This window comes from Culicoides brevitarsis, chromosome 1 (genome assembly GCF_036172545.1).
Source record: "Culicoides brevitarsis isolate CSIRO-B50_1 chromosome 1, AGI_CSIRO_Cbre_v1, whole genome shotgun sequence".
In the NCBI taxonomy this organism is placed as follows: domain Eukaryota; kingdom Metazoa; phylum Arthropoda; class Insecta; order Diptera; family Ceratopogonidae; genus Culicoides; species Culicoides brevitarsis.
In genome coordinates, this window is record NC_087085.1 from 6,900,701 (window position 1) to 6,961,648 (window position 60,948).

Genomic DNA, 60,948 nt, shown 5'->3' on the forward strand with positions numbered 1-60,948 from the left:
TTTCCTTCGATTAGGTACTTTTGGTCACCGTAACGAACTTTAACATAATATCCGTAATTGAACAAAACAAAAATTAATTTATTTCAATGGAGATTGGATTGGCTCCCAAATTGTCGAAATACAATTAACGACAAAATGTAACAAAAATTTATTATTTTTTACATCATCTACAATAATAAACTGACAATTGAACGCAAAAAAAAATGTACAAAAATAATAAAATGAAATGAATTCATAATTTCATTTTGTATCTTTTTGCATAACAATATTAAATTTAATTGAACAACTATCATTGTCTGACATCTGATGTACAAAAAAAAATGTTAAAGATGATTATCATAATTTAAATGCTCATTTTAAAAGATGCCTTGATGGATGGCTTTATGTAATGTCGATTGATCTCTTAGATTATCATCGATTCGAAAATTGATTAAAATTAAAACTAAACGTAAACAAGTGCATAATAGCATCATCTCGCTAAGGTAAGCCGCGTGATAATGAAAAAAACGTACAATTGTGATAATTAGCGAACGTGCCCTATTGTTGGCAGTAACTTTTAATGCTATCACGTAGTATCACAAGATTTAGTTAATGTTAGATATTATCGGAGAACAGACTAAAATAACAATTTAAAAAATTTTTTTTTGTTGATTTGAAGTTTCACATTTTTTTTGTCATAAATGAATGTAAGTAATTGAATATTTTCACAAAAAAAAAAATTATTATTAAAATCTTGATTTTTTTTCAGAAGATTTTAATCACACTTTTACTGATGTCTATAATTTTCACAACGAGCAATCAAAGTCCTCTTGAAATCGCTCTTCAAAATGTTTTTAAACACAAATTTCGCCAACTACGGGAGACGAGCTCGGAAGTACTTATCGACTTTGAGGATGAAACTTTAGATTTTGCTGAAAGTCATATATTTTTGCCGAAATTCAAGTTTAACGAAATCCAAACAAAAAGAAGACGCACAAGGGTTGAGGAGTAATTTTAATGTATTATTATTTGTTAAGCACTTTCCATGTTATATTCACAAAAATAAATCAGTTTGTTACTATTTGACTCGATCGTTGCTTGTGACACACTGAAATGCATTTCTTTGCAGCTCCAAGTGTGTGTAGCAAATTTCTTGATTGACCCATTTATTGGCGAACGACTATTAGAGTAGTGCGAGATGCATCATAGTAGTAAAAAAAAAGAAAGAGTAAAAACCAGAACAAACAGTTATTTCTTCATTCATTCAGTTCTAACGACGACGGCGGCGTACAGAAATGTAGTAAATGATCGCCAATGCAGACCATTTAATGCGTATCGCACACAAATCGGAGTAACGTTCTTTAGTTAATATGTAGGTACGATACGGAAAGTCTGAATACAAATTGAATTTGATCGTATTAAAATTATCGCAACTGTATCGTGTGCCAAAAAACAAACAAGTTTTTAGCAAATATGTACAAATATAGGTAAATGAGAACAAGAGTTCATTGGAAAATTCCTCTTTTTCTTGTTCTTACAACGTGTGTGGATTCTTCAAGAAATTAGATCAACAGTGTCAGCAATAAATTATGTTTTTAATCAATCTGCGGCGTATTTTGTAGTTGTATCTTTGTAGTTAGGCCGCTCCAAATGAAAATCAAAAATAAAGTCCAAAATTTTTGAAAATAAAATGGGGGGGGGGGGCAAAATAAAAAAAAAAGTTTTGAAATACAATTTTCATACAAAATCACAAAATTTTAACAATTTTTGAGTGTTGAATAATATTTTTGATGTTTTTTTTTTTAATTTTTACTTTAAGATTTGCTAATTTAAAATAGATTTAAGAATGTTTCATTTTAAAAATTATAGAAAAAAATTTCATAAAAAATAACTGTCAAAAAATTTTAAAAAATAAATTCAGTAATTTAATAAAAAAATTTTTGAGAGGAGAAATTTTATGTTAAAATTTGATTTTTAGACAAAAATCAGTAAAAATTGAAAAATTTTTTAAAAAATTTATGAAAATTTCTTGAAAAATTATGAAAAAAGTCCAAAAACAGGACGATTTTGATGACATTTTTAACTTTTTTTTTTATTTTGCCCCATTGGATTTTTGACTTTTGAAATGGGGCATCGGACTTTATTTTTGATTTTCATTTGGAGCGGCCTTAATAGCAAATATTATGCATAATATCGCAAAATATTAACATGAAACTTTCAAACACATGCTGACCGTAAAATTTCTTTAATTCTGACCCAAACTAATCTCAATAGTGAAACAAAAAGAAACACAACAATCATCATTTTACTAAAAAAAAACCGTATATAAAAAATGAAACCGTCACTAATTAGTTACAAATGTTTCTTTTTTTGTGGTTTAAAAATTGTAATCAACAACATTGGTTCGTGATCTCGTACTAATTTGGTGACAATTTTGTTGTTGCCTTTCTGTTTTTATTTTAATATTTTTTTTTTACTTTTCATCGCAATTACAACAGTAATCAAGTAAATTGAATTATAAATAAAAAAAAATATATTTTTATTTAATAAATATAGCGTGTTTCAGTAAAGTTTTATAAAAAATTTACGCACGTTTGCGTGTATTTTGGTTTTGAAGTACATGAAACGAAAAAAAAAGGCGAAAATTGTGAGGTTTGAAAAGAATTGATTGTTAAATTTATGAACAATAAATGAAAGAAAGGAAAACGAAGATTTACAAACAAACTTTTTAATAAAATTAAAAATTTCTCACATGCAGATAAATATTATTAATAATTATTTTTTTTTTTATATATTTCACCTTTTCAGTATAATTGCTTCTCTATCGTAGTTAATGCGTTAAGTATGATTGGAACAAATTTTTGATCGCTTTTGAACTTTAATCGCGAACACAACAAGAAATATCTTTGGGGGTTAAAAAAACATTTTTAACAAGATCACGAACACTTAATACGAATTTAATTTCTATAAATACTATAAAGCGAATTATTCTTTTGGGTATGGGCACAATTGCTGTAATAACTATCATTAAAGACAACCGCTCGAAGATTCAATCACTTTTATGATGATCATGTTTTCACTTCTGTCTTGTTCAAGTATTGACGTTTTTTTGTGATTTGAAAATATTTTTGCTTGAAATAGCGAAAAGTGAATTCATTCAAAATTAAGTCAATTCTTTAAAAAAAAATAATTTCGATTTTTATATATAAGTTCGAACACTATTCAATTTTTTTTACTTTTTCAGATTTTTTTTAAATTTTGTCGAATTCTATTGAAAATTGTATTAAATGTATATACACGATATTTGATGTATGTATTTTTTATAAACATTTTTTTTTCCTTAAACTTTTGTGGCTTAACTGTTCAACTTCCTCTTAACTTTTTTTTTTAATTTAAATATACACAAGTTATAAAAATTCCACAAAATGCTAATTAGATTAATTTAATATTACGAGAGCGCAATAAAAAAAATCTTTTCACACTCTTTTTTTTTCAACACTTTTTTCTTTTCTCATGACGTACCTCGGAATGAAAGTATGAAAATTTCTGTATCGATCTTTAACGATATCCGATGACTCCATGTGTTTCCAACTTCTAACTAACTTATATTTTGCCGCAGGTGACCAACGTTTCATTTTTATGATTTTTTTTTGCTTGTTAGACTTTAATTCTATTTTTATTTCCCTTTTACTGAATTTTAGTTGAACTTTGCTGTTTGTGTGTGATAAAAAAAAAAGTTCACAAATGATGTCACGACTGTAATTCACGCAGTTTCTATCAATGTTATTAACTTGGATTCTGATTACATGCTGTATTGGTCCGACAAAAGACCCTGAAGACACATTTTTCATAAATTTTTATGATATTAGTAAAGGAAAAAAATACAACTCTCTAATTCTAAACAAATTGGCGTTCATTTAGATACTGATACGGATGTTGGACTTTGAATTGAGAAAAGCAAAGTTTTTTGGATGAGTACTCTTGCATCTCTCATTTAACAGTTTTTAATTAAATCGGTCTAATAATTTTTTGATTTTTGTGCTTACTTGATTATTAGTTTATAATTGCATTGATTTTCTTTGAAATGCATTCAATTTTGCCAAAATGTCCTTTTTACCAAATTTATTTCTCAAGATATATAATAAAAAAAATATTAAAAATATGTAATATTAATAAGGCCGCTCCAAATGAAAATCAAAAATAAAGTCCAAAATTTTTTAAAATTAAATGGGGGGGGCAAAATAAAAAAAAAGTTGACAAAATTACAAATGACAAAATTTTATGAATTTTTGAGCGGTAAATAATTTTTTTGATGTTTTTTTTACTGTTCAATTTGAAATTTCTGATTTAAAATAAATTTCAGAATATTTCATATTAAAAATTAAAGAAAAAAAATTCATAAAAAATAACTGTCAAAAAATTTTGAAAAAAAAATTAATAATTTTATGAAAAATATTTTTAGAGAAGAAAATTTATGATAAAATATGATTTCCAAAACAAAAATTAGAATAAATTGAAAATTTTTCAAAAATTTTTTGGAAATTTTCTTGAAAAATTATGAAAATACACCCAAAAACGGTCATTTTTGGTTAAATTTTTAATTTTTTTTTTATTTTGCCCCATTGGATTTTCGACTTTTAAAATGGGGCATCGGACTTTATTTTTGATTTTCATTTGGAGCGGCCTAAAAATATTAAAAAAATATATTAAAATATTTAAAAAAATAAAAAAAAAAAAAAATAAATAAAAAATGGTAAATAAATATTATATTTAAAAGTTTAAATTATTCATTATCAGTTTAATTTTAATTTTTTTTTTTGGAAGGCGCCAAATTCGCAAAAAAAACATTTTTTTTCTCTTAATGAACTTAAATTCAATATAAAAGTAAGAAAAAAAAAGAAAGCATGCCTTATTTGTTTTCGTTTTTCTTCAATTATGAATTGAAGAGTAACGAACAGTTAGGCAATTACCACTACATTAAACATAAACAAAAATAACGGTCTGAAGTTTGGTTCATTTTTGACTTCATTTGCATCAAAATAAAAAAAAGAGTGAAATTTTTCCACAAAAGTTTTATCGGAAAATACGAACAATGAGGCATATTGCAACAAAGTTGATAAAATTGTTACAAATTGGAGACAACTGCAATTATTGTTGCCGTTACGGCAATGTATCAACAATAATTAGAAAAGTTTTTTTTCTGCCATAAATAAATGAAATATAATAATAATAAAAGTTTACAAGCAAGCAAGATTTTCTAATTGTGAGAACTTTTAATAAAATTACTAAATTATACAAAATATCTACCATCATTACCCATTCAAAGTGCTCAATCGAATTGTAGTAGCGCATTGCAGAAGTTCGCTGAATCAGCATTTGTTGGAGTTTTATGCTAATCATCTTTTTTTTATTATTAATTTAACTTTTATTTCATAAATTGCGTTATTATCTTTATTTTCCATTATAGACAGACTGAACGTGCTCTCTTCTTGGGTGTTTTGCAAAAATGCATTGAGAAACAATATGATTTTATATCATGACGTCTCGCATTGAACAATAAAAAAATTGTTATAGACAATAGAAAAAAGTTTATATTGCAGTTATTGTATCTCGTTTTTTTTTTGTACCCATGCGAAGTTTTAACTTTAAAAAGTTAGTGAATGGGGTTTTCATCCTTTTATCAGTTATTTAATAAACTTTTTAATCCTATGTTGAAGAGCAGCGAAGAATTTTTCGCCGGAGAATGCAATATTATTTTTTTTTGCAGTAGCAAATTGTATTTTGTGGAATATGAAAATCGTTCATCATCAAGAGCATGGCAAACAGTCATAAAATATGTGAACAATGGAAGTGAAAAGCGAATGTGTGTGCATGAAAAATGTTTCTCAGTAGCTTTTTTTTCTCTATAAAACTAATTGCATGATGCATTTTACCATCACAAACATCATAAATGCATTAATTCCTCTTTCCTTTACATTTTTTCTTGTTTAAACATTTGATAAACCTTTTATACTTTTTTTTTCTTTCTATTTCAATGGAAATCATGTGTGGTAATTTACTAACTTACTTTGGTAGTATGTTTAAGTGCAGAATGAAACAATAAAAATTTACACATCATGATAAAATTTCACACATTTACTTTTTTTTTTGCAAACTCATAATTTACATAAATTAATTTTGTTTCAAGAATCTAATGCGAATGTGCGAGTGAAGTGTGTGCGGATAACATTTATAATAATGAAATTCTGCAAAAAGAGTTATTTTCGTACAAATTGTGTGTACTTTCAAAAGGGAAGTATGCAAATTCGTGAAGAATTTTGCAAATCGTTGAACTTAACCGTTTTTAACTTGCTTCAAAGACAAAAAGCGTTGGCAACTTTCTTCCGCCAGGGTGTTATTAAGAAATTTATTACACTTTCATTCGTTTGTAATCTTTTTCATTAAATGCCTCGTCTCGTTCATCATATTTTTTTTTACTTGTAGGTATGTTGACAAACGATTGACATCTAAAAATAAGTTGCTTTTTCATAACACCTGCTGTCTTCAACAGAAAGTGAAGCTGCTTATCACTGATATGATGTGAAAAACTGATGTAATGTTAATAACTGTGTAGGATTTCGCGATGCGAAGTAATGCAAAAATTCAAGGAGAAACGTAATAATGTTTGAAAAAAAAAGTTTAACAAATGTGTATCGCATTAGAGTTATTTATGGTTTCACTCTGCATTATAATTCATTGATTTATATATTTCATCTTTACGAGTAGTACCATAAACGGAATTGAAACTCAATAAAATAAAAATTTTTTTAAAGACACTGAACTTGCTTGTGACGAATGAAATACTAATTTGTGAAACTATTTATCACTTTTGAAGCTAAAAATATTAAAAAAATTTCTTCAAACCTAATTAGGAAAAAAAGTCTTTAACAAAATTTGCATTATCTCATGAAAAATTAAAGAAGACATGTTAAATCAAGCCTTGGAACAATAATATTTTTCAATACTATTTATTGCCATATATGGCCATAATTAAATCCCGGGCGAAAAGGATAAATCGCAAAACTGCACTTTTTGACAAAATTGAGTTAAGAATGAGCATTTTAAGAAATTGAAAAAAAAACTTTTTTGAAAAATACCAGTTTTATTTCAATATAAAACAAATGCATACAAATTGATAACAAGTCATATTTCAAAATTTCTCCAAATTATTTTTTATTTTTTTTGTGTTGTTTATGCTCTGTTATTGCATTACAAATTTAACTTGAACTTAAAAATTTGGAAAAATATTTAAATTGGAAAACTTAAAAAATCTCATTTTTATATGAAATTTTGTGCAATTGTGCGATTTATCCTTTTTCTCAATGAAAAATTTCCCAAAACTACCCCTTAGAGATTAGATAAAAAATTTTTCTGTACAAAAATTGTTTTTATAGGCCAATTATTTGCTTTTGTAAGTTTAAAAATGAAGAAATAGTTTATAAATAAATTTTAACAGTTCAAAAACCGTAAAAAGCTTTAAATCGTTTTTTCTCAGTTTGTTAAAAATTGCAGTTATGCGATTTATCCTTTTTGCCCGGGAAATTATTGTTAGAAAGAATTATGGAAAATAAATAATTGTTGAGAAAAATTATGGAAAATAAATAATTGTCGAGAAAAATTTTGGGGCAATTATGGAAGAAATATTTTGTGTTGTCAATCTGCAAATTTGACTGAATTTTCAATCACTTTCACATATATTTTTCAAATATTTTCTAAAAATTTGCCAGAAATGTTTTAAATTTGTCAAAATTCTAAATAAATGCGTGAGTAAAAATTAAAAAAATATAATTTTCCAAAAAATAAATCAAATCTTTATTATTTTGAATTTGAATATTGACAATATTTTGCAATATATTGCAATAAATAATTTTTCATTCGAAAATATTATGGAAAATAAATAATTTTCTAAAAAAAATATGGAAAATAAATTATTGTTGAAAATATTTTTACCCCATAAATAAAAAATAATATTGTTCCAAGGTTTGTGTTAAATGAACAGTTTTGCTCATAATCAACCGCTTAAATGACATCTGACTTCCATACACTTATGGTGTCTCTCATCACTCACATCAGCGGTTAAATATGATCATAATCATTTCATTTTTCTTTAATGTTTGAATAAAATGTTGGTTGGCAAATGTGGTCATTATGATGGAAATGGTTATATAAATCTTGCACAAAAATTATATTATGGTAGAAACCTAACCGCATGTGACGTTTGTGAAAGATGTGTGTGCAATGTTAGGATAGATGATGATCAAAAGGGCAAAGGTAACATGTTATTTCGCTTCTTCAAGAAATTCATTACATGGAAATTGTAGATTTTTACATGAAGACGTCAATTTACACACAATAAGTGATTTATGAATAATGATCCATCTCCGATATTTAATCAAGACATGTGAAGAGAAAAGGCAATAAATAATAATTTAAACACATAAGCATTCAATTATGCTTCAAAAATTCATGTTTTTAACCTTCGTCGGTGTAAAAGTGTAATACTGGAAGTTATTCCGTCATATTGCACAAACAAACGTTGAATTTCAGTTATCATCATCAAAATTGATTATTCACGAGCTCAACTTTTGCTTCTTTTGTTAAAACATTTAGAAGAAGAAAAAAAAGAGAAAGACGGATAAAAAACTAAACATCATTTCAATGAAATAAAAGGGGAAATAATTATAATAATCTTTGATGGAAATCATTGCAGGTTAAAATGTATCATTTTGTTGCGTTGCGTCGTCTTTTTGATGGATATGCTTGCTCGCGTTATGTCAATCCTCGATCCAGATATTAATGAAGCCCATTATTATCGCATACTTAATTATTGACATCAGTTCACGAATGAAATAAAGCGTGACCTTCGTTAATATGAAATATTCAGGCAATAAATGGAAATGAAATAAAAGAAGAGAAAAAATATATAAATTACTGTAATTGTTTGGATTTAGCAACAAAGTTTAACTTGTAAAGCATTATGTGATTTGATTTTGTTTGACATGCACGCTATTTCCGAATAAACGTGTCTTTGGAAGTTATTTTGTGGTAATTTCCTTTTATTTAGCACACACAACTATTCCATCACTCAAATCATTATCATCTCCTTCTTTGCAGCATTTCTCCATCTTCCTCGGCATATTATGCAAAACATTATTAAATAAAATTGTATTTTGATGATGATGATGTTGTTGATGAATGTGAGAAATACACAAGACAACATCATCCAGACTTTAAAGGCATTTGAACTTTTCCAAGTAATTCTATTACAAAATTCTACTCTTCTACTTTGATGTGAACGAGATACTGAACGAGAATAGATGTTGAAGAATGTCGGTTGTGGTAATTTACATTACTAATATAGGGAGTTTAAAGTTTGCTGTTGTTGTTTGGTCATATTTATATTCTTATGCTTGAAGTAACTTAATGTTCCAAATGATACAGTTACATTATTATTCTTGTGTGTAGTTAAAGTAGTAGTTTTGTAAAAAGAGAAAGAAAAAAAAAATGCTTTACAGATTTTAACATAAAATACGTGTGCCGTTAGAGACAAAGCAAAATGTGAAAGACCATCATCAATTTCATACTGCCATCCATAGGTAATAACAATATAATAATGAATGATAATTTTATGTATGTGATTTTATGTGTCTCAATTGCAACTCCATCCATACAAAAGTCAATGAATCGTTAGAAAAAAAAATAGGTGAACAACATATCAAGTAGTCAATACGTTATGTGATAAATGATTAGAATTATAAAGAACAGTTAGTTTTGAAAAGAAAAATACAAAACTGCCCTCAAAGAGAGTACAAAGTAAACTGAAGATGAAAGATTATGTTTAATTAACGTCTTTATGTGACGGACAAAATTAAATTTTTCTATATCATTAATTACATGTATATAATTTGTATATTATATATAAAATAATATATAATGCATATGTTAGTTTATTTTTAGTGTATATAATATATTAATTCAGGCACTTTTTCAATATAATTTTTTTTTAGAAAAAATACTAAATATCAAAAAATAATTAAATAATAATTAAAATAAAATTTTTTCAAAAGCTTGAATTTTTATTTAATTATACAATTAAATAATAATGAAAAATTTTTATATTTAATTTTCAAAAATTCATAAAAAAATAATTTGAAAAAAAAATACGTATCGAATATATCTATAATAGGTTATCAGAATTTTAAAAATTTTAAAAATGTTATTTTATTCATTCTTTATTGATGAAATTTAATTTTTTATATCATATTTTGTATATTATATGCATAAAATATGTATATAATATACATATAATTTTTATATAATTTTTTTTTCATTCTAAATATCGATGAAAAATAACTCAATAAGAATATTTTGTTTAATTAATAAAATTTAAACTTTTATTTATGCTTAAATTATTAATATTTAGCATGAAAAAAAATATATAAAAATTATATGCATATTATATACATATTATAATATATACATATATATTATTACATATTATGTATTATGTTATATATAGTATTATATTACATACATATAATATAGAAAAAATTTAATTTTGTCCTCAGCTTTATTTTTTAAAACAAAACTTAAAATTGCATTTAAAAAAAAAAACGATTTAAAAATATTCTACATCATTCATAAATTTGTATCGAAAGTTGATTAAAAATTACAACTGTCCCGAAAATTTTTATTTTTTTTAAACTTTCGTGCAATAAAAAAAAAGTAAAACTCTCCAAAAAAATCAACAAGGAAATAAAAATTAACAGCGAATATGAAATTAATGATAGTAATTTACCAATCATAATTATAACATACTTTTTCAATTATAATTAAAACAGAAATTACAACTTACCTCAACTAATTAGTCTCATGCGTTCAACAATTATGATTATAAATCCTATCCTGAAGTAAGTAAAGTGCGTGATTGAACTATATATTTCACTTTTCGTTTTTTTTTTATATGAAGACAATTATATCACGAGAACTTTGTTACACTAATTGCTCCAATTTTCCTTTAGTTAATCCATTTTTAATTATTTAGCTTCAAGTTTTAAGTGTCAACAATTCTTTGTCGTTCTTGATAAATCAATTTAAACTTTTTTTTAACCCGCTATTTTTTTTTATCCAACAGTTAAAAAGCTGAATTGTGCGTCTGTACCGTTTTGCGTTCCCGAGTAAACTGATCAAGTGTTGAACGAGGCTTCAAGTTACGGTCTGTTGTTGCAGAAGAAAACGAAAAGAAAGAAAGAAACGCAATTATTTTGTGTGCGGTTCACTTACGCTACTTTTGCTGTTTCTACTCGTTCGTTTCTCATTCAATTCCTCAAGTAACAGAAGGTGTGAATGTGAGCACAAAGTAAAGTTGTAAATATTTATATGATGAGAGCGTAAAATAGTTGAAAAAGAGAAATAGCTTCATCATCATCGTTCTTCTATTTTGTGTCTTAATTCGCCGCAAAAAAGCTAATATTTTCTCTCTCACAAGTTTTGCGTTTTGATCGTTGAATGACTCTCACAGTAAACACACCGTTAGGTCAAGTGACTCAAGTCGTGAAGCTTTCTTTTGAAGTTACGGCAAAAGAGAGCGACGAAAAATCATTGAAAGAGAGAAACATGTGAATTCATTACTTTTGCCATTTATTCATTGCTATTGCAACAAAAGCTTAGCATCAAGAACCTTAGTTCCGAAGAACATTGGATATGTAACTAAAGTTGGCGATATATATCCTCCGCTATTTTCACGTGCTCTGAATTGCAATCCGATGCCCGTTAATGCTGTTTGCTCCGATCTTACTCCTTGCAAATCTATAAAAGGAACAGTACGTTGTCCAACATCATCATGCAAGCTACTGGGTCCAAATTGCACCAATCCTACGCTTGTATCGACTGAAGGAACATTATCAGTATATTTAATGGGACAATTTCCTCTCTTGCCTCGCACGATGACATTTTTCGAAATATTGTTCAACACATGTACATTATTTTTTGCATTATTGGCGTCGAAAAGTTGACCTGTGGTATAATTGAATCGCGTAAAACGAACTTGAAGCGCTAAATTCTTATCTTTTTCATAGAATCGAACCATAGTAGCGACAAAATCGGGATATTTTGCGGTATCAATTTTCGCGGTGCCCATATGAACGGATTTTTTGTTAAACCGTAACGTGAAAAACTTATCATTCGAAGATGGTTCATTCATTTTAACAGTAACAGTTGAATCGACTTTTCCCAATGGTAATAATTTTGCTTGATGGATTTTCAACACAAATGCGTTGTTTTCAACTGCGATTTGTACTCCTGTTATTACTAAATTTTCATCCGTATCTGAAAACAAAGGCGTCGTTGAAAATCTTCTCAATGATTTTTCATCTCGTGGTTCGTCGCACTGACAACGACAAATATCGCAATGTGCGAATCCCCGAACCCATCCTGTGAAATCGACAATTCTCGAGCTATTTGTTACCTGCGACATTTGTCCGTAACGATATCCCGGTTTAAAAGTGTCGTAACTCTGTTTCATCGCTACATATTGATATCGTTGATCCTCGTTGCCAATTGTAGTCCAAACATGATATGCATTTGTGTATTCACTGCGACAATTCGATATAGTTCCTTTGCACGATCTTTGCGGATATGAATATTCCTCGCTAAAATTATGCCGAGGTCTCGAATAGTCTTCGCATCTGCTCCAACAACTTTTGAAATTAGATTCTGACGTGAAATAAATTTGATTGAAACGCGTAACTTCGGCAAATGTATCTCCGCTTCTGTAATTTTTGGTATCAAGTTTGTACAAGTCGCGATTCGATGACAAGAAAGCGTTTCGCATGCGTTCTATCGACTGACGTACTCGTTTTACAAAACGATCCTCGTGAATTTTCATTTCGGTGCGGAATTTTCCCATAGCTAAACGGAATTTGAGATAACAGTTTATCTTTTGCATCAACATTGCCTTGTATTCGACAGAAAGCATCGTCAAGAAGAATTTGTACAAGACAACTTCCTCTGGGCTTCCCGTATTTGTACTAAAATGATGCTTATTTTCGCGAATTGCTTCTACAATGTTATTCAAATACAACGTATCTTTCCCGAATACTTTGATATGGAATTGAGATATCAAATTGTCAACTGAATCCGGCCCGTTTGTTAACTCATTTATTCGTTCCGCGATTGTTACGTTTTCCAATGTTTCCAAATGACTCATATAATCCATCGTTAACTCAAATTTTTGCTCAATTTTGTCCTGTAATTCTTGTATTTTGCTCGCTTTTAGTTCTAAAGTCACGTGATTTTTGACATCTTTTATGGCATTTTTGAAATCCGTCGTCAAATTGTCAATTTTGATAACTATTTCATCAAGTTTTTTACCAATTTTCTCAAACTCAGTTTCTTGTTTGGCAAACAAGCCTTGAATTGGGTCCCATGAAACTTCAAAAGCCTTTCCAATTATGAATTCAAAGAATTCTATACCGACAGTGGCAAGACCAAATCCATTAGCAGAAAGAGGCGACGAAGCGAGCAACAAAAAAATTAAAAATCCGCAAAATTTCATCTTTGAGCTGTTGACACAAGATGAAAACTTTAATTGAACTGAAATAAGGAAACGAAAACCTTTAAATATATCGAAGATAAATTAAAAAAGATATGAAGCAGGTTGATATTTCAGGTGCAAAATGTCAATTAAAATGATTAATTTTGGTTCAATATGGTTTTTAGATTTTTTTTTCATTTGTTATATGATTGGAGATTGAAGATTGCATATAAAATTTATAAACTCTTTGAGTTCAAAATTAAAATTTAAATATTATATTTGTAGTTTTTTTTAGTCAAAACATAAAATTTTTCGACTTGAACAAAAAATTCATGCGACATTTTTTAATTTTGCATGATTTTCATATATATATTGTAATATAATATAACAAATTATATAATTATTATAATATATATATATATAATATATATATAAGATATATATAATATATATATATAATATATATTATAATAAAATATAATATGTCAAATGCTATTTTTGCTAAAACAATTTTTCATTTTTTTTCAATATATAATGTTTGTATAAATATATGAAAAAATTTATATATAAATTTAATTTTGTATAAATATATTTATATATATAATATAATAATACATATTATTTGATATATGATATATAATTTGAATAAAATGAAAAATATAATGACAAAAAAAAGTATTTTAGATTATGAAAAAATTTATATATAAATTTAATTTTGCATGATATTCATATAGAATATGATATATTGTATATATGTTAACAAAAATAAAACTTAAAAATTTTTACCGCATTTCGAAGAAAAAATGCGGTATTAAACTCGACTTTTCGTGTGTGTGTGTGTGTTTCGGTGTGCCCCAAAATTTTTGTAAGTAATTCTTAGTTATTTGAGTACCCTAAGGGTCTTTGGGCATAAAAAAATGAAATTGAAAAAAAATCCTTTGACATAGTTTTGTTTTGAAAACTAAATCAAGAGCAAAAAAACTGTGTCAAAAACTGTGTCAAAGCTATTTTTGTCAAATCTTGCACCAAATGAATAAAAATTTGTCAGAGAGCTCTAATTTATCATTTTTAATCATTTTCTAACTCAAAACTGCCAAAAAATTGAAACTGAAAAAAAATTTTTTCTTTGACATAGTTTTGTTTTGAAAACTAAATCAAGAGCAAAAAAAAAACTGTGTCAAAGACTGTGTCAAAGCTATTTTTGTCAAATCTTGCTCCAAATGAATAAAAATTTGTCAGAGAGCTCTAATTTATCATTTTTAATCATTTTCTAACTCAAAACTGCCAAAAAATTGAAACTGAAAAAAAATTTTTTCTTTGACATAGTTTTGTTTTGAAAACTAAATCAAGAGCAAAAAAACTGTGTCAAAAACTGTGTCAAAGCTATTTTTGTCAAATCTTGCTCCAAATGAATAAAAATTTGTCAGAGAGCTCTAATTTATCATTTTTAATCATTTTCTAACTCAAAACTGCCAAAAAATTGAAACTGAAAAAAAATTTTTTCTTTGACATAGTTTTGTTTTGAAAACTAAATCAAGAGCAAAAAAACTGTGTCAAAAACTGTGTCAAAGCTATTTTTGTCAAATCTTGCTCCAAATGAATAAAAATTTGTCAGAGAGCTCTAATTTATCATTTTTAATCATTTTCTAACTCAAAACTGCCAAAAAATTGAAACTGAAAAAAAATTTTTTCTTTGACATAGTTTTGTTTTGAAAACTAAATCAAGAGCAAAAAAACTGTGTCAAAAACTGTGTCAAAGCTATTTTTGTCAAATCTTGCTCCAAATGAATAAAAATTTGTCAGAGAGCTCTAATTTATCATTTTTAATCATTTTCTAACTCAAAACTGCCTCAAAATTGAAACTGAAAAAAAATTTTTTCTTTGACATAGTTTTGTTTTGAAAACTAAATCAAGAGCAAAAAAAAAACTGTGTCAAAGACTGTGTCAAAGCTATTTTTGTCAAATTTTACTCCAAATGGTTAAAAATTTGTCAGAGAGCTCTAATTTATCATTTTTAATCATTTTCTAACTCAAAACTGCCAAAAAATTGAAACTGAAAAAAAATTTTTTCTTTGACATAGTTTTGTTTTGAAAACTAAATCAAGAGCAAAAAAACTGTGTCAAAAACTGTGTCAAAGCTATTTTTGTCAAATCTTGCTCCAAATGAATAAAAATTTGTCAGAGGGCTCTAATTTATCATTTTTAATCATTTTCTAACTCAAAACTGCCAAAAATTGAAACTGAAAAAAATTCCTTTGACATGTTTTGTTTTGAAAGTGTATGAAATGAGGAGTACAAAAATGTGACTTGAGGAGTACGAAATTGTAAAATGAGGAGTACAAAAAAGCGTAGATATATAACATCGAAATGCGGTATAGTATGTCGTTCTTTGGACGACTATTTTCTATATTTTTTTTTTTCGAAATCAAATTTCAAGAGCATTTAACATTAATCTAAGCCTTCATTTCCTTAATTTTGACATCTGAAACGAAAATAAAAACATATTTATAAAATTCGAATTTTTTCTTTCGTCGGTTTAAAAAAAAAATGTAGAACTTATTTCACTACAAAAAGATGAGAGTAAGCAAAGACAGATAAAAAATATTTGAAGAATACCTTATTTAGTATAATTGTAATACAACATAAAAATCAATCAGTGCAGAACGCTCAATTAAGTAGAATCACATTGTCGACTGATGGCAATAATAAACGAACAAATATTTTTATAAATGTTTTATTATATCAATTATAAATAATAACACTTTACATGAGTTATTATATATATTTTTTAATTTTCATTAGATTTACATTTTATCAGTGAAATAACAATTTAATCTATTATCATTATTTATCTAATTTTAAGTTTTCATGCTCGTAAAAGAAAAAGTTTTACAAAAATATCCTATTGTTAAAAATATATGTTTATACCTCGTTTTTATTTATAAAATAATAGCAACGTATATCAAATACGTCTCAAAATCAATAATTAAAAGTTATTGAAGTGTTTTAAAAGACATATATTTTCACATACAGAGTCATCATTTTATGACTAGAATTGCTTTAGTTTGTATTAAATATTAATATTTTAAGTAGTTTTTCATTTCACTAAGTGATTAAAAATACATCTTAACTAAATTTAAGTCGAGTATTACAATATTTTGTCTTACGAGCTAATTACTTGGAATGTTTTATAGTCATTTTTATGGTAGAAAAGTTGAAATATTTTTTTGATCAACAGCTGAACTCCATAATGGGGAGCGGTTCAGTATGCTATAATTCGGTAACGGGTAACGGAGTTACGGGCGAATACAATTGAGGCGATGGTAAATTTTGTTGCGGACTTTCCAAATGCGGATAGAAACTCAGCGTCGAGTTTATGTTGTAACTATAAAAGTTTGATTGTCTCGGTAAAAAGTCTTCTTCGGAACTTGCTTTGTGGTAAGGTCTCTGAAATTCGGATGTTTGAAAGCATTTTGCGTCCCATGATCGTTTCAGGGCTTCTTTGATTCGTGCTCTAAAGCGAAAGATGATGAGAAATGTTGCAGTTATGACAGCAGCAATAATCACGAGAGTAATACCAATCAAATCACTTTCTCGTGAATTGAGATATGCACATCCGAGCATATCGTATGAAAGATCGCTCAACGGTAAGCCACGCAGCGGATCGGGACTCGCACACAGCGTGTTGTTGAGCAAAGTTATTTTATTGCTTGGGAAAATTGTTTGTATGACACGTACAACTTCACAATCGCAGTTGATGGGATTGTCAGAGATATCAAGTGAGTCTAATTCATTCCATGAAAACCAAGATTCGAAAATTGTCGTGAGAGCATTTCCTCGTAGATTTACATGTTTCAAAAATGCTAAACCAAGAAAAGCATTTCCTTCAATGACGCCCAAAACACGATTTGAAGCGATCGACACACTTCGTAGATTCACATTTTTACTGAAGGCTCCATCTTTAACTACCCGTAGTTTGTTAGATCCCGTCATATCAACTCGTTTCAAGTGCTTCAATCCAATAAATGCATAAGCTGGCACAATTTCGAATTCTCCCTGTCCCAAAAACAAGTCTTCCAATCTCGTCAATGAACTAAATGCTTCCGTTGGGATTCGCGTAAAACGATTGTCAGCGAGATTCAAACTTTTCAGTTGTTCAATACCTTTGAACGCATCGTAACTAATGTTCATTATCATACCTCCCCGAATATCGAGTTTAGTCAGTTCAGGCAACGATTTGAATGTACCCGCATCAATTTTGAGCAACGAATTCACGCCGAGATACAATTCTGCGAGTTTAGACATCGGACTGAAGCTCATCGATGGAATTCCTCCGAGAATATTATCATCCAGGTAAAGAATTTTCAAGTTTTCCAAACCATCAAAGGCATTTACATGTATCTTCATTATCCGATTTTGACCCAAATTGAGTTCTTCCAGATTGGATAGCGACATAAAAGCTTTCGCATCTAACGTATCGATCAAATTTCCTCTCAAATTGAGGACTGCCAATTCGCTCAAGCCGATGAACGTTTTATTCGAGATATTTCCAATTTTGTTATGATTCAAATGAAGTTGTTGCAGCTTCCGTTGGTACTGAAACGTCTTTTCGGGAATTGTGAACAATTGATTGTACGACAAGTCAATTAATGTTAGTTGAGTGTAAAAGTGAATGGAAGAATCAATTGTTCGAATTTTGTTGTTTTTGATTACAAGACGCTCAATTGACGGGTTGAGAGCAATAGGCAAGACATCTAAATGTCCCTCTTCACAATTTATATCGAGCTTTTCATCGTCGCACTTGCATTGATTGGGACAATGAAGCGAAGCAACTGATGACAACAATGGGCACAGAGTGATGTACAAAAGGAGCGTCGTAAAGAGTGTTGAAGACATTTTTGATTGGTTTCCTGAAAAGAAATAGATGATTTATAATTATTATTATATAACTTTGAAAAAATTTTTTTTATGAAAAAAATGAACAACTCAAGGATCTACATTAATAAGGTATATTCAGGTAAAGATATGATTAATGAACGGACGAAATTTTATAGACTTCAGAACAATTTACAACTGGACCATCCCAATTTTTTTTTATCTCAATTATATTAACACATCTATGCATCAAAAGATTTACAGATCAGCCCTTATTTTTAGTAATAAATTACTGGTTTGGGAGTTCGTAATTACCTTTCAGATAGTGTTCAGTAAGAAAAATTAAGAAGAAGACGAAGACAACGAACTAAAACAATATTTGTGAACAACTGTTAAACTAAAAGTTCGTCTGTCTTCTGCTACGAAGCATCATAAACCATATATCTCACTCTAATCTGTATGGATATTAAGGTGCTGCAAGCATCATTTTAAGACGACACATGTATAAAGTGAGGTAATCTATCTCAAGTGATACACTATCTCTCATTTTATTTATTTTTGTCTTCCTGATGTCTTTCGGTGTCACACAGGTCCTTTTCTTTACACATGCGCTGTGTTGCACTCTAAGATGTTTTTAAACAACTGTTTAACATTAATGTCTCTTCATGCTTTTATCTTACTTTTTTATTTTATTTTATTTAACAACACACGTCTCTACGTTTCTTTTCTCTCTTTTTTCAAGAATTTTTTTTTAAATGAAAAACTTTTTTTTTTAGATGATACAAAAGACAGAGTTTTTTAGATGCAGTTTATTGCATCGGGTCACAGTAAGCATCCCATAAAAAAACGTATAACAAAAAGACGCCAGGTGAACGATGAACAGGATTTGAAAAAAGGTATTTAAAAATCATGAAACTTACACAGGGCACAAAAATAAAATTCAAATAAGGCCGCTCCAAATTTTTTTGAACTTTTTGTCCCATGCCCCATTTTAAAAGTCGAAAATCCAATGGGGCAAAATAAAAAAAAAAGTTAAAAATTTCATCAAAATTGACCGTTTTTTGGTCTTTTTTTCATATTTGTTCAAGGAATTTCCTAAAATTTTTTAATTTTTAAGAATTTTTGTATTAAAAATTGTATTGTTACATGAATTTTCTTCTTTAAAATTTTTTTCAAAAAAATTATTTTTCAAAAATTTTTGACAGTTATTTTTATGAATTTTTTTGGTTTAAATTTTTACCTTGAAATACTCTGAGATTAATTTTAAATTATCAAATCTCAATGCAAATACCATAAAAATATAAAAATATTCATTATTGACTAAAAATTGTTAAAATTTTGTCATTTTATATGAAAAAGTATTTCAAAATTTTTTTTTATTTTGCCCCCCCATTTTGAAAAAAAGTTTTTGGGACAAAAAGTTCAAAAAAAATTTGGAGCGGCCTAACGTTAAAAATATTTTTCACAGACAAAACCACAAAAATATCCTGAAATTTTATATATTTATTAAATTGAGTCAACAATTGTTTTCGCACATCACTTTGAAATAGCTGACAAACATTTATTAAATGGTCATAATAATCCGTATTGCTCTCGTTTCAGGCAAAAACACACAAAGTGAAAACAAAAACTGAAAAACGAGGACAAGCCATTTAACATAATCCAAGGATTTATGTCCTTCCAATTACGACAGGCGAACCTTTTTTAGCAGTAATAATATGTTTCAACGTTATGTAAATCACATAATTTTAATTTTTTGTGACAAAAAGCGCTTTGTTGGTACAAAAATGTATAAATATGATGACAACAAATTTAGAAGAAACACATTTCAGGGAAATTTCATTTTATTTTATTTTATACATCATTTTTCTCTTGTGTTTGTTTTTTTTTTGTGAATTTATTTAAATAATACATCACAAAGGGCGGTTCTTTTAAAAATTTAAATTTCATGTAAATTTTGTTACAGGCTCACTGATGATGATGATGACGACGAAAAAAAATTTCAATCGCACCTGTTGCTTGAACAAACGCAAGTCCTTGTTGAGCTCAAAAAAATTATAAATTTAAAACATCACAAAAGAGACATCTTGAGTGTCATTTTTTTTTCTTGTCACGCAATGTAAAGGCGCGACGATTATTTTATTATTATGATATCAAGATGATGCGTTTAATTGTTACGAAAAGTAACAGAAGTTTGATGAGAACTCTTGACACAAAAAAAAAATAATAATAATGAAAATATCACACACAAAAATGCATGTCATTCACGAACAATTTTTACCCTGAAATACTTTAGATCAAAAAAATATTATTATATTAAATTCCATGTTACAGAATATTTATATTATTTTAATTTAAGATCAATATTCCAAGAATTTATTGTCAGAATTTCTTCGTACAAGAAATAGAAAAGCAGATGCAAAATCACGTCATGTCACCTGAGTGACAAAAAATGAAGCAATTCAAGGTTATTCGGATAGAAAACTTGCACATATGGCATCGTCACAAGTTTTTAACAAGCATGTAATGCGATTTCAGATCTGTCTTGGCGTTTGAAATATTGGAAAAAAGACAAAAATCAAGTATTTGCGGGCATACAGTAACAAAAAGGTATACAAAAGATTTTTTTATTACTTTTATTTTTTTCTCCTACTGAGTTGTGATGAGTTAAAGACACGTTGAAATCTAAAAAAAAAAGAAAAAAAAATTGACAGATTTCTACCTGTTTCCCAAAATTTATTTCATTGCATAAAAATTGCCATCCTATTGAAGAATTTCTTCATTATTGTTAGATTTCAAGGACAATTACATTTTTATTATTTTTCATGTCTCTCGAGAGAATAAAGCAACGCTCGCAGATAAATTAAATTTTCTTTTGTCAAATTCGCCATTAATCCATCGTTTTGTTGTGAGAAATTTCTTCGACGTTTGACAAATGTTTGGACATTAATTTGAAGTCGGATTCAATACCAATCAAAGTATCTTCGTGTTTTACACATTATCACACGCACCGCCAAACCAAAACTTGTCATGCATGCCAAACACATTTTGATTCAATTTTATTGGGCATTCGTCCTTTTCAGGCTATCTCTCTCTCGTTTTTTTTTTTTTTGTTGCGGCGATAAAACGTGATGTCGCGTATGGCGCGTGTTTATTCTCGGCGTGTCTTTTGATTCTCAATCCTCTTCTAAATAAATGTTCACGAATCGAGTGCGCGCCTGAGTAGGTCATGGCTTGAGTTGCATGGCAATGAGACAATAAAATAGTAAAGTTTATTATTTTTCCTTTTTTTTGTGGAACGAAAGACGTTCCGGTGCCTTTTATCGTTCGTTGGAAACGGAAACGTCATCAAAAGCGATCGATTATTCAAAAAAGGTGTCTTTTTTTAGTTGTTTAGTTCGAATGTAGTTTAGGTAAGCTTTGATCGAATAAAGTATAAAAAATTAAACTCCTATTTTGTACGGAGAAATAAATAAAATAAACAACAAAGACATGAAATTTCTATTGATTTTTTTTTTCGGTACAAAGACTTCCTCCGAGCATTGTCGTTTAAAGCATCAAAAATAACAATGCGCCGTATATAATTCCGTAAAAATCAGACAGCACCTAAAGTGCTTTTATCCTGTTTCTTACTTTTTCAAATCGTTATTTCGAAAAAAAAAATTTATTTTATTTTTAACAAAGTTTGAATACACCTTTTCCTGTGTTGTTATTTTGATTTTACTCTCAGTGCGTCATATGCGACATACAGTTTGCATCACATCCATGCCATTTGGTCTCCTTCTCTATTTCTTCTTTTGAGCTTGCAGGACAAAATCATGTGAATTTCTGTGCAATTTATTTATTTTTTCTTCCTTTATTGTTGTTTTCTTTAGAAACTTGGGTGCATTGAATTGAAGCAAAATAAAATTTCGACGGAGATTTGAGCTTTTGTTGTTAACAATTATCAAATATTGTTAAGAAGGACGACAGAAAATCACATTAATGACACTTTTGAGGTAATTAGTTCTTTTTGATGAAATATTTTCACAGAAAAAACAACATTTATGGGTCACCCTCACGAGAAGGAGCAAAGTCTGTTCTTAATTTGTTGTTGTTAGCTATAAAATTTTTGCTCTATTTACCTGAATATGAACGTTCCATGCAAGAATTCCATTAAAAGGATATGTATTGTAAATATTGCTTGCATTTAAGAGCTGACATAAAAGGTTTTGTAATAAAAATTGCTTGCTCACTGCCTACTTTTAGCAATTCTGAGACATAAATTGCAACACACATGTTTGAAAATTATGTGAAGAGCAATAAAATGATGTGATATTTCGTAATAGTTTGTGAGAATTCGTTACACATTACGCCGCAAAAGGGAGTTAAACAGCATCGAATATCAAACTATGTAACACTGTTTGCCTAATGAGCAAATAGACGCCTACTGTCGGCATGGCGGCGTTAAATATTTGAAAGGAACAGCTTTTTTTTAACAACGAAACATCACTTTTCATGTATCAAGATCAAATATGATCAAAAAAATGTTGCGTTTTTGATAAATTATGTTTTGTTCCATTTTTTCCTCCCTTCTTATTTCTTTCTTTCTTTTTTTTTCACAGATTTTTGGAAAAGTTATTAATAATATACCAACCCAAGATGTGCGATAATGTATATCGAATACATACATAGGTAACATCTGATGCCAATCATTAATCGCTTTGTTGAAGGATATGCCGAAAAAGTGTTTGAACACAGAAGATTCGAAATTTAGACGAAAGAGGCTAATTTCGCGTGTGTTTTAATAATTTAACGTTTCATCAGCCGTTCAATCTATCAGTTTTATTGATTGTTCAAGGATAGTTTGGTTTGGTCTACAACGCGTCGACGACAAGGATGAGAAGAACGACGACGTTTTTCATTCAGTTTCTATTGTATTGTTCATACATAATTAAACACAACATAAAAGCAGCAAAACTTACCCAGGCAGTCGTCGCTGAATGATGTTCTATGGAAATGCCACTCAACTGTGATTAAATCTCAACATACAGCAGCAATAAAAGCACAACGTTATGTGTTTTTGTTGTTATCGTTGTCCCGATATTATTTCTCTCTACTGTCTGCGTTCTACTTAAATGCGGAGTATTTTTCCGTATAATTCAAAAAATTGCTGATTTTTCTTTGCTTGTTATTTTCTGTCGCTCACATGAGTGTATGAGTATATCACAATAAGTTGTTTATTCGTACGACTTTGTCACAAAACTGTCTTTTCGCATTATTGTTGTTTTCATGATAATTTATTTTATTACAACACATTTATGATGTTATACCGAATGATTTTTGACTTTCCTCTTTAGCTTGACATTTGACAAAATATTTTTTTTTTTTCGTTTTCGGTCCAAATTTTGTAAGACACTTTTTTTCATTCAATGTTTTTCACGTTTTTCTTTTCCGAAATGGTTTCCATCGCAAACAATTTCCTCCCCATTTTTCGTGCAAATGTTCGCTGTGTGTTCCTTGTACTATATTTTTTTTTTGTATTAGTTACAATATAATAACAATAATAAAAAGGGAAAAAAATTACAAGACGCAGGATACTTCTACACTATATGACGTACTCTATTCAACTAAATGCTCTTGAATTTCGTTCTGATACTATTTTTGATCTCTTCTCACGACGTTCGTATGTGCGACGACGACACGAAACACGAGACGACGACTTGTACAGGACATCTCCAACGTGTATGTTTGATACACAACACACAGAGTTAATCCCTAATGGCATTGATTTTAAATTTCCTTTTGTTCACTCTCTTCGTGCCATGCATACGTTCATATGGATACATACCCTAAACACGTGTGTTGGTTGCGCATCAATGTGCGTTCGTTCGTCGTTCTGTTTGTTTGTTCAATGAATTATCCTGATGAGGCCTTTTATACGTGTGCGTTATAAAAGAGAAAATTCTCTCTCACTGTTTTCGTGGTTAATGGGCCTCATTCGTTTCTTTCATCTACATCTCTCGGAGGGCATGCGCATCAAATTTCGTGCCTCTTCTTTGCCTCTTCAAAAAAAAAAACTGAGCAAGAGTTATGGAAATGCTCGTCGTCTATATGGCTCTGAATATCATTAAGAAGAAGAAGAATAAAAATAAATATGAAAAAGTAGAAGGGTGCAAATGACGGACAAGACAATGAAGTCAGTATACAATGATAACAGAATTTTATTTCAAGACAGTGACATTTTTTTATTAACTTTGTCTCCTCAGAACGATCCTTTGTTCGAGAAATGTTAATGATAAAATATAATATGCCATCACTCATCCCTTGTCCATGCAATGAACTTTATATCTAAACAATTTCATTGACAAAAAGATCCCTGAGTTATGCAATGAACTCTTACTGTGCAATAAAGTTACTTTTTGAAGAAATCGTTTCATTGACTCAGTTAATATTATTCAACCTTAAGTATATAATATTGACAATATCAATAAAGACAAACAAAAAGAGAAAATTATTCGACTGTTATTGACAATTTTTTTGCTATTTTTTATGTTTTTTCAAAATTAATTTTTAGAGTTAATTTAAAAAAAAAATCCTGTAAAACCCAAAATTTATGTAATTCGTAAACGTGAAATTGCTTGTGCTTGAGTAACTGCATCCGTGAAAAAGCAAGATGAATGTGAAAAAAGCAAAGTTAATAACAAGTGAAAAATTCAACAGACAAAGCTAATGATAAGTGTCATCCACAGCAGCGAGAGCAAAACCATATACGTTTTCCATTTTTACATAAAAATACAAAAAGGGATTTAGTATGCAAAAAGAGTGCATTATTATCATATCAAGTGTTTGTAACAGAATAACGTGTGCATTATGGTAAAAATTATAAACTCGTCTTTATAGAGAATTTTCCATTTTTTACCGCATATCTAACGAAAGATCTAAAAAAATGTAATAATTTATGTAAGGCCGCTCCAAATTTTTTTAAACTCAAAGTAAAAAAATTTCTAAAAGCAAAATCCAATGGGGCATAAAAAAAAAAAAGTTAAAAATTACAAAAATTCAAATTTTTTGATTTATAATTTTTTTAAAAATTTTATTTTTTAAAATTTTTTCAGACAATTTTTAAAAATCAAAAAACAAATTCATAATTTTTTAAAAAAAATTTTCAATTTTTAAGCTTCAATTTTTGTATCAAAAAAATTTTGAAATTTTTTAAAAAAATTTTCTTACAAAATAAAAAAATTAAAAATTTTTTTTCAAAAAAACTTTATTTTTGAAAAAAAATTTTTTGACAGTTATTTTTTTTAACGATTTTTTTTTTTGAAATTTAGGAAAATTGAAAATTTTAAGTTAAAAATGAAAAATAAAAAAATTTAAAAAAAAAAAAATTTTGTCGAAAAAAAAAATTTTTTTTCAAAAAATTCAGTAATTTTTGCTCCAAAATATTTTAATGAAAATCCAAAAAAAAATTTTAAAATCAAAAATTTAAAAATTTTTTGGTCTTTTTTTTTTCAAGGAATGAAAAAATGAAAATATTTTCAAAAAAATTATTTTTAAAAATTTTTTGACAGTTATTTTTATTAAATTTTTTTGTTTAAATTTTTATCTTTAAATACTCTGAGATCAATTTTAAATTATTAAATTTCAAAATAAAAAACTTTAAAAAAAACAAAATTGGTTAACATTTTGTCATTTTGATGAAAAAATTTCAAAATTTTTTTTTCAAAAATTTTTTGAAAAAAATGTTTTGGGACAAAAACATCGGAAAAAATTTTTATTAACGTCAAATAAAAAGTTATTTTTTATCAAAATATTATCAAGCTTTAAAAACATATTTTGTTGAGTAAAATCTCTTTTAAAAATTTTAATTTTAAAAATTTTACTTAAAATCTTATGTTTAAATCCTTACTTTATTATTCTGACAAAAAAAAAAATATGAACTCAAATATTGATCATTACAGTTAATGTCTTAATCATGGCGTGAAATGAATTAGTTTCGTCTCACCCTTTTTATAATTTCAGTAGTTGAAATGTAAAAAAAAAGAACCAAACAATCATCTAATAATGCTTATTACACCCTTTTTGCCACTGTACACTTTCCCCTTTCTCTTCATCCTGTACCAAAAGTATCATATTATTCATCCACATGTTGATTTTTTTTTACATTTTTCATAATCTTAAATGGTATGAAGCAGTTGCATTCGTTCTAAACGCGTGCCATGGATTTTTTTTTAAAAAGAAGAGAGATAGTTGAATAACTCCTGATAGTAAATTAAAGAGTGTGATTTGCATACCATCAGCGACAAAAACACAACAATAACAAAGTTGTTCGAAGAGAGAAAGAACCGAGAGGGTATGATAAATTACAATGGAAAAAAATACAACACATTTTCAAGTGGCATAATGCAAAAGAACAATGTGCGCAAAATGGTAATAAATTGGATAAAGTTCACAACTGTTAATCTAAACTATCATTTTTTTTTGGTTGACGCAGTTTCGACTCAAATTACATACCATGACCAAGAAAAAAAGATTCAAGAATGAAATCAAAATAACTATTAACCATATGTATAATTAATTTAGAAAAAAAAAACAAGTTTCAGCGAAGAATACGCAAAATTATAACATCTGAGTCATTCACCTTGCGATACGCTATAGATTTTGAATGTGAAACCTGATTTTTTTTAAAAATCATATGTTTACAAAAACAAGCACACGTTGACCAAAAAAACCAGATATATCTATTTTAATAAATATAATAAAAACAAAATAAGAAACAGTCGTCTGTAAACTGTCTTTGGAGTAACAGCGAATAACAGTTTTTTGCAAATATATTTAAAACCTGATCTAAATAATTTCAAGGACTTTCCGGGATCATGAATATTGAAGATAGAAAGAAACAGAGCTCGACAAAACTAACGGTCGGCTTAACTGTTGTAAAATATTGCGGAAAAGCGTATTTGCCATTTCTTCAGCGACGCTATCGACATCGGAAAAACTTACCTTCAGTCGAAAATCCATTGTTGTTGTTGTCAGCAACTGATTTGGCAAATGCGATTAGAAGCAGGGAAATTTCATCGGTAGTTGTCGTTCAAGCGTACATCGATCGAATACGAGCTGTAAATCCAATACTGAATGCCGTAATTGAGGATAGGTTTGATGCGGCACTCGATGATGCGCTAAAAGCCGACAAATTGTGCAACGAATTATCTGTTGATGAATTACGAGAGAAATATCCCTTACTTGGAGTGCCATTTACTGTCAAAGAATCTGTCGGCGTCGAAGGAATGTCACAACATGTAGGCGTTGTAGCTCGCAAAGGCATGAAATGTGAAAAAGAAGGTCCCTTAATGCGGAATTTGAGACAAGCAGGCGCTATTCCGTTGTGTGTGACAAATATACCCGAATGGTGTTGCAATTGGGAGACTCATAACGTGATACAAGGAAGAACTTTTAATCCGTACAATACTTCTTACACTCCCGGCGGAAGTTCAGGAGGAGAAGCTGCTTTGTTGGGAGCTGCTGCGTCGTTATTTGGCGTTGGAACTGATTTTATGGGATCAATTCGACTTCCTGCGATGTTTTGTGGCGTCTTTGGGCATCGTCCTACAAGACCTTTGGTTAGTTTAGAAAAATCTGTTCCTGATTGGCCTGATCCAACTATTCAAAAAATCATGGCAACAGGCCCAATGTGTCGTTACGCAAAAGATTTGCCATTGCTGCTGAAAATAATGATTGGAGAAAATGTTGAATTAGCTAAACTTGACGAGGTAGTTGACTTAAAAAGTGTTAAAATATTAATGCCAACTACTTTCGCAAATAGCATAGAAGATACTCCCGTTGATAAGGAAATCGTTGAAAAACTTAATCTCGCAGCGGAGGAATTGAAAAAGCTCGGATGTAAAGTTGAACGAATCGAAATCGATTATAATGGATTATTTGAACGTCTTCTATCGAAATATTTGAGTGCTGATTTGAAGGAAGTTATCGATAACATGACTGACATTCCAAAGAGAGATGGATGTAACCTTCCATTCTTACGAGAATATCTCAAATGGGGAATGGGAAAATCTACTCATAATATTTACGCTATTCACGCGCAACTTCTTATAAGATTCAATCGGTATTATCCAACGCATCAGAATGTACCATTAATTGACGCATTTGAGAAGCAAATGAAGGTATGTAAATTTTTTCTCGATAAGGCCGCTCCAAATTTTTTTTGAACTTTTTGTCCCATGCCCCATTTCAAAAGTCGAAAATCCAATGGGGCAAAATAAAAAAAAAAAGTTAAAAATTTCATCAAAATTGATCGTTTTTTGGTCTTTTTTCATATTTTTTCAAGGAATTTCCCAAAATTTTTTTAAAAAATTCCAATTTTTAAGAATTTTTGTATTCAAAATCGTATTTTGACATGAATTTTCTTCTTCAAAATTTTTTTTGAAAAAAATTATTTTTCAAAATTTTTTGACAGTTATTTTTACGAAATTTTTTTGTTTTAATTTTAACTTGAAATACTTTGAGATAAATTTTAAATTATCAAATCTCAATGAAAATTCCATAAAATCAACTAAAATATTGATTTATCACAAAAAACTGTTAATTTTGTCATTTTGTATGAAAAAGTATTTCAAATTTTTTTTTATTTTATCCTCCCCCCATTTTGAAAAAAAGATTTTGGGACAAAAAGTTTGAAATAAATTTGGAGCGGCCTAAATAACTTCTCTTTTCATTAAAAATCATTAATTTTTCAGAATATCTTACAAAACGACAGTGTGTTACTTTTCCCAACTTTTCCAACAGCAGCTTTCAAACATCATGGATTCGTTAAATCAATTCCGGCAATGGTTTACATCCTCCTCGCATCGGTTTTCAATCTTCCAGCAACATCTATTCCAATGGGATTAAATAAAGAACAAATGCCAATAGGAATTCAAGTTATTGGAGGTCCATTCCAAGACAGACTTTGTCTTTCTGTTGCTCAATTTTTGGAAACTAAATTTGGAGGATGGGTCCCTCCGCCGTCAGAATAATCATTTTAATACAAAAGCATCACATTTGAGTGCACTGAAACGTGCAACGTGTGCTATTTCATTTATTAGATAAGTAAATATCGAAATATATCAAAAAATAAATCAAGCATATTATCAATTATTTATTGGAATTGGACTTTTTGTGCAAAAATCGACGCAAATTCAAAGGGGACTTTTAATAAACTTACCAATTTGCCATGAATATGAAGCAATGAGGCGTTAACAGGAATGTGAGTGAAAAGTTGTTTGTTTGCTTCCTCTTTTTATTTATGCGTATGGCAGTCGAACGTCAGTTTTCTGTGCGAATTAAAGAAAAAAAAAGTAAATATAAAACTTACCCCACAAAAAAAATAATTTTTTCTTATATTTATTGATCACGCGCAACTCACTAAAATCAACGTGTTTATGGAATGTAAACGTGAGGAGGGGAATAAAATAATTAGAGGGGTCAAATATATCAGAAAACCTGTCAATTTGTCGGATATGCAATATCCTATTGTCCTCCTGTCATTCCAAACAGAATCTTGATGATGATATGTTCATTATTCGCTTGGATTTGGTGCACAGATGCGTCATTTTTGTGTTGACATTGGATATAATGATACCTTTGAAGAGTGTCAGAAAATGACGAATGACGAAAAGGGGGGATAAAATACCAGATTGCATCTTCGAAGTACATTAAATCAGGAGGATTACAATATTGCATTGTTGGCATGTATCCTTGAACAAACCCCTCATTATTTATTCCTTTTTTCAGCTCCTAAATGGTATCCGCATGTCACAAATATTTACATTGTGAACAGGCAGATTGTGAATGTTTGTATCAAAAACTCACCAATAAATCAACCTACAAACTGGAGAAATGGACAAGAGAATAGGATTTTCATTAATTTCCCATAACGTCATGAAATCACCTTCTTTCTATCCCTCGTTGATTGCCAAACCTATCAATCTTGCACTGCTCATTGAGTTGTTGTTTGAAAATCTTTCGAGCGTTCGTTCATGTATACTACACGAAAACATCATTAAATATTTGTCAAAGTCCATTAATTATTCATCTTGCAAAATACAAGGCAAGACATTTCCATTAAAACCAAGCCAAAATGCATTTTTGAAGACATTAATGTTATATGACTTGATTTTGAATATTACAATTTTTGCCCAAAGTTATCTGAAAATTTATAAAAAAAAAAAATTTTAATATGTAACTCTCATATTTTATATAATTTTCATTTTTTAAGCTTAAGAAACATCATATAGAATTTCAAAATAAAAATACGTATTTTTACGTATTTTTTATTTTTCAATATTTAGGCCGCTCCAAATGAAAACCAAAAATAAAATCCAAAATTTTTGAAAAAAAAATAAAAAAAAATTTTGAAATACTTATTTTCATACAAAATGACAAATTTTTAGCAATTTTTGATCGTTGATCAACATTTTTGTTGTTTTTTAATAATCTTTTTTGAAAATTTCAAATTAAAAATTGATTTAAGATCAATTTAAGTTAAAAATTGAAAAATTAAAATATCATAAAAAATAACTGTCAAAAAAATTTGAAAAAAAAAATTCAGTAATTTTATGAAAAATTTTTTTAGAGAAGAAAATTCAAGTTAAAATATGATTTTCAAAACAAAAATTAAAATAATTGAAAATTTTTTATAATTTTTTTTTGAAAATGTCTTGAAAAATTATGAAAATACAACAAAAAACGATCAATTTTGATAAAATTTTTAACTTTTTTTTTAATTTTGCCCCATTGGATTTTTGACTTTTAAAATGGGGCATCGAACTTTATTTTTGATTTTCGTTTGGAGCGGCCTTAAGCTTGAGAGCGATCAAAAAGACCTTCAAAGAAATTTTCCGTAATTTTTGATGAATTTCAAGCTTAAAAACTAACAAAGACTTTCGAAAAAAAAAATTATGGAATATTTACGATTTTTATATTTTTCAATTTTCAAGCTTGAAAACCATCAAAAAGACATTCAACCAAAATTTCTGTAAATTTTTACGGAAAATTATACATTTTCAACCATCAAATAAACATTAAAAGAAAATTTCTAAAAAAAAAGAAAATGTAAATTGATTTAAACGTTTATCTCACCATTTTTCTATTTAGAACATGTTTAACAACACTCAAAATCATCAACAAGACAGACAAGGCAAAAGTTTGTTGTCTAAGTAAGAAGAATCCCAACTATTCGTCGTTTCCAGTCAGTAAATCTAATAAATATGTATGAGGAACGTTTGCTGATATAAAGCCTTTAGCTACATACGTGACAATCTACACGGCGCAGAACCACATCCACTCGCTTGTACAATGACCCAAATGTGTGTTTAGTCTCTTATTTATTCTAATCCGCATGTTTATGCTCCGATTTTTTTCTGCGCTCCATTCAGAGGACACCAAGATTCAGATTCAGCGTTTTTTCTAATACGAGAGAGATGAAAAAATAGACAGAAAAAAACGGTGTAATAAAATGTGAGTTTATTTTGTTTTATCGTGTAATAAATTTCATGTCCAAGAACACACAAACACTCACATGTGTGCCTCTCGAATAAAAATGGGGCAAATGCTACAGACATACATATAACTCTTCCTATTACAAAATTGCTACCAATTGTTTTATTTTACAAGCAACGTAAAATAATAACAGAAAGCGACGTAACCACTTCAGTTTTTTTTTATTTATTACACGAAAATTTGTATTTTATTTACTTACTGTTTCTTGCCAACACTGCTCTCGTGTCTTTGGGATACTTTCCTTATTATTACAAATTTAAGTATTATTCCTGTTTTATTTTCTTTTTCTCTCCTTTTTATTTCACACACCATTATTTTGTCACATATTCCAGTTTTATAAGGTACATAAAGAGGAAAAACAGGTGCCATTTTCCATATAAAAAATTTGTTACCCGCGGCAATTTCATCTCGTTGTTTATGCTTTCGACGAATTTCGTACGAGAAAATTGCTCACAGTAAATTTGTCGTCAATTTGATAAGTAACTGTTAAGGAATATATGTATTCAAATCAAAAACATTTCGACCTGACCATTCCCAAAATATTTATTTTTGTTATCTCGAGTTTTTTGTTCCTCTTACTTTTTGCAGCAGGAAGCAGTAAGAAATGTCACACACTTTTTTGACTGTCCAAGTTATGAACGTGATCGCACGTATCAGCACATTTGTCATCTAATTTATTTTCCATTTATAGAAGAGCGTTGTAGGAGCAGCGAAATTTCATTTACAAAAAACGGGTTGATGAGAAATCTGAAAAAAATGAAGACTAAAGTGTATTTTTTATTTTAAAAAAATAAAAAAAAATTCAACTTTTCCCGAAAAGTAACAAAAACGCAAAATTTTCCAAACTACATTTATTAAACTGTACAAAGATAAAACATGTAATACAGTTCCGTTTCTTTCTAACATGTTTTATGTAAGTTAAATTACTGCCATTTCACACAAATTTTTACATTGTACGTGTCACATGTTTGTTACATTAATTTTATTTGCTCTTAAAAAAAAAGTTATCTGCTCTATATATTTTTAGAATTCAATAAGAGACTCGTTGAAGTGAGTTACGATCCTCTAATAGGATATAATATTGATTAAGATTGAATACGCTGCCTTTTAAGATTACGACTTTCTTTGCCTTTCATTTCAGAAACAAAAGGCAATCTGATTCAAGCTGAGGAAAATGTCACTTTTTAAATCTCACGATAAAAAGATTGCAATTAAACTTCGTCCTGAAAACCATTAATCTTATTCTTTTGTCACATACACGAAAGTAACATAAGATTTTTGCCTTTTTTAATTTTTCATGAGCGAAATTGAAGAAAAAAGTTAAAAAAGACTTCTTTATGTGTTTTGCGGGATAACATCTAAATTTATTTATTTTATAAAATAAAAATTTAAAAAAAATTATCTCCTCGTCAAACATGGGAAGGCAAGAAACTTGTCTTGAGCGATATTTTTCATCAAAAAAAAATCTTATGAAAATCTTAATTTTTTTTTTTTGAAAATTTGGAAAAAAAAATCAAACGCCTTCTCATGAAACTTATCCTGAACAAGTTTTTTTAAAAAAAAAAAAAAAAAAAAAAAATTTTTTTTGAAAATTTGGAAAAAAAAAATTTTTCTTCGTCAAACGCCTTCCCATGAAACTTGTCCTGAACAAGTTTTTTAATCAAAAAAAAAAAAAATTTTTTTTGAAAATTTGGAAAAAAAAAAAAAAAAAAAAAAAAAAATTTTTTTTTTTTGAAAAAAAAAAAAAAAATTTTTTCTAAAAAAAAAATTTATTCGTCAAACGCCTTCCCATGAAACTTGTCCTGAACAAGTTTTTTAATCAAAAAAAAAAAAAATTTTTTTTTTGAAAATTTGGAAAAAAAAATTTTTCTCTTCGTCAAACGCCTTCCCATGAAACTTGTCCTGAACAAGTTTTTACATCAAAAAAATTTTTTGAAAAATTTGGAAAAAAAAATTTTTTTCTCTTCGTCAAACGCCTTCCCATGAAACTTGTCCTGAACAAGTTTTTTAATCAAAAAAAAAAAAAATTTTTGAAAAATTTGTAAAAAAAAAATTTTTTCTCTTCGTCAAACGCCTTCCCATGAAACTTGTCCTGAACAAGTTTTTTAATCAAAAAAAAAAAAAAAAATTCAAAATTTGGAAAAAAATCTTATCTCCTCGCCTTCCCATGAATTTTTTTTTTTTTTATTATTGCTTACGCTTTGCAACCATTATTTTAATAAATATTTCGCTACCCCCGTCAGTGAATTACTTCCAGTTGCATTAACATAAGTTCAAATAAATAACTATTCATTGCTTTGAATATATATTGAAAACTGTTTCGTTTCGAACCTTTGAAGATATTGCGAAAACAACAAAATTTTCGAGTGCACACACACGAACAATAGAGAAGTTCGTCTTCTTAGCTCATTCGTTTTTTTGTTGCGAAAGCTTTGTTGTTATTATTATTTATTCTATTCTTTAATCCCGTTCTTATGTGGTTCTCTAATCCTTAATAATGTGCCTTTTTCTACTTAATCTTTGTGAATACAAACAAAAGTACGACGACGACGACGACGTATGAGGCAAAAAGTATTTATTTTGGGTTGTGTAATAAAATAAAATGAGATTTAGCTTAGAAAAGGAATTCGTTTTCGTCTTTCACAACATTCCCTAATATATATTGGAACGAAATGAAGGAATTCTAAACACACCGAAGACGAAAAGGAAAATATGACAAAATATTACCCAGACAACAATAGTACCTTGGATTTGTTTGTTTACTTACAAAATTCTAATCTGTGTTAATGTTCCATTTTCGAGCCTTCTCGTGACGCATAAATTATTAGTTTATGACCCAAAATCACATTATTCTGCTATTTAATCTCTATTCAATGAATGTATTATTCTTGCATCTTCTTGAGTCGGCTTCTGTTCGGGTTTTCTTTTATCATTACCTGTAAATACGTTAAAGAGAATGCAATGAGACCGACCACATGTTGATGTTAATTTAAGTCATCGAGATAATGACACGTATCTTTAGGTAGGTGTTTTGAATGATTTAACCTCTTATCTTTCTTTCGGATGATATGAGAGTTTAGATCAAGTTTATGATAATATTTAATAATAAAATGGATTAAAGACATTTATGATGGTCTTACGATTGTTTATGATCTTTAAATAAGAATCAAGTAGGCTGATTAATCTGTCATTTTAATGCTGATACTTTAAATTTAATAAGAAAATTTTGTTCAAAATGACAAATGAAGAGAGCTTTAATGGACAACTTCTAAATTCTGTGTGGCAAGTGTGTGAAAAAGTCAGAAAAGTACTTGAGAAAGAAGGTTTTGCCTTGAGTTATTTATTTCGGAATTATGATCCAAGAGGAACAGGACTTGTTGAAGGTAAAATATATTTTTTTTATTATATATTTTTAATAATTTTTTTTTAGAAAGTCAATTTTTTACTGTATTGATGAAAAATTTGCGTGGAATTTTGACATTGGATGAATTGGAAATAAAATTATTATCAAATTACTTCAAGTTAAGAAATGGGAAAATTCATTACAAGCAATTTTGTGACGTTATGGAAGGCTTTCCTAATGAAGTTCTTGAAGATGTGTCAAAAAATTGTACAGATCAAAGAGGCTCCGTAGAGAAAAATACCTTATCGAATTTCGAAAATCATCATATTTGTTTGTTACTCACCAAAATTGCTCATAGTGTTCGTCTCAGAGAAGTTGCATTAAAACCATATTTTGAAGATTACGAAGTAATAGCCAAAAATAACGGAACAGTTACATTTTCTCATCTCTACCGTCTCTTACATTTCCTCGGAATAGAACTAAGCAACAAAGATTTTCAAATATTGGTTAAAAAATACATACAAGACTCGTATACTATCAATTATGAAAATTTTGTCAAAGATATCGAGACTTACGTTTGTTTCTTTGATCGAAATCGACCTTCATCGTACGAACAAGATGTAGCTCAAAATTATCCGGGAAAATTTATTGAAGTAAAAATACCTTCCATCAACAGATCAGAAGTTGAAACTGGAAATTGGATTTTTGGAAGACCATCGACATGCCATCCATCTGTTACGAGTCATTTTTATCGGAGAAACAGAGCATTTATTGACTTAAATACCATTTTTGAGTCGATTCAAAAACACATTGTAAGCAATAAAATTAATATGGTAGAATATTTTCGTCAATTCGACTCGTTTCTTCATGGATGTGTCACAAAATCTCAATTTAAACGAGTTTTAGAAGCGATTGGTATATCAGGTCTGAATCGAATTTATTGGTCAGAAGAAGAAATAGAACGTCTTTGTGAAGTCTTTGCTAAAGAAGAAAATCCTGAATTAGTGAATTGGAAGTTGTTCAAGAACGAGATCGAGTGTGGATATTCTAAAGGAAATTGTAGTTTACCGCCTTTGAAAGAAATTACACAGGAGGATATCGTAAACGAAATTAAATGTCAAAATATTGAATCAAAAATTCAAAAAAATTTGAACGAAAGAAGTTTTTCTCTTGAACCTTTTTTCAAAGATTTTGATCGGTAAGTTTTAAGTTTGTATGTTTAAATAATATCTCAAAAAATTTTTACCGCATTTCGAAGAAAAAATGCGGTATTAAACTCGACTTGTCGTGTGTGTGTGTTCCGGTGTGTCCCAAAATTTTTGTAAGTAATTCTTAGTTATTTGAGTACCCTAAGGGTCTCTGGGCATAAAAAATGAAATTGAAAAAAAAATCCTTTGACATGGTTTTGATTTGAAAACTAAATCAAGAGCAAAAAAACTGTGTCAAAGCTATTTTTGTCAAATCTTGCTCCAAATGGATAGAAATTTGTCAGAGGGCTCTAATTTATCATTTTTAATCATTTTATAACTCAAAACTGCCAAAAAATTGAAACTGAAAAAAAATTTTTTCTTTGACATAGTTTTGTCTTAAAAACTAAATCAAGAGCAAAAAAAACTGTGTCAAAGCTATTTTTGTCAAATCTTGCTCCAAATGGATAGAAATTTGTCAGAGGGCTCTAATTTATCATTTTTAATCATTTTATAACTCAAAACTGCCAAAAAATTGAAACTGAAAAAAATTTTTTTCTTTGACATAGTTTTGTCTTAAAAACTAAATCAAGAGCAAAAAAAAACTGTGTCAAAAACTGTGTCAAAGCTATTTTTGTCAAATCTTGCTCCAAATGGATAGAAATTTGTCAGAGGGCTCTAATTTATCATTTATAATCATTTTATAACTCAAAACTGCCAAAAAATTGAAACTGAAAAAAAATTTTTTTCTTTGACATAGTTTTGTCTTAAAAACTAAATCAAGAGCAAAAAAACTGTGTCAAAAACTGTGTCAAAGCTATTTTTGTCAAATCTTGCTCCAAATGGATAGAAATTTGTCAGAGGGTTCTAATTTATCATTTTTAATCATTTTATAACTCAAAACTGCCAAAAAATTGAAACTGAAAAAAAATTTTTTCTTTGACATAGTTTTGTCTTAAAAACTAAATCAAGAGCAAAAAAACTGTGTCAAAAACTGTGTCAAAGCTATTTTTGTCGAATCTTGCTCCAAATGGATATAAATTTGTCAGAGGGTTCTAATTTATCATTTTTAATCATTTTATAACTCAAAACTGCCAAAAAATTGAAACTGAAAAAAAATTTTTTCTTTGACATAGTTTTGTCTTAAAAACTAAATCAAGAGCAAAAAAAAACTGTGTCAAAGCTATTTTTGTCAAATCTTGCTCCAAATGGATAGAAATTTGTCAGAGGGCTCTAATTTATCATTTTTAATCATTTTATAACTCAAAACTGCCAAAAAATTGAAACTGAAAAAAAATTTTTTCTTTGACATAGTTTTGTCTTAAAAACTAAATCAAGAGCAAAAAAACTGTGTCAAAAACTGTGTCAAAGCTATTTTTGTCAAATCTTGCTCCAAATGGATAGAAATTTGTCAGAGGGCTCTAATTTATCATTTTTAATCATTTTATAACTCAAAACTGCCAAAAAATTGAAAGGGTTCTAATTTATCATTTTTAATCATTTTATAACTCAAAACTGCCAAAAAATTGAAACTGAAAAAAAAAATTTTTCTTTGACATAGTTTTGTCTTAAAAACTAAATCAAATGGATAGAAATTTGTCAGAGCAAAAAATTGAAACTGAAAAAAAATTTTTTCTTTGACATAGTTTTGTCTTAAAAACTAAATCAAGAGCAAAAAAACTGTGTCAAAGCTATTTTTGTCAAATCTTGCTCCAAATGGATAGAAATTTGTCAGAGGGCTCTAATTTATCATTTTTAATCATTTTATAACTCAAAACTGCCAAAAAATTGAAACTGAAAAAAATTTTTTTCTTTGACATAGTTTTGTCTTAAAAACTAAATCAAGAGCAAAAAAACTGTGTCAAAAACTGTGTCAAAGCTATTTTTGTCAAATCTTGCTCCAAATGGATAGAAATTTGTCAGAGGGCTCTAATTTATCATTTTTAATCATTTTATAACTCAAAACTGCCAAAAAATTGAAACTGAAAAAAAATTTTTTCTTTGACATAGTTTTGTCTTAAAAACTAAATCAAGAGCAAAAAAACTGTGTCAAAAACTGTGTCAAAGCTATTTTTGTCAAATCTTGCTCCAAATGGATAGAAATTTGTCAGAGGGCTCTAATTTATCATTTTTAATCATTTTATAACTCAAAACTGCCAAAAAATTGAAACTGAAAAAAATTTTTTTCTTTGACATAGTTTTGTCTTAAAAACTAAATCAAGAGCAAAAAAACTGTGTCAAAAACTGTGTCAAAGCTATTTTTGTCAAATCTTGCTCCAAATGGATAGAAATTTGTCAGAGGGCTCTAATTTATCATTTTTAATCATTTTATAACTCAAAACTGCCAAAAAATTGAAACTGAAAAAAATTTTTTTCTTTGACATAGTTTTGTCTTAAAAACTAAATCAAGAGCAAAAAAACTGTGTCAAAAACTGTGTCAAAGCTATTTTTGTCAAATCTTGCTCCAAATGGATTGAAATTTGTCAGAGGGCTCTAATTTATCATTTTTAATCATTTTATAACTCAAAACTGACAAAAAATTGAAACTGAAAAAAAATTTTTTCTTTGACATAGTTTTGTCTTAAAAACTAAATCAAGAGCAAAAAAACTGTGTCAAAAACTGTGTCAAAGCTATTTTTGTCAAATCTTGCTCCAAATGGATAGAAATTTGTCAGAGGGTTCTAATTTATCATTTTTAATCATTTTATAACTCAAAACTGCCAAAAAATTGAAACTGAAAAAAAATTTTTTCTTTGACATAGTTTTGTCTTAAAAACTAAATCAAGAGCAAAAAAACTGTGTCAAAAACTGTGTCAAAGCTATTTTTGTCAAATCTTGCTCCAAATGGATTGAAATTTGTCAGAGGGCTCTAATTTATCATTTTTAATCATTTTATAACTCAAAACTGCCAAAAAATTGAAACTGAAAAAAAATTTTTTCTTTGACATAGTTTTGTCTTAAAAACTAAATCAAGAGCAAAAAAACTGTGTCAAAAACTGTGTCAAAGCCTTTTTTGTCAAATCTTGCTCCAAATGGATTGAAATTTGTCAGAGGGCTCTAATTTATCATTTTTAATCATTTTATAACTCAAAACTGCCAAAAAATTGAAACTGAAAAAAAATTTTTACTTTGACATAGTTTTGTCTTAAAAACTAAATCAAGGAAAAAACTGTGTCAAAAACTGTGTCAAAGTCATTTTTGTCAAATCTTGCTCCAAATGGATTGAAATTTGTCAGAGGGCTCTAATTTATCATTTTTAATCATTTTATAACTCAAAACTGCTAAAAATTGAAACTGAAAAAAATTCCTTTGACATGGTTTTGTTTTGAAAGTGTATGAAATTGCAAAAGGGTCATGAGGAGTACGAAAATGTGACTTGAGGAGTACGAAATTGTGAAATGAGGAGTACAAAAAAGCGTATATATATAACATCGAAATGCGGTATAGTATGTCGTGCTTTAGACGACTACTTTCTCTATTTTTTTTTTAATTTTAGGCACAATTTGGGTTATGTAACATTAAATCAATTCTATCAAGTACTTTCTCAATTAGGAACTCCTTTAACGGGTGAAGAAATTCAAGCAATCGAACAAAAATATTCCAACTTCAAAGGTTTTCACTATATCGCTTTTCTCAAAAAAATCGAACCTCAAATTGTTATTCGCCCAAAATACGAAGATTTTGTTCAACGAAAAATTTTAGTTAATCGTCGCACTCTTCATGAACCTCCTAAAGATGAACACGACATCGTCGAGATTCTTGCTAACGTTAAATCTCAAGTCGTCAAGAAACGAACCAACATTCTTCAATTCATGTCTGGCTTTGATCCGATCAATCATCAAGTCATTACTTGCTCGGAATTCAAACGTAGCTTGAGAAATGCCGATATTATTTTAACGGATAACGAAATGAATGTTCTTTGTGTGATGTTTAAGGCGCCATTACGAGACGGATATGTTGACTACATTCGATTCTGTGACTTGATTGAAGAGGTTTTTACTCAAAAGAGACTTTTACATAATCCTCTAATTGTTCCGTTGCAACATTTACCGTCAAATGATGGCGTTGACAATAACTTAACAAACGATGAACGAGCTGTTGTCTCCGAAGTGTTGAAAAAACTTTCACGATATCACGATACATTTAGCAATATGTCTGAACTGTTTCAAAATTATGATAAAACCCAATGCGGAGCTGTAACGAAAGAACAATTAACAAAAATATTAATATTAAGAGACATTCGAATGTTATCGCAACACGAAATTGAAATATTGCACAAGTGCTTTAACAAGAAAAATCGATTTTTATATCGAGACTTTTTAAAAGCTCTTAAACTGGTAGCAAATGCACAAATTCAATTGCCATTCTGACGCATTGTCCGAGAGTTTTTCAATTTCTTATCAAAAGGACGATCACCCCTTCTTACATATGCGATACTCAAGACGAAAAAGGGGGTCTGTTAACAACGAGATTATGGAAATATATAAATAGAATCCAAAATCCATGCACTTAAAGCGTGTGATAAATCAAGATTTTCATTATATGATAAAACACTCTTGGTTTTCGTTCGTGCCTCTGTTGATATTGCTCTGTATTGTTTTTGCACAAAAATCTTCAGACAAAACCGGAAATTAAAATCGTAAATTTTATTCTGCTTCCAAATTTGCTGCTGCTTAGAATAATTTGCGTAAATATATAAAATTTAACAAGAATTTTCGATAATTTTCGAAACGCGCAACTTGAAATCGAAAATTATAATATTATAGCAGCAGCTAACACATTTAACCGCAAACACATGGTTATTAATCTTATATTATTTCTTACACCATTTAAACGCTTCAATTGCTGCGGTCGACAATTAAATACAAGTTTAACATACCTACCTTGATTTGATGAAATTTCCCACAAACATGAAGCAGAACATTTTGAATGACTTATTCAGTTTTTCGGTTTCCTACTGAATGCAATGAAGGAAGGAGTGAGTGAGAAAATAGTTTTGTCTTGTAAATTTTGTTGTTTTTTCGATTCACTGAACAATGCCGGGCTTTTGCTTGACCACAAACTGCAAGTCATGAATGTTCAAAAGAAAATGTGAGATTTCGGGTTACATCAAATATATTGCATTCCTCTATTTTGTTATGAGAACCGAGGAAGAATGAATGATTTCGAAGACAAAAGTTTTGTTTGTTTGAGTGATCTTAATCGATTTTTAAAGGAATTCACAGCGTGTGTGAGAATAAAAAGAAAGAACCTTAAGCAAATATCGATTCGTAATCATTCCATAGAGATTTCTCAAGATCATGAAAACAACACGACGCTATTTGTTTATAAAGTGATAACGTTCATCATATATAAGATGCAATATATTGTACGAAACTTGATAATTGCGACGTATAACATTTTAAAATGTACAAGGGGATTCCCAATGAGACATATTATTGTGATTTTTTGATTTTTTATAACGAAAGTAAGACTAAATGGTGATTTTTAGATAATATTTTACGGGGACTTACATTTTCTTAAGTCAAAATCCGTATAAATATGAAGCGAAATCATCTAAAAGCATCATTAAGTGAACGAATTAACAACAAAATAGAATATTTAAACCTACTTTCAAATAAAAAAATGTTGAAATTTACCGTTCTTGCTCTCATTGCAGTGTCTTCTGTTAACGCTCAAGGCGATTATCACACTTCAGCAAGCAAACAATTCGGAGACGCCAATCGCAATGTCGTTCTCAGCGGTTACGGTTCTCAACCAGCAAATGGTCCGCCAACTCTCGGAGGCGCAGCAACGTTCAACGCAAATAATCATGCCGCTTCTCTCGGCGGATCTCATACACTCGGCGTTGGAAGTCAAGTAACGGGATCAGGTAGCTTAAATTTGGCGAATTCAGGACCTCACAGATTGGATGCCAACGCTTTTCACACACACAATTTCCCGAATCACGGAAAGAGCTTCGGTACATCAGGCGGCGGTTTGGGATACACGCATGCTAATGGACATGGATTGTCGGGAAGTGTCTCGCATACTCCAATGTTCAAGCAAACGGAGACTCGTGTGCAAGGAAATGTAAATTTGTTTAAAGATCGTCATAGCAGCTTGGATGCTCATGTTGGAAGAAGTCAAAGTTTCAGCCCGTACGGAAATAGTCGCCCAAATCATTTTGGAGGAATTACTTATCAACGTAGATTTTAAGAAAAATATTCTGAAAATTAAAAAAAAAAATTAGAATAAGGCCGCTCCAAATGATAATCAAAAATAAAGTCCGATGCCCCATTTTAAAAGTCGAAAATCCAATGGGGCAAAATAAATAAAAAAGTTAAAAATTTAACCAAAAATGACCGTTTTGCAGTGTATTTTCATAATGTTTCAAGAAAATTTCCAAAAAACTGTTGAAAAATTTTCAATTTATTCTAATTTTTATTTTGGAAATCATATTTTAAATTTTCTTCTCTAAAAATATTTTTCATAAAATTATTAAATTTTTTTTTTCAAAATTTTTTGACAGTTATTTTTTATGAAATTTTTTTCTTTAATTTTTAATATGAAATATTCTGAAATCTATTTTAAATAAGCAAATTTCAAAGTAAATAGTAAAAAAAACATCAAAAATATTATTTAACGCTCAAAAATTGATAAAATTTTGTCATTTGGTATGAAAATAGTATTTCAAAACTTTTTTTTTTTTTTGCCCCCCCCCCCCATTTTATTTTAAAAAATTTTGGACTTTATTTTTGATTTTCATTTGGAGCGGCCTAAAGTAAAGAAATTTATTATAATCACACATCCCTTGTATTGTCTCCATCTATCTTTTTTGCTCGAGTTTACAACTTATTGTCGTGCTATTTAGCATTCCGCTTGAGTGTTGTCGAAAAACAATCAGTTTGTCATGCTGTTCTTCTGTCGCCGATCTATTTTGCATAAGTTTAACCTTAAAAATTTAAATAAACATATTTTGCAACGACGACGACGACTCGAAATTTTAAACTGAATCTTAACATAGTTATCGTGAAGGGACTTGTTTTAATTTTCTTCTTTCTATTCTTTCGTTTTGTGTAAAAATATTGAAATAAGATAACAACGACGAAGCTACACTTTGATATTGATACGTGAGCTGCAAGGGAAATTTCGGATGTTCGTGTCACAAAAGCGACGCAGAAACTCTCACGTGTCATTTTAAATCTTTGCTACATTTAATTAAAGCCTGAGTTTTATTTGAAAATTGCTTTCATATTAAATGAAGTGTTGTTAAATAAGAGCCATTTTCGTCTTAAAACTTTTCAATTCAGACAATATAGCAGAAATTAGCTAAAGGCGATTAAACACAAAGGCAATTGATATCAATTTCAGAAGGTGTGAATCGACAAAAAAATGGAGCGCGACGTGAATTTTCATCAATGATATTTTTTTTCTCGGAAAAATTTTCAAGCCATGTTTCGGAAGACAAACATTATGCAGGTTATGTTTAAGTTGGAAAGAAGAACAACCAACATTCTCACGTAAATAATACAAATTAAGGAAAATATAAAGTAAAATGCAACATTTACATAACAAAACCTGCCTCAAACTTTTCCTTGATAACGTGTCTCGTATTCGTCTCTAACACGAAACTCCTTATCTCCTTAAAACTCTTCTTCTTCTTCTCTTGGCAAGTTAAATAGCAACAAATCACACATCACGTTTCTGTTTTATATTTTGTTTTTCTTGTATCAGAATGTATTTTGAAGAAAAAGCGGGCACATTTACCACAAAAAGGATGATAATAAAATACGAAAAGATGAGCAACATTTTTGTTTTTTTTTTTCATGTGAAATAAAACACAAGCAAACAATCCTAATTAATTCTGAACTTTTTTCATATTCAGTATGAGTTGTAACCTAATTAAAAGTATACGACAGAAAAAGGATCCAAAATTCCTGAAAAATTCTCGGCAAAAATTGAATAGTAACTCAATTAAACAAATTCTTGGAAATGACTCTGATGATGATTTTTTTTTTTGTTTTAAACATAAAAACGAATAATTACGAGAGAGTTGCAATTATCGCAGCGTTTAAAGTTTACATTTTAACATTTTAAAAAAACAAGTGCTTCAGGCTTATTTTGATTTCTGTTGGATTTCCGCTAAGGTGCAATGAGACTCCTTACTGTAAAAATTATGATTCACAAAAACTGTAAAAAATTAAAAAATTAAATTTAAAAAAAAAAAATTCTGTCCAATAAAAAAAATTAAATTAAATTTTAAAAATTAAAAAAAAATTTTCTGTCCAATAAAAAAAAATTAAATTAAATTTAAAAATTAAAAAAAAAATTCTGTCCAATAAAAAAAATTAAATTAAATTTTAAAAATTAAAAAAAAAATTCTGTCCAATAAAAAAAAATTAAATTAAATTTTAAAAATTAAAAAAAAAATTTTTGTCCTAAAACGAAACAAAAAAAATTAAATTAAATTTTAAAAATTTTAAAAAACTTTTCTGTCCAATAAAAAAAAATTAAATTAAATTTAAAAATTAAAAAAAAAATTTCTGTCCAATAAAAAAAAATTAAATTAAATTTTAAAAATTTAAAAAAAAATTTCTGTCCAATAAAAAAAAAATTAAATTAAATTTTAAAAAAAAATTTCTGTCGAATAAAATTAAATTAAATTTTAAAAATTAAAAAAAAATTTTTCTGTACAATAAAAAAAAATTGAATTTAAATAAAATTTAAAAATTAAAAAAAAAAATTTCTGTCCAATAAAAAAATTAAATTAAATTTTAAAAATTAAAAAAAAATTCTGTCCAATAAAAATAAATTAAATTAAATTAAAAAAAATTTTTTTCTCCAATAAAAAAAATAGAATTAAATTTTAAAAATGAAAAAAATAAATATATTTACCATTTTCTGTCCTTCTAAAATCCTTTTTGACTTAAAAAATAATCTAAAATTTTCTGTCCAATAAAAAAAAATTAAATTAAATTTTAAAAATTTAAAAAAAAATTTCTGTCCTAAAACGAAATAAAAAAAATTAAATTAAATTTTAAAAATTTAAAAAAAAATTTCTGTCCTAAAACGAAATAAAAAAAAATAAATTAAATTTTAAATTAAAAAAAAATAAAAAAAAAAAATTAAATTAAATTTTAAAAATTAAAAAAAAAATTTCTGTCCTAAAACGAAATAAAAAAAATAAATTAAATTTTAAAAATTAAAAAAAAAATTTCTGTCCTAAAACGAAATAAAAAAAATTAAATTAAATTTTAAAAATTTAAAAAAAAATTCTCGCAAATTCATCAAATATGGGTTGAAAATTGACTTGAGAAAAAAAAAACGAGACACCAATTTTTCACAGTGTATGAAGCGAAGAGAATTGAACGTACAACTCAAATGAAAACATAATTAGGCTTGTTTGAGAAAAAAACGAAAAGGAAGGAGCTTGAGAGAGCAAGAATGTACATAATAAAAAAATAAAAAAAAAACATGCAATCGTGTCATTGCGAGTGACGTGCCTTACGGATATTTTTGTTTTGATATTTGGTCAGGTAACAATTGTTGGGGAGTTTTGCTTTCGAATGGAGATGCTCTGAAACAACTACCCTTGTCTATTTTCATAATTCTTTTTCGCACCCCATCCATTTTTTTTTGTCTTTTTCACAAGTTAGAAAGTAACAGACTATTAAAGATGCCTCCAGCTGAGACATGAGACATTGCATTTAACTGCTGCAACACACATAAAAGCTCATTTAAGGTATTAGAAATATAATTGGATTTCATATATATTGCAATTTTTGCCATCGTCGTCGTTTTTTCTCCGCTTTTCTTCTACAAACCAATCTACAATTAAATATTCTCTGTGCGTAGTTTCTCTTCTCGTTATCATGTTAAATGGTTAATATCGGCAAAAACACTTCAGTATATTCGCCTTTGTCAATGCGATGCTGTAATGACATAAAAGTACATTTGTAATCCCATTTTGATATATTGCTGCGTCTAATTACATGTACAAAATCCTCGTCACCCTCGCACAGTAGTCTCGGTTGCTCTCGGTAATTTTATTAGTATTTTACATTTGAAAGTATCTTTTGATGTTGTTTTGCAAGGAATTCCTCTTCATTATCGTTCGTGTACGCGCGATGGATAAACGCATTTAAAATGTCACATGCACTTAAGACTCGACATAAATTATATCGCAAGTGTCGCAAGTAAACATGCATTTTAACATGCAGTCAACATCAAGAAGGGTGAGACATTAAAGTAACTCCCTCGGGGAATCACTCGAATTATGAATATTTTTTCTGAAACGCATCTTGATTTTAAAATTGCCCATTTAGTTTCTAATTGAGGATGGCACGTTTAGAAGACATCGTACAAGACAGGCACACGACACTCTGATTTGATTATTCGTTTAAAATTGTTATGATTATCGTAAGAAACGGGAGAGAAGCGTTAATGAAGTGTGTTGCATCGTTAAAAATAAAGATTGTAGATGACCTTGCATCTTTCACGTATTTTACATGCATACGGCAGAAAATAAATAACATTTTTAAGGAAAATTTGAATGAGGTTGAAAATTTGAGTTTTTACTTTTAAAATATATGTTAAAAATCCATTTTAGGCCGTTCCAAATTTTTTTTGAGCTTTTTGTCCCATGCCCCATTTCAAAAGTGAAAAATCTAATGGGGCAAAATAAAAAAAAAGTTAAAAATTTCATCAAATTTGACCGTTTTTTGGTCTTTTTTATATATTTTTTAAGTAATTTCAAAAAATTTTTAAAAAATTTTCAATATTTAAGAATTTTTGTATTAAAAATCGTATTTTAACATGAATTTTCTTCTTAAAAATTTTTTTCAAAAAATTACTTTTCAAATTTTTTTGACAGTTATTTTTTAAAATTTTAATTTTTCAATTTTTAACAAAAATTAAAATTTTAAAATTTTTTATAAAAGATTAAAAAAAACAACAAAAATTATGAAAATCAACTAAAAATTTGTCATTTTGATGAAAAAAGTTTTAACTTTTTTTTTTATTTTGTCATTTTGATTTTCAAAAATTTTGGACTTTATTTTTGATTTTCATTTGGAGCGGCCTTAAGTAAAAAAAAAATATTTTTGTTTAATTTTTTTCCACAAAATTCGAAAAATACAATTAAACATTGAAAACTCACAATTTCAAACCTATATAAACGAAAGTAAGGTCTAATGTTCCCCTAAAGTAAAATAAAGTTAAAAGAAATTTTAATTTTTCATGTAAGAATAATAATAAATAAACAAAAAGTATCACATTTCCTTCCATTTTCGTCTCTTGAAACTCTCTTCAAACATTAGTTATGCATTAATTTATTGTAATTATCAGACAATATTTTATCCAATTTGTCAAGTTTTTGTGATATGCTTCAATATCTTCAGTACTTCAAGTAAAAAGTGTCTCACTTGACAACCGGATACCAACAAAAACACGAGATTTACTTTATCCATTCGTTTAATGATTAACGAATATGTAGCGACAATCTGAAGGAAAGAGTTGAAAAAAGAACAAGCGGTAGTTGAAGAACATCATATTCTAATTAAAATGACTAACAGGAGACACATTCATTTACATATTACTTTAATGTCACTAATTAACACATCCTTTTTTTGTAATTCGTTAACTTGTAACTTCTGTATGCTTCTCGCATGGCACACATGCACAAAAGGGACACATTATTTGTCGTAAAAATACATTTTCCATCCATTTTTATCTCCAGTGTAAAGTTTTGTCGTTGTTTTTGCCGCATCCTTTCCCTAAAAAAATTAACATTTTTTGTGTAAAGAGGTAAAAATTGAATCAGACTTTAGGCCGCTCCAAATTTTTTTCGAACTTTTTGTCCCAAAAAAATTTTTTCAAAATGGGGGGGGGCAAAATAAAAAAAAATTTGAAATACTTTTTTATACAAAATGACAAAATTTTAACAGTTTTTTGTCATTAATCAATATTTTAGTTGATTTTATGGTATCTACATTGAGATTTGATAATTTAAAATTTATCTCAGAGAATTTCAAGCTTAAAATTTAAACAAAAAAATGTCGTAAAAATAACTGTCAAAATTTTAGAAAAATTATTTTTTTGAAAAAACTTTTAAAGAAGAAAATTCATTTTAAAATACGATTTTTAATACAAAATTTTTAAAAATTTAAAAATTTTGAAAAATTTTTGGAAAATTCTTTGGATAAATATGAAAAAAGACCAAAAAACGGTCAATTTTGAAGAAATTTTTAACTTTTTTTTTATTTTGCCCCATTGGATTTTTGACTTTTGAAATGGGGCATGGGACAAAAAGTTAAAAAAAAATTTGGAGCGGCCTTATTATAAAAAGAACGCAACAACTGTGCTACTATCAAATGTTCATTTAGTCCATAAAAGTTACGGAGACACGCAAAAAAACTCCTTCTCTTTATAAATACAAGTATAAAGTTAAGTTTGGTCATGCTTTTAATACGAAGCCAAAAGTTTCGCAATAAATTTCTTTTTTGTAATTAAGAAAATATAAACTTGAAAATATGATAAACTACAGAAAATCTTAATGCAAGTGTTGCTTCCGAGCACATTTCATTGGGATAAAAGTTAGTTGAAAGATAAGCATCACCAATATAACTTTAAAATATCATGAAACAACGTGGGCCAAAAATTTCGCCTGTTTGTTTTTAGTTGTCTGACGAAGAGAAATTTAGCACAGTGCTTTGAATAATATCCTAATGGAAAGTTTTTGTTTGCAAATAAACATTTTTAAATCAGATAAAGTATATTCGAGTGCGTGTTTGTGATGTTTGGAACGCAGAGAAGCCGCACAGATTTTGTATTTATTTAGGATATTTTGTGTTTTTTTTCCTTGTTTAACTAACTCTCGAAAATGTAGCCGGCGTTTCCGATATAAAAGGTGTGTGCCCAAAGTTGCCTCTTCTGTCGTCTCACTTCAAATTTAATTGCCATCACAGACTCGTCTTGTCTCAGGTAAGCAAAATTTATTTTTTTTTTGTTTCATATCGCATTTGATGTAAAACTTTGCCGGAAACAGGTGTGATATTTGTGGTTGAATTGTGATTCTATTAAACGATAAGTGCTGAAGTTATTTTTTTTTTGCATCCTCTGAAAAGTAAATTTAAGGAACTCTCAGCGTTTAACTTGCAATTTTGAAATGCGGAAGAATGATGAATTTTTAATCCATTAAAGTGCTTTTTTTCGATAAGCGTTTCGCAAGGCACCCCATCGTGTTTCTTTTTTTATTATGATTATTACTCTTTGATTTCATGTAGAGAGTACTTTGTTGGAAATTTTTGATTACCAAAAACTGTAATAGAATTAATGTTGATAAAAAATGGGTTGGTGCGTGTGCGTTGGGATTTTCATGTCTTTATTCTCGATTTGACTCACTCTCGTCTTTAACGAGGGAAATGTAGCAAAAAAAAAAAGTATCACTGAACATGCAGTGAAAACGTCTAAAAAAATAACGATTGCAATTGTTTGGTATTTTATTGCTACCAATAAATAACCCTCAAGTTTAAATCTGATAATCTATCTATAGGGGTGTCTTCCATGCGAGAGAATCCAATTTTTTTAAGTGAGACATGCTAAAATCTCCAAGCCATATAAAAAATTTACCGGTATATAATGTAATTAAATTTTTGATCCCCTTTGAATGTTGTTGTCTCCAATTCGATGTCGACGAACGTCAATGATGGGGCTTTACAACACCTTCATAATCCCTAAACTAATTCTGAACTATTCATCAAATGGAAGCTCAGCAAAGGTACCTTCTGAATGATCTCATTCGAAAATTCCCTCGTGTGTTGAATAATTTCCAATTCACTAAAAAACAAAAGGGGTGCGTTTTTTGTAGCATGAATTGCGCAGAATTGCGTAATTTTTGGTCTACATGACACACAACATCGTTTAAATATTTTAAATGTTCGTAATTGCACTCATTTAGTATTAAAATTAAAGCAATTCAAGGACAAACTTTACTCCCTGCTTGAAGGTGATTTATCAGAAAACTTTTTCATGAATAGCTAACAAACAATAGCGGCATCATCAATCATTTATTTATAATGCTCAACTTGGCAAGTCGAAAATTATGAAATTATATCGAAAAGGTGCACTTCATTCTAATTTCCTTTCGATGACAAGGAAATGACAAGATCCGGAAATGTCGAAATTTTTTAATATTTAATAACTAGTTAATGATGAGAAGTCGAAAAATGTAAAAATAACATAATTAGAGCAGAATATTTGCTCTTTTCCTTTTTTTATTGCAGTTTGAAAGTTTTATCGCGTCTTTGCTACTTTGGACAATTAAAACTAAATCAAAGTTATTATTATAACAATTGAATTAAAAGTAAATCGAAAAGTTTTTAATTAAATTTACGGATTATAATTTAATACAAAACATATTTTCCTTTCAAATTTAATTATTTTCGAGTTTTCTTAAGATTTCTTCGGCATTCGCAGCCCTATCACGAAATAAAAATAAAAAAAAAAGTTTGGATGCATAATACTGAAAAGTTTCTGAATGAGAGAGAAAGACTTTTTACTGCCAACAGAAAATGTTGCTTCTTCGATTTTTTTTTTTTCGTTCAATTTTTTAATAAACAAAGTAAGCAAAGCACATTAAATAAATTGCCGTTTCGTGAGACGCGCACCTGCTTTCCTGCAGCAACCTTTGTCAAGACGTTGTTCTCGTCTTGTATGTGTCGATGACGTTAATTTTTCATGCAGGCAACAAGACAAAACGAGTGCAGAAAAGTTGTTATTATTATTACGATTGTTTGTAGAATTCTTCAAATCAAATCTCAGTCGCCTCAGATTATAAAAGCAGTAAGGCCGCTCCAAATTTTTCCGATGTTTTTGTCCCAAAACATTTTTTTCAAAATGGGGGGGGGGGCAAAATAAAAAAAAAAAGATTTGAAATACGGTTTCATACAAAATGCTAAATTTTTAACTTTTTTTGGTCTTTCATGAATATTTTAGATGTTTTTATGGTATTGAGATTTGATGATTTAAAATTAATCTGAAAGTATTTTAAATTAAAAATTTTAACAAAAAAAAAAAAAATTAATAAAAAAAACAGTCAAAAATTTTTGAAAAATAATTTTTAGGAAATATTCTTATAGAAGAAAATTCATGTAAAATTTCGATTTTCAACACAAAAAATTTTAAAAATTAAAAATTTTTTTTTGAAAATTTTTTGAAAAAGTAAGGAAAATGACCAAAAAATGGTCAATTTTTTTTTTTTTATTTTGCCCCATTGGATTTTCGGCTTTTGAAATGGGGCAGGGGACAAAAACATAGAAAAAAATTTGGAGCGGCCTAAATAAAAAAAAGTGTAAACCAAGAGAAGGAGATGAGAGGTAAGAATCTTTTGTTTCTCTCTTTTGTGTTCTTTTTCGTTGGAAGGTTCTTAAATAATTTATGTTTTCAGATACACCCATAACAAATATACAAAGAAACATCTCAATCAAAATGATTATTATGATTTTTGGATGCAATTAATTAAGCGATAAGCCGGATAGATACACTTGACTCAATTGTTGTCTCATGCATGTAAGAGTCTCTGCTCATGCTGTGCGTCGTAAGAAGAAGAAGTAGTTTGATAAAAAAAAGACTGTCCCAATAAATTTTTAAAAAATTAATGTCTCTCGGAATATTATCGCCCGTTATTATGGTTTGTTGTATAATTTATCATATTTTTTTCTATAGAGACAATTTTTTTTATTACAAGAAAAAAATATAAAATTTTTAAGGGACAGGTTATATTCTTTTGTTCCATGTTTTGGGTTTTTTGAATAGATCAAACCGAATGGAAAGAGTTACCACTTTATCTTGAATTTATTTTTTTTTTTAAGAAAAGAGACAATAACAACTCATAATAATGATAAAATAGATGCCTGCTCAAGATATGAACATTAAACATAAATATTAATATGTTATTGGTAGCCAACAGACAACAGAAGTGAATGTTGAGAGGATATGCGACAACAAATTAGAACATAAAATTTATTATTAATATCTTATTTATTTTTAGGTTTCAATGGTACTGATTAAAAATAGACTGAAAATGATCATTTACTTGATTCTAAATGCGGTAAAAAAGTTAACATGACTTTTTTTATTGATTTGCGTCTGAATCTGATATAAATGACGCTCAACCCTCGTATAAAGAGAGACACGTGGTAACTTTTCTAATTGAACATGTAATAATTTTTTACATCCCTTAAAAAATGTTGTCGAATCGTCATGGATTATAAAAATAAAAATAAATCTGCTACTATCAATTATCCATATCTCGCTTGACACACGTTACTGACATGCTTGTGTGTTAGCAAAAATCCATTTTTTTCATCAATTTTCCATTCGGCGTGCGGAAAACAAAAATATTCGCATACATAACGAACGACTGAGGGTTGAATAGATTTCGATTAACTGATATTCATTGCAATTAATCATGTAAGGAATATTAGTTAGAGTCTCTTTTGTGGCAAAAACACAGCCAAAGTCGACGAATAGAGCAGATGATGACATTTTCCATATTGCAATTTGAAGGCAAAAAAAAAAATTTCTGCCGGAAAAAACGATTTATGAGTATCTTTAATTTTTTGTTCAATTGTAACTTGAAATAGCAGCAAAAGAATCTGTTATGACACTGACACAAATGAAGGGGGAGACAAACAATGATGATATTAGTCTGCTACTGTTTGACACACAAAACGAAAAAAGAATTGCTGTTATGATATGTTTTGGAATCCTGAATATATCTGAAAAAGAAAGGAGAGATGAGGAGATTATTACGTAAAAAATGACGACCACACCTAAAAAAAATATCTCTCTGCAAAAATCTACCCTTTGCATCAGCATGGCGATGCCCGCTAAAAATATAAGAAAAATAAAGGAAAAATTGCTTGTTGTTGTTATTATTATTGCAGACACATCCACACATATCATATATTTGAATCGTTTATCACTCGCACAAAACGACCCATATCAAATTATTATGATTGCTCTCTCCTCATATTTTGGGGCGCACATCATCTCATAAATGTTTGCGTTCATCGTGTGTGTGTGTGTGCGGTAGACAGGAAATGTGTAAAATGCCCCAAAAACAGCTGAATGTGTGGTTGTCAAAACTTTCCTTCATACAAATTTGAGTTCACTTTGATATAAAAATAAAAGTGAAGAAGGGGAGCTGTTTTGATGTGGTTCAGAAATATTTCATAGATTTTCTACTTACCATATTCAAATGATTTTCTGGATGCACAGGCAATAAAAAGATCGACGTCACACAACAAATCAATTAGTTTTGCTTGCTGGGCGGGATTGAACCAAAACACACAAATGTCCAATTAGAATAAAATCCACATAAAAATCGCTATCAACCCATCTATAACAGAGATAAATTTCAGAATTGAATGCATAAATAAATAAATAAACATGAAATTTTGAAAAGAAAAAGAAATACGCGTGTACATCGATTGATAATAAAGCGAAACGAAATATAACGAAGAATATAATTTTAATGCGAAACCATGACGAAGAGATAACCGTATATACATCCTTGCACGTTGCTCTCAACTTTCGAGAGACTTCAAGTTCTGCAATAAGAAACCGAAACCACCCAATTAGTGCAAATGCAATCGGTAATAATATGTTTTACTTTTTTTTTACTGTGTGCTGCTCGATATTGAAACACATAATGAAGTCGCGAATAAAAATGACTGAGGCTGCTCCAAACGAAAATCAAAAATAAAGTCCGATGCCCCATTTTAAAAGTCAAAATAAAAAAAAAGTTAAAAATTTCATCAAAATTGATCGTTTTTTGTTGTATTTTCATAATTTTTCAAGACATTTTCAAAAAAATTTATAAAAAATTTCCAATTATTTTAATTTTTGTTTTGAAAATCATATTTTAACTATTTTTTTCTTCTTTGAAAAAATTTTTCATAAAATTACTGAATTTTTTTTTTTCAAATTTTTTTGACAGTTATTTTTTATGAAATTTTAATTTTTCAATTTTTAACTTAAAATGATCTTAAATCAATTTTTAATTTGAAAGTTTCAAAGAAGATTATTAAAAAACAACAAAAATGTTGATCAACGATCAAAATTGCTAAATTTTTGTCATTTTGTATGAAAATAAGTATTTCAAATTTTTTTTTTATTTTGCCATTTTATTTTCAAAAATTTTGTACTTTATTTTTGATTTTCATTTGGAGCGGCCTGACTGTGATAAAAAAAAAAAGACGAAGCAACAAACATATAAATTAAAAGCAGATTAGATACAGGATAAGACGAAAGGAGAAGAACAAGGTCTTGTTAAATATGTTTGTATAAAAAAAAACGAATTCAACTTATTCAATGATGATGTTTAATGCCACAGGATGGTTTAAAATAAAAAAGAAGATGCGAAAACGAGAAACGGAAACGCAAAATTGAAGCAGGTGAACACTGTGCAGATTTGCAAATGCAATAAATTTAAAATAAATTAAGGAATAGAGGTATGTGTTTCTCAAATTTAATTTTAATTAATACAATTTTTATATTTTTTTAAGTCACTTCGCGAGGATAATGAGAGAAATTGAAAAAGAGTGATAGTTTTCGATGTTTGCCGCTTCAATTCAAACGGCGCTTCATGTCTTTTTACTCATCGTATTCACTCATTGATGAAAATTCTCTGTTTATTTATATCTAACTTGCCATATAACAGTTTTTGTTTACATTTTTCCTTCTTTTCCTTTTGCTCTCATCCTCGTATGCCTACCATAAAAGCTCATACACAACGCCGGGCGATACTCTCTCTCCGAAAGCCGAATGCAACCGAACACTCGGCACTCATTCACGTACCATGAAAATGTTTCAGCTGTCTCGAACATTTTATGTTATAAAAGGGAGTCGTATTTTGTAGAGACAGTTCAGATTAAAAGCAACTGTCAGAGCGTTAACACGACTTCTTTCTCGTAAAAAAAAAAATAAAATTAAATTAATTAAAAATGAAATAAAATTTTATCATTTTGTATACGCGGGAAATACAATAAAAAATTATATCGTGAACATTAATCGGATAATCCACAAATACTTATGAGGAATTAAAATTATTACATGTTATGAGCGCGCAATTGTGTTGAAAATAATTAATTAAGTGATTATCGCGCCGAAATATTTTGTGAATTTATTAAACACAAAAAAAAAATTAACAAGTGAAAAATTAAAATGTTGGCTTAAAGAACTTATGAAAAAATAAATCGTCTATTAAAAGACATTTAAAAAAATAAATTAATTAAAAAAATTAATCAAAACAATAAAAATGAAAAAAGTGACATTATTATAAAAAAAAAAATAATTAAAGTTCATAAATTTTCATTTTATTAAATAAAAAAAAATAAATTTTAAAAAAATTTCTTCGGATTAATTTTAACAAAGTAAGTATATTTACCTAACAATTAATTTATAAATGCAAAAAAATCACTCCTTTAAAATTTATTTCTTTTCGTGTGTGAAATTCCTTCCCCTTTAAAATAAAAATTAAAATAAGAATTTTACAAAGATCAAGTCATTGTTTGATACCAATGTTTACGTCTCACCGGAAATATTTAATTCGTTCTTTATCGAATTACTCTTTTCTATTTTCTCTCTCTAAGTTTTGAGACACAATTCAATTACAAAAAGACATAAATTATGTGTTGGCTTTGTGGTTCTTTAAATTAATGTGTAAATTACCAACATATCATTTATTTAAACTATAATATTAAAAAAAAGTGAGAAGAAAAGATTTACACTTGAATAGACGAGAAACTTATCATCATCATGACTATAATATCAAAGAACTGGAAGAAAAAATTGGTTATGGCTCATTTATTTCTTATTTATCGCTGATCGGTTATTGATGTTCTTTCCCTTTTTAACTTTCCTCAAAAAAAAAAGCATATAACCAAGTTTACTTAAGAGCTTATCTCTGTCAAAGTTACCTGACTTGACAATTTCTATACCTTCGCTCTTTTTAATATGTGAAGAACGATAAGGAGCCGTAATAAAATAAAATATAATAACGCCTTAAAAATATTGATGTAATATAATTTTGTAACTTAACGTTATGAGAAGATACGATTTTACCTGATCTATATTTAAAAAAAAATAATTTTTTATCATCTCATCTCATACAGTTTTAACTGAAAAATCTTTTAGTGTCAATAATTTCATCTTCATTTTTATTATATAATGATTTAGGAAATAAACTTATAATAATGATGCACCTGAGCAGAGTAACCATACAAGAAAATATTTTTTTATAAGAAGTTGTTTCCCACGTTTCTTCGTTGTTCTCTGATCCTTTGTTAAGGATTTATTCACACAGACAGACAATTTCGTATTTAATGTGTTTTGAGGAAAAAATAGATTTTTTTTTTAAATAAAAAGGAACAAATAAAAATTATATATACCTTTTGACCATTTTTATAGAAATTTGGCAAAAAAAAAATCAGAAAAATTGTCCTTTTAAATTTATTTAGAGTAAATTTTAACTCTAAAGATTCTACTTACTCACAAGATTCACTTGAAGAATTTTATTTCTACCTGCTCTTAAGAATTTCTGTATTGCATTCTGAAAAAAAATGAAGCAAAAATTAAATATTAGAACACATAATGTTTTAAAACATGATAAAAAATTAATCTTCATGATAATGATGATGATAAGACTAAAAAAAAAATAAAACATACAAAATCAATTTTCTTGAAACAAAGATTTCTTACCTTGTAAAAGTAAAAAAAAAGATCAATCATGATTTCAAATCAAAATTCGTCGAAAAAGAAACTTGAGATATCGTCTGAAGGATTATTTGATTTTAAAAGTAAAAGAAAAGTCAAATGCAATTTTTTTCTTTCTCGTGTGTTTTTATCCACGGGTTACTTACTTCTCTCTAATGAATAAAAAATTTATCGAACTCGAACAAATTAGACACAAAGGAAAGCTTCTTTCTTGTTTGTTTTTTCGTCCTTCGTTCGTTCGTTAAGTTGAATTGTTGTTGAAAGTAAGCAGAAGTAAATTTTATTATTGGATTTGTACCTTTTACTCTGCTACACTTGAAGAGCAACGACGTCTTGCATCAATTGTTCAATATGTTCGAAAAAAAAAAGTATTGTCGGGGTGATTGATATTCTTTTCGTATAACTTTGTAACAAGCTGACCAATGTGAGCAATTTTCTAACAACTTTTTTTTTCTTCTTCTTATTTTTTTCAGACAAACAACAAAATGTTCTCATCATCTTCATCGTGTACATATCTTATGGTACTTTTTGTCTTCTTGTTGCAACACATCACAGCAATCTCATATTGTCCCACAAAATGCCTGTGCGACGACGAAAAACTCCATGTAACATGCGGCGAAGGCAATTTAGATGTGTTACCAATCGCCCTGAATCCGTCCATTGAACGCCTCATCATTCAATACAACAAAATCAAGACGATAGATTCGTCGGTGTCGTTCTACACTGAGTTGACAATGTTGGATTTGAGTGCCAATCATTTGTTGAATATCCCGCCAAAAACCTTCATCTATCAGAAAAAGTTGTTGGAATTGCATTTGAACAACAACAAAATCAGTTCAGTGACAAATCAAACGTTTTTCGGCATGACAGACTTACAAGTCTTGAATTTACGCAAAAATCTCATCGACGAGCTAAATTCAAACCTGTTTTTCACACTACCAAATTTGCAAGAACTGAATTTGGCGGGAAATCGCATCAACAAGATCGATCCAAAAGCATTTTCGGGACTTTTCAACTTGAAAGTGTTGTATTTGGATGATAATAATCTTGCGACAATTCCATCGGAGAGCTTCAAACCAATGGCTCGACTCGCTGAACTGTATTTGGGTATCAATTCGTTCATGAGTATTCCCGCAGGTGCTTTCCAAGGCTTACAAGCACTCAGCAAACTCGATTTGCATGGCGTCATGTTGGTAAATTTGACACAAGATTCACTTTTGGGCTTAGAACGCGTCAAATCGCTCGATTTGAGCGATAATCATTTTCCAAAAGTGCCAACTGTTCAATTGTCTCGCTTGAAGCGATTGGAGGAGCTTATTATCGGTCAAAATGACTTTGAAATGATACCAGAAGGGGCCTTCTTCGGTTTAAATAACCTCAAACGCGTCGATATCACGGGCGCATTGAACTTGAAACGAATTCAAACAGGAGCTTTTGCTGCCAACACAAATTTGGAAACGATCATCATTGCATCGAACAAGCAACTTGTTGACATTCAGGAGGGAGCTTTCAGCGGATTACCGCACTTGAAAAATGTCGCGTTGAAGGATAACTCATTGTCAACGTTCCGCGAAGAACTTTTGCCGTGGAAAGATTTGCAGAGCTTCGATGTCAGCGAAAACCCTCTTCGTTGCGATTGTAATATAATGTGGTTGCGACAACTTTTGGCAAGTAAAAAACACAATGAATCAATGAACACAATTATTTGTATGACTCCTGAACGCTTCCATGGCGAATCGTTGGAACATATTACGCCCGATTTGATGGGTTGTATCCATATTTCGGCACGCGAACGAGCGATTTTTGGAGTTTTCTTGGTAGGAACAGCTGCCATTATCACATCTGTAGCATTAATTACATTTAAGTTTAGATATCACATAATGGACTACTTACGATGCATTTGGCATAAAAGTAATAATCTTAAGGGCGAAAAAGAGCAAGAATATCAGAAAACCTTTTCCGATGAGGATTTTTTCTCTCGCACAAATCAAAATATCTACGAATATATACATAAAGTGCATCCCGCGCCTTCGATGACGCCTTCCGTGTGTCATTATGCGGAGTATTCTCCATCGCACCAAAACTATTTCAAGCCGATTCCCATTTCAGAGTTATAGCTAGCCGTTCCCCCTCCATTACCGCCGCGTGTTTTCCATTGTAACACAATTGGCGCGCCAAATAATAAACACGCAAGCATTTATTTCCATTCAACTTCATCGGGCAGCAGTAATGGAGGTACTTCGTCTTCTTCATCTGCGAATAGCGCGACAACAAGTACTAATATTTCCGAGTATAAATTGAACCAAGAATACTTTCACAGAAACAATCAAAGTATTAATGTTATATCTACACAGATGCCCGTGCATTACACACTTCGACAACAACAAAGTACAAGAAAGTCTTCTTGTGCCTCGTCAAGACAAAGACACGACGAAATTGAATCACCAATCACGTGAAATCTTATGTAAATATCATATAATAGTATTTCTCTATCCGACATTCGTAACTGCTTGTGTGATGTGTGTATTAATATCACTGAAAGGACAAATGATAAGCAGATTTGGAATCCGAATTTCTTCACAATGATTGAATATTTTAAGCAAATATGCTTTTTTCTCGCATCACATATAATAATCTCAAACATATCAATTGCAATCAGAGCGATGCTGTTGGCAAAAATTATTCTTCCTACATCTTCTCATGCCTCCCACAAACAGATGACACAAGCAGTTATGCAAAAATATTGGAAAAGAGAAAAAAAAAATGACAAACAAAAAACAGTGAATTATTAGATTTATTTAAGTCAGCAATTTTTGACATAAAAATATACATTTTTAGTACAAGTTCTGTGTGAAAAAGTTAACAACAAAGCAATGTTACTGCATTTTATCATCTTATCATCCATTCATTAAATCATAAATGATAAAAAAAAAGTCTGTCTAAAAAAGCATTAATAGCACGAAAAAAAATCTTATGATGAATACAAACTATTTCTACTTATTAAAAGTGACCCATGAACGGCAAAAAACGACATAAAAGACTTGTTTGCTCTTTTTCTAGTCAAATCATATCATTGGAGTTATATATTTACATAAAGTTTAAAGATCGACAAAAAAAAGTATGAAAAAAATATAAAGGCAAAATATAAAAGGAAAGGTTATGAAAACTCAAAATATTTTGTGTGCGATGAAAAATTTTCATTTTATTCAATTACGTTTTAACTTTATCCGAAAATACAATCAGGAAATTAATTCAAAACCGCAAACAGTCACTTAATTGTTGTAAACTGAGAAATAAAACGAGAAATTCTGCCGATTTAAATGAAAAAGTCGACGAATGATGTTGATTAGGAACTTCTCGTTATTATAAATACGTTTATAAGCAAAAAAAGAAATAAAACAAAGATAATCAAGAGAAAAAGGAAAACCAAATTATGTAAATGTGAAAATCCACAAAAAAAAAAGTTTAATAATAAAAAGCAAAAACAAAACAACAAGAAAAATAAGAAACATTATTCATAAAGTATAAATATTTATTCCTAAAAATGAGTCCTTTATATTTTTGCGCTCTTTCTTTGTGTATATTAATGAACTTCTCTTCTGCTAAATAATTATAAATATGAATGTATAAGAGACCAAAAACATAAACTTTGTAAATATCAAAGATCTATATCATCAATGTATGTAAATTTT

General features: G+C 28.7%; 7 protein-coding genes and 1 long non-coding RNA gene across 9 annotated transcripts; 6 read left to right on the forward strand and 2 right to left on the reverse strand.

Annotated features, from left to right (window-relative positions):
- Positions 1-581: 581 nt before the first annotated feature.
- LOC134838549 (uncharacterized) lies at positions 582-1,616 on the forward strand. 2 transcript variants are annotated; one of them, XR_010162359.1, is made up of 3 exons: positions 582-686; positions 749-1,049; positions 1,109-1,616. It is a non-coding gene; the product is annotated as an uncharacterized LOC134838549 (long non-coding RNA). The 2 variants fall into 2 exon arrangements; XR_010162358.1 differs by having other exon boundaries at positions 749-1,114.
- Positions 1,617-11,668: 10,052 nt separating this feature from the next.
- LOC134838520 (uncharacterized) lies at positions 11,669-13,573 on the reverse strand. Its single transcript, XM_063854067.1, has one exon. It carries the CDS (start codon positions 13,571-13,573, stop codon positions 11,669-11,671), a length of 1,905 nt encoding a protein of 634 aa, XP_063710137.1.
- Positions 13,574-16,722: 3,149 nt separating this feature from the next.
- LOC134827081 (insulin-like growth factor-binding protein complex acid labile subunit) lies at positions 16,723-23,882 on the reverse strand. The gene is made up of 2 exons (XM_063839616.1): positions 23,392-23,882; positions 16,723-18,462 (listed from the first exon to the last, which is right to left on the reverse strand). The coding sequence occupies exon 2, from the start codon at positions 18,446-18,448 to the stop codon at positions 16,823-16,825; it is 1,626 nt and encodes a 541-aa protein (XP_063695686.1). The 5' UTR covers positions 18,449-18,462; positions 23,392-23,882; the 3' UTR covers positions 16,723-16,822.
- Positions 23,883-27,285: 3,403 nt separating this feature from the next.
- Positions 27,286-29,442, forward strand: LOC134838541 (fatty-acid amide hydrolase 2-B-like). Its single transcript, XM_063854090.1, has 2 exons — positions 27,286-28,590; positions 29,164-29,442. Exons 1-2 carry the CDS (start codon positions 27,286-27,288, stop codon positions 29,440-29,442), a joined length of 1,584 nt encoding a protein of 527 aa, XP_063710160.1.
- A 5,759-nt stretch (positions 29,443-35,201) lies between these two features.
- On the forward strand, positions 35,202-36,511 carry LOC134838551 (uncharacterized). Its single transcript, XM_063854100.1, has 2 exons — positions 35,202-35,349; positions 35,397-36,511. Exons 1-2 carry the CDS (start codon positions 35,202-35,204, stop codon positions 36,509-36,511), a joined length of 1,263 nt encoding a protein of 420 aa, XP_063710170.1.
- Positions 36,512-39,932: 3,421 nt separating this feature from the next.
- LOC134826891 (uncharacterized) lies at positions 39,933-40,866 on the forward strand. The gene is made up of 2 exons (XM_063839397.1): positions 39,933-39,937; positions 39,993-40,866. The coding sequence occupies exons 1-2, from the start codon at positions 39,933-39,935 to the stop codon at positions 40,864-40,866; spliced, it is 879 nt and encodes a 292-aa protein (XP_063695467.1).
- Positions 40,867-42,076: 1,210 nt separating this feature from the next.
- LOC134833692 (attacin-A-like) lies at positions 42,077-42,865 on the forward strand. Its single transcript, XM_063848111.1, has one exon. It carries the CDS (start codon positions 42,122-42,124, stop codon positions 42,692-42,694), a length of 573 nt encoding a protein of 190 aa, XP_063704181.1. The 5' UTR covers positions 42,077-42,121; the 3' UTR covers positions 42,695-42,865.
- Positions 42,866-57,774: 14,909 nt separating this feature from the next.
- LOC134826920 (insulin-like growth factor-binding protein complex acid labile subunit) lies at positions 57,775-59,373 on the forward strand. The gene has a single exon (XM_063839432.1). The coding sequence runs from the start codon at positions 57,775-57,777 to the stop codon at positions 59,371-59,373; it is 1,599 nt and encodes a 532-aa protein (XP_063695502.1).
- Positions 59,374-60,948: the final 1,575 nt, after the last annotated feature.

Coding starts and splice junctions, on each gene's coding strand:
- LOC134838541 (XM_063854090.1), top strand. CDS start 27,286: ATGAATATTGAAGATAGAAAGAAACAGAGCTCGACAAAACTAACGGTC. Junction 28,591..29,163: donor CATTTGAGAAGCAAATGAAG/GTATGTAAATTT, acceptor TTAATTTTTCAG/AATATCTTACAAAACGACAG.
- LOC134826920 (XM_063839432.1), top strand. CDS start 57,775: ATGGTACTTTTTGTCTTCTTGTTGCAACACATCACAGCAATCTCATAT.
- LOC134838520 (XM_063854067.1), bottom strand. CDS start 13,573: ATGAAATTTTGCGGATTTTTAATTTTTTTGTTGCTCGCTTCGTCGCCT.
- LOC134833692 (XM_063848111.1), top strand. CDS start 42,122: ATGTTGAAATTTACCGTTCTTGCTCTCATTGCAGTGTCTTCTGTTAAC.
- LOC134827081 (XM_063839616.1), bottom strand. CDS start 18,448: ATGTCTTCAACACTCTTTACGACGCTCCTTTTGTACATCACTCTGTGC.
- LOC134838551 (XM_063854100.1), top strand. CDS start 35,202: ATGACAAATGAAGAGAGCTTTAATGGACAACTTCTAAATTCTGTGTGG. Junction 35,350..35,396: donor AGGAACAGGACTTGTTGAAG/GTAAAATATATT, acceptor ATTTTTTTTTAG/AAAGTCAATTTTTTACTGTA.